General features: G+C 42.4%; 1 long non-coding RNA gene across 1 annotated transcript; it reads right to left on the reverse strand.

Annotated features, from left to right (window-relative positions):
- Positions 1 to 13,910: 13,910 nt before the first annotated feature.
- On the reverse strand, positions 13,911 to 35,404 carry LOC133386731 (uncharacterized). The gene is made up of 4 exons (XR_009763253.1): positions 35,349 to 35,404; positions 20,196 to 20,436; positions 14,488 to 14,553; positions 13,911 to 14,339 (listed from the first exon to the last, which is right to left on the reverse strand). It is a non-coding gene; the product is annotated as an uncharacterized LOC133386731 (long non-coding RNA).
- Positions 35,405 to 72,089: the final 36,685 nt, after the last annotated feature.

The raw sequence follows: 72,089 nt of genomic DNA on the forward strand, positions 1-72,089 counted from the left end.
GTCATGGTGGTTCAGGCTAATGGAAGCTGGAGTTCAATGACATCAGAGGGCCACAGGTTCCCCACTCGGGTTTAGAGCACCATCCTAAAGATTCCAAGAAGCACTTCTGTTGAGAGCTCCTGGGCTCTGTCTTATGTTCTTCTCATCGTGTGCAACAAACACAGCAGGAAGACTAATGATTCAGATTTTCTTCTGTGACTTGATATGAGCTCCTGTTCTTTGGAAGGTGTTTCAACTGTTTTAGCAAAGAAGAACCCAGGCCTCCAGGGGAGTTATGAATTTTGAGGAAGTCCTGTTGAACTGCAAAAGGTATGCACGTATACTCTCTGCCCCACTAATAGATTGGGGGAAAGCTTTCATTTTCAGAGCAGCAGAAAGGGGAAGTCTGTTCTGAGGGTTGCTTAAAGAACATTTGATAATTTTATGCATCCTCTCTTGGGGCCTGAGTGATGAAAATTCCTGCATGTTTTAACACAGCCTCTTGCATGTTTCGGTTCTAAAGGGAAATGCTAAATAATAGAGCAAACCCTGGATGAAAGATCTACAGTGTTATTCCCTGCTGGGCACAACATTGCACCAGCAGAACAAATCTGCTCATGGCAGGAGCCTTAGGTTCTCTTATAGCCCCCTCAATCATTCCTAATTGTAATGGCAATTTTTGATCTTCATAATTTTTCTTCAAGCTATCCTTTATTACCTCTGCAGTGCCCTCAGTTTTCATTATATATTCCCAATCTGGATCTGCCTGCAGCCTTATCTAGTGGTTGGTGATTACTGTAGTGTAGTCTCTTTATAGTAGACGTTGCTCTTCAGATGTTTTGGACTACAACTCCCATCAGCCTTATGGTCCAAAACATCTGGAGGGCACCAGGTTGGCCAAAAGCTGCTTTATAGATAGCCCACAATATTACATTTCCCAGGAATCTCTGTAAGGGATGCAGAAAGCAAAGGGAACCTGGAAGTAGAGAACTAGCCAAAGGGTTAAGAAAGAGCAAGAGATTCAAAGAACTGTAATGGAGTCACAAGGTTAAAAAACTCACTCACTATCCAAAGAAATTTCATTGTTAGACAAATCTGACAGAGACACAATGGTGTGGTTATCAACAATAGTGATTTCACAGGATTTTGTATTATTAGGTCAGTTGCTGAATGCTTGCATTGTTTTAACTGTTTTTAACCTATTGAATTTTAAACTGTTGTAAACCACCCTGGGACGTGCTGGTGAAGGGTGGGTAATCATCATTATTATCATCGTCTGATTTCGTTCTTTTAAATTTACATTTATGTCAAACTTGTATTTCACTGTCATTAAGAGGCCTATCCATATGATCAATCTCCCAACCACATTTTTACCATGAGTCTATGACAGTCCCCTAAGCCCCATTCCAAGACACTATGCCATGGTCCACATTTGCTTATTTACTTTATTCAATTTATGAGTCACTTAAAAATATTTTTTTCTAGGCAACATACACAGTAAACTAGACAACATTAAAGGAAACCAGACAACAACTCAATAAAACCAATCCAGCAATAGATAAAACCCAGACATAAAATCCAACTCTGGAGGCTTCCACACTGTTGTTATTTTCAAGTAGAATTCAATCACATAGTGGCAAATTCAGGTTGCACAATTAAAGCCGATTTGGAGGTCTTGCTGAACAAACCCACTTCCCTCAAAGGTTGGGCTTTTTGTGAAGAGGAAAGTGAGAAGAAAATGCACTGCAAAGTGTGAGATAATACTTGCTGTGATGCAATGTCATCTAACCTCCCCACAAACAAATCATAATGAATGTTTATTAAACAGCCAGCGTCATCTAATCTCCCTGCAAACAAATCAGGATGAATGCTCAATGAACAGGTCACTTGGAAGCACCCATAGACACAAGTTAAAAACCCAGCAACCAATCCAACAAAATTCAGTCCAGCTCAAAAGCTAAAAACCAGCCCAACTGCTGTTGTTCTGCTGGGGCTAAAATAAAATAATATCAATAATGTTAAAGAGCATTAAGAAATGTTAAAATGTGTAAAAAGGTCTGGGAGAACAAACCGTCTTTGCCTGCCACAGAAAATACATTAAGAAATGCCTAGATAGGCCAGCCTCTCTAGGGAGACCTTTCAACAGATGGGGGGGGCACTGTGGACAAGGCCCTTTCCCTCATAGACACCATCTGAATTTCATTTTGAGGGGGAACTCAAGGAAGGGCAATTGAAGAGGACAAGTTACAGTCCTGCTGTCACTGTGCATGTGTGTGTTTAAATTGAAGCAGATGTGACTGAAATGCTGGAGAAAGAGCATAGTCAGCCTTTAGAGCTAAATGAAAGGAGAGGGGTGTAAAAAAAGGTAAAAGTAAAGGAGTCAACAAAATGTGGGGTCTTGTTGCCGAAGTAGGGAGGAATACCTTTGCTGGTGTTTTTGAAAGAAAAAGGTTGACATCTTTTATTTATTTATTTATTTATTGCACTTGTATACCACCCCATAGCCGAAGCTCTCTGGGCAGTTTACAGCAACCAAAAACATTAAAACAAATATACAATTTAAAACACATCTTTTAAAAACAATTTAAAACACAATTTAAAAATTTAAAACAATTTAAAACACATGCTATGCAGCACTTAAGTCTTAAAAGCATTTGTTAAAAGAGGGAAATGCATTTAAATGTTTTGAATGCTTAAAACAGTTGATATCCCTGCAACGAAAGAACTATTATCTTATGTCAATGTGTATGGATTCTGCACAACAAATGAGGAATAACAGCTCTATATGTATCACATGAAAAAGAGCAATAACTGGGGAACACCCAGAGGGTTCCAGCAATGGGCTATCCAGATCTAACCCTCGCACCCCTCCCCCCCCCACTCAAAGGACATATCAAAAGAACCTTATACGCTAAAGCTGAAAGAGAGCTTGGAAAGTCATGGGCATGCATATTTTTTTGCAAGCAGCATACATAAAGACATGGGAATTGACCCTTAGCAAAACCACAGAGATAACACAAAACCATCATTCTATCATCTTGTACAGACTTGTGCTGATGTTGTTTCTTAATAAATATTCATCTGGTTTACAAGCTGCATCTTGGGATTTTCAGTATGACATCTAATAAACATAACAAATCCCAGCCACATCCCAGCAGTATTTGCTTTAAATTAGGGTCTGAGCTGGGAGTCCAGTTCAGGGGTGCCTGTGTTCTTTATGCATAAAACTGGCCCTACTTCAAATAGCAAATGTAGCAAATGACCCCACAAAATCTTCCCAAATGAATGAGTCTCCTTGTTTTTAAGAGACTTCAGTGTTACCCAAGGAATGATACCTTCAGGGAGATATGTTGTGAGATTTCCATTTGCTAATGAAAGAGGATGTCTTTGATTAATCAGGTGCAAAAAGGGTATCAGTAGACCTCTCCAAGCTGTGCTTACAGTTACATCTATATAGTAACACCAATTCCAGTTTTTCCGTGTAGATACTTATGAAGCCAGAACTGCACACGAGAGAAGCATCAGCAGATTCTAGGCAAAGAATGCACAAATACAAAAACAAAATCCTGCAGGAAAAATTTAAAGAGTGGGAGAAGGTTTTCAAATAACTCCATAATAACAACTCTGAAGTATCCTCCCAGGGAGTTTAGGATTGTGACCTTAATAGCTTTGGAGGTGGGAAAGGAATTGTCTATTGTTCGAAAGGAGTGCCTTGAATTCAGAACTCACTTAAGCTTAAGAATGCACTTTCTTAACAAGACTTCCTCTTTCAAAACAGACTCATGATCTGTGCTCTTTCAACAACTCTGAACGTTCTAGCGCATTTGGTTAATCACTGTATCCTACACTGGGAGAGGTCTATTCCTTAACAAGTCTCTAAAACTCAAGCTTTGCGAATGTATGCTTACTCTTTGCAGAATGTTTTCAATCATATCAGTCTAAACACGAAGTACTATTTTAAACAGATGTAGGACATCAACTTCTCTAAACACTATAATTGTTTGGCAGTCCTATTGTTTACATTTAAAGATATAGTGTGCAAGGAATACGTAGAGATACCAGGGACACATTTTCTGCCTTTACCCCCAAAACACAATTTATATTATGTCAGAGGCCCCCTCACTTTACTCCTGTGAAACCCTTTTTAATGCAAACAAGCCTGGCATCAAACCTCAACCATTATCTCACATCTTTATATAACACTGAGTTATGGCCCCCACCATTTTATAATATTTGATAGAAGGGTTTGACAGAAGGATGTGGTTTGGACTGTAACCTGATCTCTTTGTCCTCATTAGGTTGTGTAACACAACACAGATATTATGAGGTTCTCAGTTGGCATTCTCAACTGCCTGTGTTGCTGCACAAAGCAAAAGTGCTGGATTTCCAACTAGACCAGGAGAAGTCTAGAAAAGAAAGAAGCATGGTCAGGTGATTCTCTGAAATATATATATTGGTTTAGATAGAAACTTTTATCTAGGGTCTGAAATGGAACACAAAGTGGACCTTTGAAGGTTAACATTTGCTTTTTATGAGTTGAAGTTTAAGTGATGGGGGAAAGCCATTCTCTTCCCCCAAGTCTGCAGGCCTGAGAAAAATGTTAGCTAACAAGTGGTAAACATTTCGTGATCAAGTTGATCTCCCATTGGCAGAAGCTGAATTCATTCAAGAAGGTCACTCTGCGATTTAAGGTTGAGACAAAACAAGAGAGTGCATTTTGTGGAAAAAATTGTCCCCTATCTTTCATAGGGTAACCTCCCGCAAAAGCTCTCACTGTCAGTAGTTTTGATATGTATCCCAAAAGGAAATAGGCTATTTTTTGTCCATTTTTAGAATACCTGTGCTAATTTATTTAAACATACTCACAATGAAAATGTGCATTGACCATGAGAGTAGGCATGTAGTTCTTATATTTGGCAGGCATTAAACAGGGCCAACTCTGCTATTAGGCAGAGTGCGGCATCCTCCTCAGGTAGTAGAGGTGCATTGACAGCAGCCAGGTAGAGTGGTGACTGAGTGGTGGAAATAGTGGTGAAATGGTATTCCCATTGCACAAGTGGAGTTCCGTTGCACAAGCAGGCCGATATAATTGAATATTGTCAAATGTATTCAATTTTCTTGAATCTGTATCTGATTTCTCCTATGCTTCCTTTTGTGTGCATCTGTTTATTTATTAAATTTATATCGTGCTCTTCCTCCTAGAAGGTGCCCAGGGCAGCAAACAGAAACAATAAAAACACTCTAAAACATCTTAAAAACAGTCTTTAAAATAAAACATATTTAAAAATATCTTTATATAAAAGCATTAAAAACATCTTAAAAAGCAATTCCAACACAGACACAGACTAGGATAAGATCTCTACTTAAAAGGCTTATTGAAAGAGAAAGGTCTTCAGTAGGCACTGGAAAGATAACAGAGATGGTGCTAGTCTAATATTTAAGGGGAAGGAATTCCAAAGGCTGGTGCCACTACACTAAAGGTCCATTTCCTATGTTGTGTGGAACAGACCTCCTGATAAGATGGTATCTGCAGGAGCCCCTCACCTGCAGAGCGCAGTGTTCATCTGGGTATATAAGGGATAAGACAATCTTTCAGGTATCCTGGTCCCAAGCTGCATTGGGCTTTGTACACCAAAACCAGAACCTTGAACTTGGCCTGGTAGCTAAAGGGCAGCCAGTGCAATTCTTTCAGCATTGGGGTGACATTTTGGTGATAGTCTGCCCCAGTGAGCAATCATGCCGCCTCATTTTGCACCAGCTGAAGCTTCTGGACCAAACTCAAGGGCAGCCCCACAATCAGCATATTACAGTAATCCAACCTGGAGGTTACCAGTGCATGAACAACAGTAACTAGGCTATCCCAGTCCAGAAACGGCCGCAGCTGAAGCTGATAAAAGGCAGTCCTAGCCACTGAGGTCACCTGGGCCTCTAGCAACAAAGATGGATCCCGGAGTATCCCCGGACTACAAACCTGCTCTTTCAAAGGAAGTATGTCCCCATCCAAGTAAGTAAGCATAACAGTCGCAAAACAGGGTCACACTCCCCCTGGCCTTCTCCCAATAAAAGTCATCCATCAGTGCGACCAAGGCCAATTCAGTCCCATAACCAAGCCTGAACTCAGATTGGAATGGGTCAAGATAATCTATTTCATCCAAGAGTACTTGGAATTGCTGCGCCACAACCCTCTCAATCACCTTCTCTAAAAAAGGGGCATTTATGACCTGGCAGTAGTTGTCACAACCAATGGGTCAAGTGTGGGGTTTTTTCGGGAGTGGTTGATTCACCGCCTCTTTCAGGGTATCTGGGACCACTTCCTCCTGCAAAGATGCATTGACCACACCCTGGATCCACTCAGTCATACTCCCTCTGCAAGCTTTAACAAGCCAAGAAGACCATCATCAGGCTGCATAACTGAAACCGATCCCAAGAAGTTGCAGCAGATGTTGCACTGGGCACCTCACTGGGGACTACAGTAGATGTGGAAGGACATCAGGATTGCTATGGAGGTGAGCAACTTTACCCTCAAAGTGCCTTGCAAACAATTCACAGTGAACCTCCGATGGGTCTAAAACTCCATTTCCTGGAGTCAACAGACCTCTAACAATACGAAAAAGCTCCACTGGATGGCTACTTGAGGATGCAATGGAAGAAGAGAAGTGGGCCTTCTTCGCCGCCCTCACTGCCACACAGTAGGCATGGTAATGACGTTTTACTCATGCCCGGCCACTTGTGCTCTAGCCATTGTCCAGCCTGTTCCATTGTCCTTAGTTCACTGGTGTACCAAGGTGCAAACTGGGCTCCACAATGCTGGAGAGGCACTCAGGGCAACTGTGTTGAGAGCCTGACACATTTCATTGTTCCACAGTGTGACAAGGGCTTCACCTGCTTTCTACTGAAAACACTCCCAGGGAATCCAGTGGATTCCATTAGTCTCCAGGGGCTGACCATCTTAATTTGTCCACCACCCCTGCAGGGGAGAATTAAGAGCCATAAGTCTAAACTCCACCAATCTTATATTTCAAATATATTAATTAAAAACAAAAAATGTATCCAATACAGCATGTAATATACAGAAAAGATAAAATTCAAAACAACACGAATTTTGAACAAAATATTATCTAACAAAACACCTAAAAGAATAGTGGGTGTGTGTGTGTGAAAAGTAAGAAAAAAATTAAAAATATAATTTATATTTATTTATCAAAAAAGATACTGAAAATGAATATGGGACAAATGTGGTCTTGTGGAAGTTTAAAACATGAATTCTCCCAGTTTTGAGAAGCCTCATCACAAACACCTCCTGGTTGTGCTTGAAATGAAGTTCATGCTCCCTACCACTAGCCTGTTGTAGTCCTCCCTAAAGGAATAATAGCTGGGGAACATGGGATTTGTAGTTTTATTTGTACCTTGTTTCTGTTCAAGAGACAGGAAAATGACAAGTCATGCTCCCTGATAGGATATGACAGTCTTCAACAGCCTTCCCAACCTGGTGTGCGCCAGATGTTGTAGACAATTCCCATCATCCCTAACCGTTGGTCATTCTGGCTGGGACTAATGGGAGTTGAAGTCCGAAACACCAGGTGGGCATCAGGTTGGGGATGGCCAATCTGGAGCATGCTCCGGAGTATCATTCCTCATTAACAAAATACCAGAAAGGCTTTTCCTATCTAAAGTGTGGCTCCTCCACTCTTCTCAAATAATAATAATAACAATAATTTTGCTTGGGAAGGATGGAAGAACTGGCAAGGGAAAGTGTGTATGCTTGTACTCTTTTTTTTTTTTTTAAATAGTGTCCTTTGAGAATACGTTAAAAAAACTCCACAAATCTGGTTTTTGAGCAAGAAGATTTGGGAGGGAAGCAAGTGTTTTTCAAGGCAAACCAAAGTCACAGATGACTAAGAATGCCTTAGCACTCTTTGCTCTGTCTCATAGTTACTGATCTCATTTATGCGGATTGACTAAGGTCTGGTCACAAAGAGCTCTATTACTGACAAGCTCTTCTTGGCCAGAGTGCTGGAGTGATGGAGGAGGCCTCTCCTTGAGAAACAGACACCACCTCTCACAGATTATTGTTCTCCATCTGAAACATGTTTCACATTTTGGATTGAGCCAACAGGTTGCTGTTTTTCTTCTGCTTTTTCTCATAACGTTAAAAGGATACCTCAGAAGATGTGACTCATTTTCTTTTGTTTCTTTCTCTATTTCCAGTTTGCCCATAAACTAACAATTCATTTTTCAACATCTGCTAGACTTGTAGTTAATTTAAAAAACCATAAAGTATAATTTCAAACTTTTAAAATTAAGATAAGAATACACACACAGATCACACATGTGCCTCCCAGGAACAAAAACAAACAAAGCTTTTGGGAGTTGATACAAACTGTGGGTCTTGCGTTAGATTGCACATAAATAGTTTAGAATTACTTTTGGATCCCAATCCAGATTCAACAGAATTTAGATGGATTCAATTCACTTCCAGAGGGCATGCACAGCTCTGACAATTGTGGGTTAAGGGTGGGGGTGGGAGAAACTAAGTCTTAGTCAAATTACAAAACTGCTAAAATAACAATGCAATGTGATACATGTCTACTCAGAAGTAAATCTCATTGAGTTCAATGGGGTTTGTTTCCAAAAAAGTGTCCTTAAGGGTTTAGTTTAAATTAATTATTCGGATTGGTTGATACTGTCATTCAGTTAGGTTAGGTGGTATCATGCTGTAACCCACAAGGAGACACATAAAGGCAAGTCAGATGATACGATTCAGATAAATTCTCAACAAAAGAATATGAACAAAAACTTTCTTCAAAGTATTTGAAAATGCACGCTACTCATAATTTATGCCAACATTACATTCATTTTACCTATAATTTTAAGCATTCTTGCTCTCACTAATTGTTCGAGTCAGGAATTATCTCCTGAAACTAATGCCAATGCTTTATTGGAACACACAAATATCGGGAGTTCAGTTATATCTCCTGTAGATATAATGCATTTTTATAATAGAAAGTAATTAGCATTGCAAAAGGACCACTACTTTAACAGTGGATACTTTGTTTTTGCTTTCTCGTTTTTGCTTTTGCACACACACACTCACACTCTTTTCTGGGACTACCTGCAAAAAGAGAAGTGCAAGGGTATTTTTGAAGTTATATGGCAGGTGAATCCACACTGCATGGTATTTCTCTTATTGCATAATGAATATAATCATATAGTGCTATCAATGCACATACATGAGGATTGTCGGTGTTATGATAACTGTGTGAACATGTGGTGAGCATATTCTGGGAAACTGACCAATTGCAGCGTCTAGAACACAGCTATCCAGTGAAATATGTGAAATCTATGAACATGTTTTATGTTATGTCTCCATATTATAGAGTTGGACAGGGTCAGGTCTGGCTCCAGCAGTGGGTCAGATGGGACACTGGCCAAGGGCCCAGGAGCTCAGAGAGGCACCTCATTGCCCCCAGCCCAACCTTGCTGATCGATCAAGCTTATGGATGCTGCTATAATATCAAATATCATGTATTTATGTGCTTTGCCTGTACAAAAAAAGGAAGGGTGAAGTGAAACTATAAAAGAGATACCCAAGGGTTGGTTTTAGATGTGTGGATACATTGTGTATCTATTCATTGATGAATAAATGGTTCTCATCATTTCAGAAGTTCAAAATGTTGTTTTGTTTTTCTTTGACAATGAGGTCACCATATTGGTCAAGATTTATTTCAAGAGGTGGGGCCAAGAGGGATGAGAAATATGGTTTAAGGAGGAAAGCAAGGGGACATTTATACCCCATTTGCAATTGGTATATATAAGCACAATGAGTACTGCAGCCCTGTAGAGCACCTGTTCTGCATGCAGAAGATCTCAGGTTCGGTCCCCGGCCTCTCCAAGTAGGGCTGGAATAGACACCTGCCTGAAACCCTGGAAGTCAATAGTGAGCTCGACTGACCAAGGGCCTGCCTTGATGTAAGGCATGTTCCTAGCTGACTCATCCTTCTAAGTCAAAGAATAAATATGGACACAGAAACCATTCCCTAGTCAAGTTAATTATTTTTAATGAAGTTGATTGTGGTTCCTTTTCCCCCTGTAGCTTATTACTTTGGAAAACAGTGAAAATATTTGGCATCTCTCCCTGACCATCACAGAGACCACTTTGTCCTTCCCATTTCCCACTTTTCCTTCATGGGTTTAGTTGGCTCTCACATCTCCGTTGGCTGATGCTGATTGATTGTATTAATATCACTGTAAATGTTACATAATCTCATTTTTATAATATTTGGGGGGGCTATTGTAACACCAAATGCCTAGCCTTTTTTTTGCCAAGCACAGGACTATTGAGTTCAGAATTTCAATAGGTGATGAACACAGCTGGTTGTGAAGAAATTGAAGGCTTTATTACAGCAAAGATACAAACAGCTAGAATGGAGCTAAATAGCTGTTCGAGTAGGATTACAAACAGCTAAAATGAAACTAAGTAGCTAACATGTTACCTCTCTACCTTCCCCCTGTCTCTAAGTGCTCTTATCTCACGGCTGTCTCCTTATGAGCTGGAAACCTCCTAACAGCACAATTATAAATTTTGCCTGGGAGGGGTTGAGTCTTCAATCTTCTTGATTTTGCTTCTTGATGGTATCTTGGAACTTTGCTAGCCCCTGGAGGCTTAATCTCCCTGATCTAGGGGTCCTGTATTTATCCTTCAAAGACCCCCTGGGAGTCTTTGAACCTATTAGATCACTATCTCCCCATCATTCAGGTAGCTGGTTCCCCCTTCAGGTGATGTCTGATCTTGTCCTCATGACATCTTGGGTTTGAGAATGCAGCTGCATTCTCAAGGTTGCTTGCTTTGATTATCAGACTACTTGTTTACATTAGCCAAGTGAGAACATTTGTAAGCCACTTAGCTCATCACCAAGCTTGAGAAAGCCATAAACAAACCTACCTGACAGAGCAAGTGCATGGGACAAACTGCATTGTTTTGGTTACAGAGCAAAAACTTCCCAGACTGGCATAGAGAAACTTCCCAAATGCTATGATTGTGTCAGGAAGCCTGCATTTTGAGCTTCCCAGACTCCAATTCAAAGCAGTAACATATTTCAAAAGCAATCAGCACCCCCCATAAATCAGGGGGTTGGGGCAATAATTAAGGGACAGAAGCCATTCACGTGTCATTTCTAATCTCCTCGATGTACATCTAGATTTCTTGCAGTGATTGGCTATACAGCTATGGAAGAATGAATGGATGAGATTTATTGTGCCATGCCTCATGGGGGGGGGGAGCCTCCATTCTGCATACTACATTGGATTTCAAATGGTTGCTTTGCAGTTAATGGATTTATAGTAGGTCAGCTAGTGCTGGATAGTTTGGGAAGCATGCAGATAGCCATAGGCAACACTCGGGTTTCGATTATCCAATAAAAGGACCCTGAGTCTGAAGCAGGGATGGGGAACCTGTGGCCCTCCAGATGTTGCTGGACTACCATTCCCATCATCCCAGATCATTGGCCATGCTTGCTGGTGCTGATGGGAGTTGCAGTCTAACAACATTTGGAGAGTCACGGGTTCCCCATCCCTTGTTTATCAACATGGAGTTTTCCTCACTAGGACAGATATTGCATGTATTGTACATGTTACTTGTCCAGTTTCCTTTCTCCCAGCTCAATCCAAATAGCAACATCCGAAACACATTCTCAGTGCTGGTGAAATGGGGTCATTTTTATAGTTCTAAAATTGCAGAAATGCCATAGCACATATAATTATTTTTATTTTTTACCACCACATGGTGTATGGGATGGTTTACACTTTCTACAGTGAAGTTCTGGCACTCTGCATGGAGCATTCCCAGCACTGAAGGGATTAAGGTAAGTCCCATTTGTACAGACCACCTTGTGAAAATGTTCTTTTGTGAATGTCCTAAAATTAAAAGTGGTCCATTCATCCTCTATGAAAATGAAGGACCAGTTTCTGTAGCTGTTGGGGAGTGGGAGAAATTTTCCCATAATTTTTAGTGTGCATTTTCAAAGCACTCTGCCTGCTCAGGTGAAAAAACTCTTGGACTAAAGGTTTCAGCTGAACACTACTTAAAAATAGTATTTGTGGATTTTTCCGATTGTTGTATTCAGCAATGATATACATCATTCAAAACAAAATTGCTCTCACTAGCTCTACCTTAAAGCAGTCACCTTGTTCTAATGTCCAAGAAGAAAACAAATCATATTTATATATTAACCCCATGTATGAAATATAGAAATTATTATTAGAATTTATTACCTGCCCTTCATCCAAAAGTCCCAGGGTGGGTTACAACAATTTTAAAACATATAATTAAAAACAGTTAAAAACAACCTAAACACAGAAACAAAGATTCTGATCTAATATATATATAAACGCGTCTGTTTCCCATTACAGTTGCAACATTTGAATGGTATTTTTAATGTGGTGAAAATGCTTCCAAAAGTGGAGACCTGGGCTTTCCACAACTGCAAGGAACTATTGTGATTGTTGTGAGTCCTTTGGGGGCCATTTGCATAGGAAGAACTATTCATTTGGATTTGGAGTGGGAGTGAGGATAAGAGAACGTGTCCCCCTCTGGTTTGAGATGATAAACTATATTGTGTACAAGTTCTTTCATTTAACAAACATGTTCACTGATTAACTTAGCCTGAACCTCCCCAGATTAGCAATGCTCCTTGTGGCTCTCCTCCTGCAGCAGGAGAAAAACTGAACACATGTAATAATTACATCACAACTAGACTACTGCAATGCGCTCTACATGGGGCTACCTTTGAAAGTGCCCCAAAACCTCTGCTTGTTCAAAATGTGGTGGTCGGATTGCAGACTGGAGCTGGGTATTGGAAACTTTCATTTCCAGACCTAGCTCAGATTCAAAGTTCTAGTTATGATGTTTAAAGCTATATATAGTTTTAAACCAAGATATCTGAAGGACTACCTCCTCTGCCATGTGTCTGGTGCATATTGATATTATCTACCGAGGCTTGATTGTCATTTTTAAACCTACACTTGCATGGAATAAGGGAGACCGTTCTCCCTGTCACTCTGGAAGTTCCTGACCACTGTAGTTCCTTCTGTCCCTCTCCCTATTGGCCTTCCACTGCAGCACTAAGATTTTCCTCTTTGGAAAAGCTTTTGGCTTTTATTGTACTCCTTGGGTGTGCCATAATTGGTACAACTATAATGTTCAAGTTCCAAAGATATCAGAAGCCTGCTCCATCGTAACTTGGAGCAGGGCTTTCAGCACAGCTGCCCCATTCTGTGGAACAGCATTCTTGTCGAGATATGACAGGCGCCCGCTATCTGCACTTTCTGGAAACAATTGGCAACTTTTTTGTCCTGACAGGCTGGATGAATGCATCTCTGCCATGAGTGTCTACTTTGTGTTGCTTTTAGAAATAATCTGCTGCTGTTTTCTGTGTTGTTTTAACTTTTTAAAGCTGTTTTTATTGTATCTTGAACATCGTCATGAAACACATGTGTGGAAAGCGATTTATTCATTTTTCTTTTTGCTGCTTTTAATTGGGTTGTATCCAATACTCCACGTGCATTGTTCTGCTAGTGCTATGGGACTTCTGTTTCCTCCCCCCCCCACTGCACTGCTTAAAACTGCTCTGCAGGCTCCCCGAACCATCCAGAGCTGAATTTGAGGGCATGAAGGAAACAGAAGAGGAAAAGAGGCTCCACTGTGAGCATGGAAGTCTGTCATGCTAGTGGAGCTGCAGCATTGGACGTGGCCAGTTGTTTTATTTGCTGGCTTGCTATTCTTATTGGTTTGTTGTTGTTTATGTTTATGATTTCTGTTGGTAGCCAACTTAAATTGCATAAAGGAAGATATAAATTTCTGAATGAATGAATGAATGAACTAGCTGCACATATTATTTATTTTAATACATAGCTTTTCCCATCCACAAAAGGAGTACCTCAAAGTGGCTTTGCAAGAAAATAAAATAGCACCCCTAATGCAAGCATGTAACAGCCTGTTGTTTAATTAACTAATGTGGTTGTCTTTTCTTTTAAAATCAGTGGGACAAAAAAAAAGAAAGCTTAATTTTGGCTGGATCATGCCCACAACATTTTCTCCCCCCCCAATTTTTGATGTGACCATTTACACTTTGTACAAACATTAATGTTGATTAGCCAATATAATTATCAACCAGGCTTATAATATTCTCAAGACTGGATGAATATCTTGTTATTTGCAGATAAGGAGCTAGTCGGTAAATGATCTTAGTACCATTGCCATGTTGTAAAAAATGTTTTGACACTGAAGTTGTCATCAGTAGCTGAAACTTATGCAGTTTTACAAATCATAATATCACATCTGTAACACTTTCCTGAGACTCCATCTGTGAAAACAAGGAAGTGAATGAGAAAATAAAACTAGATGGTGCAGTGAATATTACTGATTTTTAAATGGAGGTTTACTTTTTTTTGTAGCACTATTACATAATGTTATTCAGAGTAGGCCCATCTTAATATTTCCCATCTACATACCTGAAACAGCAAGTTCAAGAAATATATGCATTTGTCTGTGTTCTGATTTTCTTGTGATCTGAATTTCTGAGAAAGAAAGCAACACACTTTTAAAACCAAAAGACCAACAGAAAAATGAAAATATTTTGGAAGGCTTTGATGCTCCTTCTGAAAATATCTTTGCATTCCATGCAAACATTCTTAATAGCAGCATTTCCAGCTTCTGCTGGCTAGGGCACACTCCCCCGCCCCTAAAGTTGGAAGTGAACTTCACTCTTAAACTTGAAAAAAGTTTATTTCTACAATGTGTAAGACTTGTCTACCCTCAGTCTTACTCCAGAAGCCATTGTTTAGGGCATGCCAAATGATTGAAAGAAGCCAAGATTGGTGCAAGGACTCATGTAGAGTCTCTGAAGATAGTTGTCGCTGAGGATCGGTTCTTTGGGGTCACAGAAGGCTTTTTAGTGGTTTTATATATACGCAGCTTGGCAGTGGGGACATCATGGAAGAACTCTGGGTGTTTGCAAGAATTTTTCCAGTGGAGGGCAAAGTAAAAACTCCAAACAAACCAGCCAACAAAAACAGCTAGCATCAAAGAATAGGCCTACCATTTCTGGCAGATTTGGGCAGCAGCAGCAGCAGCAGCTTATAATGCACAGCAAATCCCCACACGGTGGTTTGTGTATGCTGTGTTGGAGGGCCCTTGCAACTTTGGAAACCCTTCTGGCTCTGATTCAACATTACAGTGGGAAGTTCCAATGATCTGTATCAGAGTTTTACCAGAATGCCTTGCAAACTGAGTTTATTGTACAGCCTTAAGTAACTCTCATTTATCTGAACTTTACATACGCCAGGTGTCTGGTTTATTCTACCAGTAGTACTGAAGTGTTTGTGGTTTATCACTTTATTCAAATATTTCCTAGTATATTTGTGCATTTGGAGGCAAGGTAGAGTCTGATAGTCTTATGTTGAATAGCATGAGAAACAACTTGGCCCATCACATAAGTACTTTAGCAGCTGGTGACCTGAGAACTGTTTTGCTGAAATAAATCACCTAAGTGGAAAAAAATCTGAAAAGCCGCAGACAGTGGAAACTTGACAAAGCCTTTGTTGGCGATAGTTGGAGATGGCCTGAAAATTGAGTCAACTGTTTTCCTCTTATTTTCAACACCTCACCTATAAAAACCTGATATCCCTGAAGCTGCCGTGCCTCAAAAGGTATCGGACAGAGGAGTGCCACAAAACCCTGTTGTATAGCTCATTGCCACTTGAATCAAATAAAGATGCTCTCAGGCTCAAGAGGTTTTGAGTTTGTTTGTTCTTTTGGGATCAATTAAAGCGAAAGCTACTTGACAGAACTTAGGATGTTTCAATAAAGCTGTAGGACAACTTTTTCCAATGGCCTACAAAACCCTACCTATAAAATAGTACTGACAAATATTATGCCCGTCTTGGATTGCAAGGGTGAATATTAACATGTGCAGCTGGGTCTTTCAAAGTCATATCTATAAAAGGCAACTCCTGGCTCTACTGTGAAAAAAGTACTCTTGTGCTTGGGGTTAGCTCAAGATATTTTGCTGCTCTAAAGAAAACTTTGCAGTCTGCAGTGTCTTAGAAGGTCACAGGGGATGCAACTCAGAGCAGGCCTGCAGCTTTGCTGCTGATTTTACCAATATTGCCACCCCAAGCATCCGCTTGGATTGCTTGTGCAGATGGGCTGGCCTTGGAAAAGAAAAAGGCAGGGGTGGGATTGGTTCCCCAAATACAGTCCTGTTGATGCCTCACCAGCTGACAGCATCTGGAGCGATGACCTGTAACACAGGGGGAGGGAGCATTAATGGAAGGCCCTCCCATAATTTGTGAAGGACATTTTGCTCCACATTGAGCCATACTAGGAACAGCAGGGATCCCTAATAACATCTGGCATCTGTCTTATTTGTTCCCCATCTCTCCACCTTAGTTTCTGATGTGGCATGCCCCCCACATAATTTAAATAATGCAAAAATAACAATAATGCAAATCTACAAATGGTAAAGAGAGGTGGCGGGTTAAAAACAACTGACACACATAAAAACAGCAGTTAAAGCAGAAGGTGGCAAAGCAACACAGCAATCAGCAAAAGCTGAAATGTCTAAAACCCAAAACAATACATTGCAAAAGCCCAAAACACCATTAGAAAGGTTCTCTAAAAATAGCCATGTTTTCAAAGGCCGTGGAAAAGCTATTGAAGAAGTTTCTGAATGAATAGACAACGGGGAAGGGGTTCCGTAAAGGGAAGACGATGAGTGTTAAGGTCATGTCTGCTGTACTCACCTATTGAACATCAGATGATGGGGGATGGCCCTGCCCCACAGCATTGCTCCCCACTAACAACATAATTCGGCTATATGATAATATAGATTACCTGCAGAAATGAACCAACCTTGCCAAGGGCCAGGGATAGTCTTTCTTCAACCCTGTCCTGCCTGAACACTCTGACGTCAGTCACGAATGAGGAGCTGTGCTTTTCTTTAATAGGTTTATTATAAGATTTCAGTTCAGAGCGCTTCATGAATCAATTTACAGGTTACACAGGATTCAGCATCATTACTAAGCTAGACTAGACACGACTATACAGTAGGGCCCTGCTCATATGGCAGGTTCTGTTCTGGACCCTCGCCGTAAAACGGAAATCACCATAAAGCAAATCCCATTGATGACAATGGGACGCGTCGTGCAAAAATGACGTCAAAATGGCGCGCGACAGAAAAAACCACTGTAAAAACGGAACAAGCGCCTTAATGCGGGGACTTTCCCTAATTGAAAGCCACCGCATTAGCGAATCGCTGTAAAGCGAAGCGCCGTAAAGCGGGGCCCTACTGTACTGAACTAAGACATTGTCACAGCAATGAGATATGCTCCCTCATCCGACTTAAGTTAGGTTGGGCAGGCACCCTACTTGCGTGAACTGAGTGTCACTATTGGGAGCGTGTGTGCACCTGAGCGCTCCACCTCAATGGAGCCATTGGGATGCATTGTTCTTGCCAGTGCAGGCACCTCCGTGAGTGAGGCGAGGGCAGCCACTCTGCCTCAGCAGGACCCTCCTTGTTGGAGGGAGGGGCAATGGGTATGGGTAGAGGAGGTGCATCAGCAGGGTGACAACTGTCTCACTGGGTTGAACATCCTCGGGAGTAAGGGGAGCTTCAGTCCAGTCCAGTCCAGAGTGAGAGAGTTCTCAGAGTCCTGGCTTTAGGAGAAGGACTGTGAGGGGAGAGAGACTCGGCTGCTATCAGGGGAGGCTGTTTCCACCTGCCTTGCCCCACCCTCCAGTCTCAAACGCAGCTTCTTTCGGAGGACTTTTGGACCTTTGGGTTGGGCTGTGGGGATTGGGGGAGATTTTTTATTTCAGCTTGGGGGTTAGTTTTTAAATATTTTTGCTTTGATTTTAAATTAATTGTTGTTGTTGGGGGTATCTAGTGTGGTTGTGGGATTTTAGGGTGTTTTGGGTGGTTTTAAGGGTGGGTTCTGGGTGGTTTTAAGGGTGGGTGGCCTGCCTGAGTTGCGGACTCCAGCGTCAGGGGCATGTGTAAATCAGGGGGGAGTGATGGGAGGAGGGTGGGAGGCCAAGATATAATGAGACTGGGAGGCAGATGCTGGTGGAGTGCCAGAGGCAGGCCATGTCAGGTAAGAGGAACTAGGGAGAGATACGTAATATCTGTCCCTTGCTCCGGGCCTGCCCAAGACCGAAAGATAGCTGGGGGATGTGGGACTCCATGTTCTAACCTTCTGTTGCTGCTGTGCAGTGCCAAGTCTGTTGCCCCAAAAAATCTCTCATCCATGACATGATATTGGATGAGGGTGCAGACCTGGCATGCATTAAGGAAACCTGACTGGATGAGGCCGCGGCTCCCATCCTTGAGGCCATGTGTCCAGCTGGGTTCCTATATGCACAGCAGCTGAGGGTTGGAAGTCGGGGAGTGGGAGTGGCGGTCATCTATCGGGGGTCCTTGGGTCTCACCAGACCTCTCATGATGTTACAAAAGGGCCAGGTCTTAAATATGGGCCTACCTGTTATGGCCCCTAATTCCCTGTTTGGCCGATCAGGAATTAGAGACGAGACCTATTATGTTTCAAAAGCTTGCTTTTATTCCTTTGCAAAGGGAGAGATCACCATAAAGTGGGCTCTCCTCTCAAAACAGACAAACATAACTTTATATAGGCTTGTTATACGTCACATACATAATCATCAAAGCATCACAGTATCAAAGTGCATTGCTAATCAGAATAAATGATCCATCCGGCCTGTTTCCCATGGCTCACTTCCCTGTTCCTATCCCAAGTTCCTCTTTCCTTGACCTCTCCTTCTGCAAGCTATGTGGGAAGGAATATCTCAAATGCTGAGAAAGCATAAAAGCAGATATTTTACTTTTTGCAGACATTAAGCATATGTTCCATTTTGCGCATATTGGCCTCATTGTCACAATGAGACCAAGGTTGCTGATTGCATGTACTGGAGGTTGGGCCCAAAGGGCAGCTTAGGGATTCTGCTCGTGTACCGCCCACCCCATTGCACGATGGACTCCCTGGCCGAGGTGCTGGAGGTGGTCTCGGATGTGTGGGTGCAATCCCCCAATTTGCTGGTGCTGGGGAATTTCAACGTACATGCTGAGGCCATCCTTACAGGGGCACCTCGGGATTTCATGGAAACTATAGCTTCCTGGGAGGTGCACCTTATTCCCACAGGGCCCACCCATGTAGCTGGTCATGCACTTGACCTTGTATTTGTCTCGGGAGAGGAGGGGAGTGATTTGAAAATGGGGGCTACATCTCTTACCCCCTTGTCATGGTCAGATCACTACTTGGTGAGAGTAGACCTTTCGATGCCACACACCCTCTGCGAGGGTAAAGGACCCAGTAGGATGGTCTGCCCAGGTGCTTGATGGATCCTGATGGATTCCTGAATGTGCGTGGGGACTTTATGGAGCCTGCAGATGGGCACTCAGTTGAGACCCTGGTGGAGGAGTGGAATAAGGCGATCACTGGGACATTAGACCGGGTGGCTCTGAAACGCCCTCTCCCCCTGAATAGAGCTCAGACAGCACCATGGTATACTCCACGGTTGCGAACTCTGAGATGGGAGGTGATATGGCTAGAGCGCCGGTGGCGGAAATCTCGCTCTGATGACGATCGGACACAGGTTAGAGTGGCTGCAGCAGCCTACCATGTGGCAATAAGGGCAGCAAACAAGGATTTTTATACTGCCTCTATTGCGTCCGCAGAGTGCTATCCCAGGAGGCTGTTCCAAGTGGTCTGAAGCCTGGTCGATCCAGTTGCTTCGGAAACTATGGAACATTCTAAGACCTCCTGTGATGAGTTTGCAAAGCACTTTGCGGATACAATCGATCGTCTAAAGAGTGCGATTCCGCATGCTATGGATACAGTGAGCGAGCCAGAGTCGGCCAGTGGTTCTCCGGTGGTGTGGGATCGGTTCCAGCTTATTCCTTTTGATGAAGTGGACAAGGTGCTTTCAACCTTAAGGCCAAGCACCTGCTTACTCGACCCTTGCCCTTCATGGCTCATTATGAGCTGCAAGGACAGACTGGGAGAGGGGATCAAGGTGGTGGTAAATGCATCCTTGGAAGAGGGCGTAATGTCATCAGCCCTCAAGGAGGCAGTAATCAAACCAATTTTAAAGAAGCCCTCCTTGGATCCCCAAGATTTGAACAACTTTCGCCCAATCTCAAACTTACCATTCTTGGGCAGGGCGGTTGAGCTTGTGGTGGCAAAGCAGTTGCAAGCGCAATTGGAGGAAGCAGATTATCTGGATCCATTTCAGTCGGGCTTCAGGCCTGGATATGGGACTGAAAGAGGCTTGGTTGCCTTGGTGGATGATATGAGGAGAGCATTGGATGGGGTGAGTGCACCTTCCTCGTCCTCCTGGAACTCTCAGCAGCTTTTGATACTGTTGACCACGGTATCCTTCTGGATCGCCTGGAGGGGTTAGGGATAGGGGGTACTGTATTGCAGTGATTCCATTCCTTCCTCTCTGATAGGCACCAAAGAGTAGCATTGGGGGATGAGGTTTCGGACCCTTGGCCTCTCACTTGTGTGGTGCCACAGGGCTCCATCCTCTCCCCGATGCTATTTAACATCTATATAAAGTCGCTGGGGACTATCATCAGGAGATTTGGGCTGCAGTGTCACCAATATGCAGATGACACATAGCTCTATCTCTCATTTAAATCTTCACCGAGGTTGGCTGTAGAAACCCTATCCAAGTGCCTGGAATCGGTGAGTGGCTGGATGGGAATGAACAAGCTGAAGCTGAACCCTGACAAAACTGAGGTACTGTTCGTGGGAGACAAGGGAAGGTTAGGGGATTTAGACCTGGTGCTCAGTGGGGTACAGTTGCCCCTGAAAGACCAGGTCCATAGCCTCAGGGTCATTCTTGACTCCCAACTGTCCATGGAAGCTCAGGTTTTGGCTGTGAGCTGGGCTGAACTGTATCAACTCCATCTGATATGTGGCTACGCCCCCACCTTCCCAATCATCTGCTCCCATCGGTGGTACATGCCCTGGTCTCCTCTCGCCTAGACTACTGTAATGTGCTGTATGTGGGGCTACCCTTGAAAACGGTCTGGAAGCTGCAACTGGTACAGAATGCAGCGGCGTGCCTGATTAAAGGCAGCCGCTGGCAAGATCATATCACTCCAGTGCTAAAAGAGTTGCACTGGTTACCAGTTGCTTACCGGGCCCAATTCAAGGTTCTGACCTTTAAATTCATATACAGTTTTGGCCCAGTCTATCTAAAGGAGCGCCTCCAGCATCATCAGCTATGCTGCCCAACAAGATCAGCCTCAAAAGACCTTCTCTCCATCCCATCAGTCAAAACAGCCAAACAGGTGAGGACTAGAGAGAGGGCTTTTTCAGTTGTGACCCCCACCCTGTGGAATTCCCTCCCAAATGATCTCCGCCATGCCCCTTCTATGATGAGCTTCCGCCGGGCCTTGAAGACCTGGCTCTTCAGGCAGGCTTTTGGGGTGGGTTAGATTTTATCTTCATTGTTTTTAGATTTTTAATGCCTATGTATTGTATGCCTATGTTGTACATCGCCCAGAGTGGCTGGACAGCCAGCCAGATGGGCGACTAATAAATAAATAAATAAATTAAATAAATAAATAAACAAATAAAGAAGAATAGACAACTTCATGGAGGATAAGGCAATCAGTAACTACTAACTCTGATGTACATGTTCTGCCTCCACTGGTGGAGATAATGTGCTTCTGAATACTAGCTGCTGGAAACCATAGGAGGGGAGAGTGATCCTGCGTGCAGGTCCTGCTTGCGGACTTCTCATAGGCAGCTGGCTGGCCACTGTGAAAACAGGATGCTAGACTAGATGGGCCACTGGCCTGATCCAGCAGGCTTTTCTTATGTTCTTATGGCTTATACAGTAATGAGCATACCTGGCTGCAGGTAGAGTCCCACATACCATTGGGTCTAGTTAACTTTTAAATTTCCCACAATGCTGAAGAGCACCACTATGTCTGGGGGATTGGGAGAAACTAAAAGGTTGGCTAGATTCACCTACCTAGCACGGCACAGAGCTCTAGGTCCATTTTTTTTATATAAGGAGGAGCAGGGCAGGCATCCGGAGTGGGCCATGCCAGCTGCCCAAGAATGCCAGGTGCTAATGCCAGCCCTGCTCCTAAGTATAAACTGGAAATGTCCTATTCCAACTACCAAAGTCTTGCTCTAGAAGCTAGTGAAAGTACATATTTCTGCATTGTAAAACAGTATTATCTTAATTTCCTTCTACTTGTGAGGGAGGGAAAAGACTTCACGCTATAATTGAGTTTGTGGTATGAGGCCACTATTGATTATGCTTCGAGTCAGGAAATATTAAGTGTACACCGATGAAAAAAGTAGATGTAAGTCTTCCATGTAACTCAATAGGAGGTTGGGAGAAAATATTTATTTCCCTCAGCTGGATGAAAATCTGAGTATAATTGTAATATAGCAATCATTTAAAAGAGGGGGGAGGGTAAAATACTACCAGCTATTAAAAAAAATAAAACAGCACAGCAACTTTTTAAATTTGACTTGCAGCCAGATTGAAACTACTTTAAATATGTGCTCCATAAAAAAAAAAAAACTTTTCAAGCTTTTACCAATGCTTGCATCAAGATTCTTTTGTATGGTGTTTTAGTAATGTGCAGAAGCATGTGTGCACATCATTAAAACTGAAATTTCCTGGTTCACACTGTCCTCAGAGACAGGAAAAATCAATGGCTATAAAAAGCAATTGAGATATCAAGGATTTTAATGCAGCTGGGATTGGTTATGTCTACCAACATCCAAAAATCCAAAGTGGGGGTAAAAACTGTCACCTCCCACCTCCCCCATTGTCTCCCAGTAAGCAGTAGTCATGTGACCGACCAGAGGTCAGATGAGCGGCAGCGACCCACCATGATGTCTATAATATTTATCTCTAAAACTGAAGAAATGTTCAAACTCTGCAAAATCAGATATTATTTATGTATTTTTTAAATTTGTTAGTTGCTTATCTACACACATATGCACACTCAAAGCAACTTACAGTTAATAAAAAAATAAAAAATAAAGTAAAAGATTAAAAATAATGTAAAATGTTGAAAACAAAAACAGCACATAAGGCAGTGGAGCAACCCTTCTTAGGAAGGGTACACCAAATCCCTACAAAAGCCTTCCAAAATTAAAAACCAAATGCCTGGGAGAAATAGTTTTGCCTGGCACCTAAAGATGGATAATGGTGGCACCAGACATACCTTCCTGGGGAGAGCATTCCACAAATGGGGGGCCACCACTGAGAAGGCCTGTTCTCATGTTGCCACTCTCTGCACCTCCTATGGATGGGGCACACAAAGAAGGGCCTCCAATGCTGAGCACAGGGTCTAGGTTGGTACATACAGGGAGAGGTGGTTCTACATTTTGTGATGCAGTCATCCATACACAGATTCAAAATATTTAAAACATTGACTCAGAATTTTCTTATGTTTGTTTCAATGCTAGTTAAATCTCCATTAGTTCACTTACTTCTGGTAAGAAAGGGAAGGAAGATATAAAAAAGACAACAGAGCCAAGAACTGTGGAAAGACAGCCTTTCATATTTAAGGCTAAATTGACATTTTCAAAATTTAATTAAAAATACAGAAAATTATACTCTGGTCCTTGCTCTTGTGAACCTATATGAATAATTTTAAATAATCAAAAGGATGGGGGAGGAATCATTAAAATGTACAGTGAATGTGAGACCTCACCAACACATGGGAGGAATTATAAGAGAAGAATGTAACAATATTTGAGCATGAATATATATATCAAGCCATACCATAAACACTTCCAAACCTTGAACTAGGGGACTGCCAGGAAAAACAGAATATCTCAAAGGGATCACTCTACACCATGCCACACCATCTCTCACTGACTTTGATTGAAAGCCTCCTATTGATTTCCTTGGACTGGCCAAACCCCAGGGAAAGCAAGCTAGTCCTATCTCAGAAAAGCTACAATCTGGTTGGTGAGCTTTTGAAGAATGGCATACACAGGAGGCTGATCATATATGTCATTTACACCAGGAGTTCAAAAATCAAGCCCCAACACACACACACACACACACACACACACACACACACAGAGAGAGAGAGAGAGAGAGAGAGAGAGAGAGAGAGAGAGAATGGTGTTTTTCAACACACATGCACACACCTCTGTTCAAACTAATTTGGCTGAAAATTGTGTTGTAAAACATTACATTAAGGAAATATCCACTCAAAAGAAAATTCATAACAGTCTTGGAATATTAACCACTTTATTTGTTAGAAAGGGGATATATACCTGAACTAAGAAGGGAATACTCAACCTGCAAAGAGATTGTTATTGCAAAGCATTCTCCATCTTTTTGTATTTTTTGTGTATATATTATTGCATAGGATTTTCAGGTCAGAAGCATCCCAAACCCTGAAATTTCAGGGGCAGCCCCTAGTGATATCATGGGGGTGGGCCCTAGTGAGGTCATGGGACAGGCCTTAGTGATGTTATTAAGCATGATATATTAAGTATCAACCACAGTTGCTTGGAGCATACAATTCAAGCAAAAACATTTCTTTGATTGGAAATTAAGACAGAAATCTTAACTAAAAGATGGTGTTCCCAGGTCCAGCTGAAGGGATGGGATCTCACCTTCTCACCTGCTTAGGCAGCCTGGGTAGGGTACATTTAATCTAGACTACTTGCTTCAGGCAAAAAGGTTTAAGTGCCCTCAGGCCAGGCCAGTCACCAGAAGGCCACTGTAGAAAGAAGGGAGTCTAGTGTTGTGGGGATGTTAGATGGCAGCACTCAGGAGTGAAGATGGATGCGCCTGAAGGCTACAATTCTAAATAAACTTACTAAGTGCCTAAACTCCATAGAACTCAATAGGACTTACTTCTGAGTAGCTATGGTTTGGATTGTGCTGTTGTTAAAGCTTGTCTAGGGATTCTCTGCAAAGGTATCCATATCCAAGCAGTGTTGACAACCTTCTGCCTGGAATGCCAACGCTGCTATCTTTCCGGCGCCAAGTTAAAACCTTCCTATTTTATCAGGCATTTTAATTTTCTCTATATATGTTTTTAATCTGGTTTTAGATTGTGGATTTCTATATATATATCTGTTTTGTATTGTTTATGTGATTTTATTATATTCATTCATATTTGTTGTACACCGCCCAGAGAGCTATGCTAGTGGGGCGGTATAAAAATTCAATAAATGAATAAATAAATAAATAATGCCCTGCCCCTGCCTTTTAATGTGGCTGCTCCAAACTTCTTTAGACGTCACCCTTCACTTCAGAGAGGTTTGAGAAATGAGTAAGAGTTAATAAGATTCTGTACCCTTTTCTGTCTGTGCTGTGGGCTGCGATAAACTCACTTTGACAACCAACCCAATTCCAGTAATAACAGAGAGAAAGCACATATTTATTTATTATTTGATTTATATACCACCCTTCCTCCCAGGAGGAGCCCAGGGCGGCATATGGCTTGGTCTACCTTCACAGGCAGTAGCCTAGGATCAACAGCAATTGTAGCCACACTTCCCAGTATGTGAATTCTCTTTTTCCACTATTGGGCAAGAAACAAATTGTCATGCAACCAACAAGGTGCATCATCAGTGGGTTTAATGGGATTGAGCTGAGCACATAGAACCACTGTTGTTGCTTCTATGAATGTAAGGGAGTGAGGTTAAAGGTAAATGAAATGCAAATAAAAAAGAAAAAGAAAAGACAGTGATGATTTCCTAAATGCAATACCATATTAACCACAAGATTCCTATGAGTAAGGCAGAAAACTCAGCATCCCACAACCAGTCAGAATTCCTAACTGAAAACCAAACTAAAAAAAATATTGGCAGCCAGTAAGCCAAGGTCACAGAAATCCCCATAAAGTACAACTTGACCCGGGTTCTGCAGTTAGTGCAGAATGCTGTGACATGATTGCTGACATGAATGAGACCCTATCAGTGCATAATACCTGTGCTCTGAAATCTGCACTGATTGCTGATTTGCTACCAGATCAAGTTCAAGGTGTGCTTCCATGTTACACATGCCACATAGTACTTGTTCTGCTCTTGTAAAAAATCAGTCCTTTAATGTAGCCGCATCTATGCTTTGGAACTCCCTGCCTATTGACATTACGCAGATGCCTTCATTGTACTCTTTTCAGCACCTGTTAAAATCATATTTCGTTAGGCAAACTTACCCAGGCAAGTAGAAGCTATTATGTTTGTTATATGTTTTTAACTCATTGTTGGTTTTATTATTTTGAATGTTTTTAAATACCTGCATTTAACTATTTTTGCCAATAAACTTATTGTTTTAATTCCTTTTGTAAATCGCTTTGAGGGTTTTGTTTTGTTTTTACAATAAAGCAGTATATAAATGTTGGAAATAAAATACATAAATAAATTTTGGAGTCACTGTGGGCCTTGGGTCTCTTTAGACTTTTAGGAACAAAGGAATCTGCCTTATATTGACTCAGGCCATTTGGTACCCTCTAGCTCAGTACTGATGACATGGATTAGCATTGGCTCTCCAGGATTCCAGGCAATAGTCTTTTCCAGAGATTGAATTTTGGGCCTTTGCATGCAAAGCATGTGCCCCGCCACTGAGCTACAGCCCTTCCCCTATTTAAAAAGTATCTTTTAACATTGTTCTTTTCAATTGACTAATGCATGCACAGCATACCTACGGCAGATCTACACCATTCATTTCAAGCACATTCCAACACACATTTGAAACACATGAATCCCACCGCAGAATCATGGGAACTGTAGTTTGTTAAGGGTGGTGGGAACTATAACTGTGAGCGGGAAACTGTACTTCCTAGGATTATTTGGGGGAAGTCATGTACTTTAAATGCAAGTTGGATGTGCTTTAAATGTATTGTGTAGATGTACTTCATAAACTGGTGGCACCTCCTCTAATTCCATATACAGAAGCTGACTTAACTGGTGTTTGAATTTTCCTTCATCACTAGCAATGAGACAGCATCCCTGGGGGAGCAGACTGCTTCAGGAGGTCACTCCATCTTCTGCTGCCTGAGATGGATGCCTCACTCTGCCTAATGACAGGGCTAGCCCTAGGTGTGTCCATAGATATATACAGGAAGTGCATGCTGTTGTACCCCACTGGTACATATTAATTTCCCACCCTACAGGATTAAGAGCAGCTTTACAGGGGGTGGGAGAGCAGATTGGGGAAACCAATATACCCTCCCCCACCCCCGGAACCATTGACTGATTTGATATTTAACTCCTGGACTCTTGCACAGCTCCTTTTAAGTAAAAAGAATTTTGTGGGGTTAACCAAGAACATTTATCTTGCATACTTACAGTTTGGTCCACACCAGAGCTTGGAAAAGTTACTTTTTTGGACTACAACTCCCACCAGCCCATTCCAGTGGCCATGCTGGCTGGGGCTGATGGGAGTTGTAGTTTAAAAAAGTAGCTTTTCCAAGCTCTGGTCCACGCTAAGCATCAAACTAGACCTTACTTTAGTTGTGTGTTTGAATCCTATGCTTGGGATCCTCCTTGTCTTCTTCTTTAGAAAAACCAGCGGCAAATAGCAGCTTTATGGGCAAACAGCAGCTCTGGAGATTGTAGCAGATGGAGAGGCTGAGTGATGTTCCAGTTGGTCATGTTGCTGCTGCTTACCAGGAGTAGAGGGGGAGGGGCAAGATGGCAGTGAGGTCAGTGTGGTACCAATATACTGGAAGAGTCAATCTAGATTCTAGTGCATTGGGCTATGAGGGCCTCACAGCCAATTCACCTCCCCTTCCTCCCAATAAGAAGCAGCAGTGACATGACTGTCTGGAAGTCTGGTGAGTGGCAGTGCCTCACCATACCATCCACTAGTGTTTGGAGGACAATTTTCAAAGCAAAAACTGCTAGTGTTACCCCTCTCCTTGTGCTATATTCCCAAACTGGAATGTACACCATTAAGGTGTCTGACTTAGAGCTTTGCGTAAAGGACCTCCTGCAATTCACTCTATTTATGGGTGGAAATTTATGGCAACCACTTCATTAAATGTCTCCAGAGAGAAGGAGAAATTATCCAACCATTTCCTAGGGGTCTCTCTCTCTCTCTCTGGCAACAGCAGCAACTGCACTGACCACCATTACTGCATCTTCCACACTGCCATGAACTTAGTGTCATTCTTGAACTCTGTGGATAATGGTGGCTGCCAGAAAAAAACTGAGAATACTCAGATAAAATCCTGCCATGGCATTTTTCTAGCTCCAGAGGGGTGTGTGTATGTGTGTTAAAGAGAAAGAAACATCTTAGAAATTTTCTCAGGAAAATGTGTTCTGAGAAATTTCAGCTCAGCTGTGGTTTGATTCTAAGATCGTGTTTGTCTGGAATAAAATGTGTCATATTAATTATAAAGGTAGAATCTATGGATTTATTTTCCTTTCCCCCTTATTTGAGCTTCCAGGCAATCCCCCCTCCCAAAGTTTCATCACAGTACAAATCAGTTAAATGCCAACTGGTCATTTTCCTCATCTTATATCCACTCAGCACCTCTTACATCATTAATTATATCTCTGTAAATATTTACAGAAAACAGTTCGATGCAGATTTCTAGTAGCAACTATGCTTATGGTCTCACATAAACAGGATGGACCGTTCTCATTCATGAAAGAAAAAAAGTACTACGAGGACAGAAAGACAAACAGTGGCCTAAAATGATTTGACTGTGGAAAAGTGATTTTATGCGAACTATCATCCTGTTCCAGTCAATAAAGGCTAGTACTAAAGGAGTAATTCCCCTATTGTTAACCCTTTTGTAACAATGGGTAGAGAACCATACAAAAATTTAAACATTTCTTGATTTAAAAAAAGAGAGAGTTTATCTTCAGGAAAACAAAGAGTCCCAACCAAGACATGTTAAACATTTCCAAATATACATTGTGGCATAAACTTTCATAAGCCAGGGCCTACTTTGAAGATGCACACATTTATTAAGTGGGATTTGGCCCATGGTAGCTTACAGGACAGTATATTTGGTAGTCACAAAGACTCTTGTCATATTTTTTTGGACAACAAACCAACACATCTTCCCTTCTGTAATTTATCTGCAGCAGCAAATTTTCAAATGAGATTTAACCAACTTCAGAATATTTGCACATTTTCTTTGGATCTGATGAACTCAACCAATGTAATATTTAGTATTTCTTCCAAACATTTAGCTTAGGTCATCATATACTATTGTGAGAAATGTGAATGTGAATTTATTAACTTTCAGTCATTTAGTGGAGTAGCACAGTCTGTACCATATGTGAACAGCCAACCACTATTATCCCAGGGGGCATGTCATTTATCCACTTTGCGGCATGGAACATTTCACTGAAATGTGCTTCGGTCTCGAGAGAGTTACAAAGTAGGAAATATAATATCTTTTTGTTGCATTAATTATCAGTGAACCACCCCGGCAATACCCCCCTTCAGCTGAACTATGTCACAGTTGTGATTTATTTCCATGGTTCAACCAGTTCTAATCTTGAAAAAATACCTGAGATTTTAAAATGAAAGCATTTTCAAAACGAATTATATACATTTTTTTAAAAAAGCATAAAAATTAATGAATATTCCTTTGCAATGGATTTTGATCTTGCTTTATCTTCTTATCCAATGGGGTTGGTTTTCCTCTGTATTTAAGACTGGTAGCATCTCTGAAAATGCTGAAATCATTGTGATGAATGGAAAAGACAACCTTACAGTAAGGGGCATGGAGGGTGTGGATGAGATGGGAAGCTCAAGAGACCCAAATACACAGGTGCATTTATCTCTCAAATCCAAATACTAGTCGTTGAACTTTCCCTTTGTATGCATCTATTTAATTGACTTACTTGAGGAATGAAATCCAACAAATATATAATATAAACTTTTATTGGGGGGGAATACTCAGGGCACATTTCAACTGCAAGTTCTTCTTGTTCAAGAAGGTCAAGTCCCACTGTTTTCAATGAAGCTCGTGCTGAGGTCCTACCTGATGGATAATGCCTTAACTGAGGAATCCTATACACACTAACCTAGGAGTAAGTCTACTGAATTCAGTGGAATTTAGGAGCAGACATGTAATAATGTGCCCTGTAAGACACTGAAGACAGAGCTAGATCTCATGATGGAAACAATTCCCAGCCCATGTGTCCTTCATAAGTTCAGTGTGGGGTCAGTGTGGAGCTGGGGGAGAAATTGCAGGAGAGAACTGAAGGGCCAGAAGTGATTGCTTATCCTTTCCCCACCTGCCAGTTCTCCCCTGCAAATGACCTGCCAAGCAATTTTATTCCACCCCAGCCCCCAGCCTGGCTCTTAAACTTGAAGTGACCCAGTAAGGGAAAACTGGCTGTGGGGTTCATTTGCAGCTAAAAATTGGTGGGTTTGAGAAAGGTGAATCACCCTCCCACTCTACAAACCTCTTTTGCAAGTGTTCCATCCCCACATCCTTCTTATGTTATCCAGTGCAGGGCTTGGGACCATGTAACTGCCAATGCAATGTCTTCACAGGCTGATTCTACCATTGGGCAGAGTGAATGGAATGGAAGGGCAGCAAATTGATATTTAATTTCTTTTCAGTGACAGGGAGGAGCAGAGGTGCTTGCGGGATGGTCTCATATGTCAAAATAATTTTGCTTGTGGGAGCAATGGCACCATTTTCTGCAGGAAAATGCAGGAAAGTGTCCTGGGTCAGCCCTGTGTCTAGTCCAGGGAATGGGAACCCGTGGCACTCCAGAAGTACAGCTCACATCATCCCTGACCATTGGTCATGCTGACTGGGGCTTATTGGAGTTGGAGTCCTGCAATATCCAGAGGGGCACAAATTGCCCGCTCTTGGTCTAGTTTTTTTCTAAGCCACATAGCTTGGTAAGCAAAAGGTTCTCTCTTTTCCATTTATATTAGGAATATAGTAGGGCTCCTCTTCCCGGCGCTTCGCTTCCCGGTGTTCCGCTAATGCGGCGGCTTTCATTCCCCATTTTAAAGCCAATTTTTGTGCTTTTGAGGCATTTTGTGGCATTTTCGTGTCATTTTCATGCGACGTGCCCCATTATACTCAATGGGGTTCTGCTTTACGGCAATTTTGGCTTTATGGCGGGGGTCCAGAATGGAACCTGCCATATAAGTGGGGCCCGCCTGTACCTAAATCTATTTAACTAGGGGCTCTGCCCCTACTTGCTTCCAACCCCACCTACTGTCGCCAAAGCACCCCCCTTCCCCAGCTTGCCAAAGCCCCCTTTCCCCTCACAGGTCACTAGAGCTCTTTCCTTCCCCCACATGTCACCAGAGCTCCCCCACCCCCCACTGGCTGCTGAACCTCCCCTTGCCCCCCCAGCCACTAAAGCTTCCTCTGCCCCCCATGGGCTGCAGAACCTCCCCCTGCCTCCCACAGGTTGCCACCTGGCCTCTGCAGTGCTGCTTTCACTGCCACCAGTCTCCTTACCCAGCCTGCCACCCAGGCCACAGCTGTTGAGGCTTAGGCCATGGCCATCGAGGCCCAGGCCGCATAGCTCGCTGGTTTGCCCTGCCCTTGCTATGATGTTGTGACATCATGACGGCATGAGGGCTTACATTTTTATATAGAGAGAGATGGCTGATTATAACTGTTTCAAACATTTTAATAGATTTCTTAAAAGAGGCAGCTGATAAGCTAGTATTGAGAGAGACTTATCTTTAGATTTACAGAGAACAAATGCCAAATATTTAAACCATTCATTCTCCATATTTCTGAATATGTTTTCATTCTACAAAGGGAATGGAAGGAAGGATATTTGATTTGGACTTAGGGAGACCTCTGAAAAAATACTGTGAGCAAATTAAGACAGATGAAAATTGTTGGGCTTTTCCCCTCCCCTTGAAAGCTAGCACATGCCAGTATTTACATAATTACACATGGCATTCATTTTCCACTTGTAACTAATTAGGAGCTGAAATGGTTTTCTTTCCATTCTCTCTCTCTCTCTTTTAAATAAATAAAAGTACCCATATTGTCCACATGATGAATTAAGCTATACATCTATTGTTACCTTATTACTGCAACAATTGTAAATGGCCAAAGAGCAAAACAATAGCCCCAGTTTCTGGGAGAACTCACAAAACAAGACAAGAAATTATGAGAACTACAAAAATCAAACATGCCTACGAAATGAATGCTGCTGTATCCATCAAAACAATGTTCTTTATGCATTACCCTTAACTATTTGAAACTTATAATAGCATATGTGAGCTCCAATCCAGATTATACAGCCACATGGCTGTATGCTATGGTCAGCATGGATTTTTCGCATACCACAATGTTAAATTGAAAATACCCAGGTGCCATTCTGATGCTTCCCATAAGCTCATTTCAAAACAAAACCTTACAAAACTTATAGTCCTGAACTCAGAAATGCTTGCTTAACAAACCTCTCAATTTTCATGGCGATACACAAAACAGTCAGAGAGAATCGAGAGTTCAAAGCATAAAAAGTGAGAGGAAAAAAACAGACTCCTTTGGGACTTTTTTCTGTCAGAGTTCTCATAATTTGTTGAAATTAATTAAACATCAGCCATGTTCACTGAATACCTGTAATCCTGTTACTGACCTTGCCCCATACTCTGACCTTCATAAAAAATGCCTGGCTGATTTTTAATTAATTTAAGAAATTTTGCATTGAACTCAATGATAATGTCGGACATGCTCAGTAAGAACCAACTGTCAGTGTTCTAAAAGCCAGACTCACAGCTGCTTGGCTTGCCTAATCAGGGGCCACACCCAAACCAGACCTTTATTTCACTTGATACAGTCATAGCTTCCCCCAGAGAATCCTGAGAAGTGTAGTTTGTGAAGGGTGCAGATAACAGACCCTTATTCCCCTGACAGAGCTCCAGTGGCCAGAGTGGTTTAACAGTCAGCTGCTCTGACTGAAGCTCTGTGAGGGAAACAGGGCATCTCCTACCAACTCTTAGCACCCTTCACTAACTACACTTCCCAGGATTATTTGAGAGAAGCCATGATTGTCTAAAGTGAAATAAAGGTCTGATGTGGATGTGGTCAGGGAGAGCTTTGGTTTAAATTTGGGTGGGAGGCTGCATGTGAATGCTGTAGAATAAAAAGGTGGGGAAACACTGAAAAGCAATGATACTGTTCAAAATGTTTTCCTTTTGAAAAGGAAAGGGGCTTTCCCTCTGTCCAGTGCCCACCCATCTAATCTCCTCCTTCCCCTCCCCTCTTCCTTCCTCCCTCTCCCTCCCATTCCTGCCCTCCTCCTCCCCCCCTGCCCCTCCCCCAGGTCAGTTTCACCTATCGCAAGCATGATTGCACAGCAGTAAATTCCACTGAACTCAAAAAGCATGCATATGATCAACCCTGCCCTCCTCTCCTCTTCCCTCCTCTCCTCTCCCTCTTGCCTCTTCCCTCCCCCTTCCTTCACCCCTCCTTTCCCCTCCCCATCCTTTTTCAATCCCCTCCATCCCCCTCCCCCATCTCTTCCACCCTCCACTCTCTCTGTCCCCCTTCCCCATGGTCAGTTTTACCTATCCTAAGCATGATTGCCCGGGAGTAAATCCCATCGAACTCAATAAGCATGCAAATGATCAAACCTGCCTTCCCCTCCTTCTCCCTCCCATCACCCCTCATTTGCTCCTTCCCTCACCGTTCTGCTCCCCTCTCCCCCCTTCCTCTTTCCCTCTACTCTCCCCTCCCCCATGGTCAGTTTTACCTATGCTAGCCATGATTGCATGGCAGTAAATCCCACTGAACTCAATAAGCATGCAAATGATCAGAACTGCCTTCCCCTTCCTTCCCCTCTCCTCTCCATTTCTCCTCCCTTCTTCCTGCACATGTTACCAAATTCTGCACATTACCAAATTCTTCCAAGCTACACAGCAAGTGGATTGGACTGTGAAAGACCAACCCAAATTGTGTCTGCATTTTGACAACTTTGTAGGGCAGTACAATATCTCAGAGAGGAGTTCAGGTCTCCTGCTCCCCTGGTGCATTCACTATAGCTGCTCAATTTCCCTGCTTTTTAAAGTTGGATAGAAATATCTGTGGGCTATAGATACATTCTTAAACATCAAGGTTTTTTGCCTACTAGTGGATTCTATATATGAAATGGGAGTTCTGTTGTTATGTGCTGGATTGTGAGCATTCTTGACCTACAGCCAGTGGTGCTGAGCACCTTGGACAGCTCCTTGAAAGTTCAGACTAAAACCCAGAGTGGATTCACTGTCCCATTGACATTGGAGCCACCAGTCTCCACTGCCTACAGCTGATAGCAGGGAAATTCTGCTATAACCTATAGATCATCACCAAGGTTTGTAGAAGCATTGCACATAAAAAGCACTCTTAAGGTGATTTAAAAAGCTGATCCAAGTTCAACAAAAAGCTTACCTTTCTCAAGAATACACATATGTTGAAGCTTCAGCTACTTTGCACACACACATCACTGAACTAGGGAATTAGCCTTGGGATATCAACCATTCTGCAGTATTTTGTTGTATCATAAAGCACGAGTGGTTAACCTTTGGCCCTCCAGATGTTGCTGGACTACAACTCCTATCATCCCTCACCACTGGCTATGCTGCCTGGGGCTCATGAGAGTTCAACATCTGGAGAGGCACAGGTGAGGCACCCGGATAGAAAAGAACAACTCACAATTTATTTGTTCCCTTCTGTTTTTCAGCTATACCATTTAATCTGCAGTACTTCTTTAAATGTCCAGCCAAATCTGACTTACGTCAGCAACAGAGCTTATGTCGTCGTTGGGCTCATGCTGTCCAGCTAGACCTCAATCCTGTATATGCAAGCCTCCTTGATGGTAAAAATGGGGAAATCATTATCTGGCACACCAATGTACTGGTTCCTTATAGAACATCTTACATTGGAAAAACTACAAAACATTTTTAAACAACAATGAATAAAGAACCTACAAAAGAATCTAGTAATGCCTATTAGTGACAACACAGGAAACCCCAGAGATCTTGATGAAACCAAGGAACATTGATTAGTAAAAATTATAAATTTGAGATCCACCAGGAGGCGCCATTATAGCCTTCTCTTGCACTGGTGAAAGCATAGAAATTACTCAAAATGCAGCTTTTAATATTTTCCTCTGCTTATACTAGAACAAGCCATGAATCTGACCGCTTCCAAGTCTCTGTTTAATATTGCATTTAAATAACTCTCATTAGGCTCTTGAGAAGATAAATGAGTTAAGAATTTTAAGCTGCTTACAGGCAAAATATTCCAAACCACACTAACAGGGCTGAGCTGAAAATTCCCTGTTTGCATTTTTTTTTTCAGTTGTAAAACTAGAAAGAACCTCAGATTTTTGGTAGAGTGGAAATGTCTCACCAAAACTCCTTAGATGTGAATACTGGCCTTTTCAGAAACCTGTTCAGCCTTCTTGTCTGCCCTAGTTATGGTTTCTTCCTACATCATGGATTAATCACACAGGTGATCCCTGTAAATCAAGAAAGACAATTGCTCAGTGGTAGAACATCTGCTTTGCATGCAGAAGGTCCTAGGTTCAATCCCCAGCATCTCCAGGTAAGGCAGGGAAAGTCTTCTGTCTGAAACCCCACAGAGCCACTGCCAGTCAGTGTAGACAATACTGAGCTAGATAGACCAATGGTCTGACTCAATATAAGGCAGCTTCCTATGTTCCTATAACTATGTATTTTATATGGCGATGCCACAGTATTATGTAGCTAGTCAAATCTGTCTCCTTGATTACATCAGTGAGGGCACGTGATTCCATTTAGAATGTGGGGGCAAATAATAGCCATTTAAACAAATACCCACAGGCATTTTCACAGAGTTCTGAAAATGTATCAAGAAACAGAAGCATTTTTCATCACTTCCACTTACATTTGCAAAAGGCACATTTCAATTCAGCCTAATGTATAATAATACACAATATTAATGCTGTTTAGTATCATATTTCCTTATAATAATGGCTTTGGGTGGTCAAGTGCCCACCTGTTTGGCAGGGAAATGGGATCAGTTAAAAATTAAGTAGTAGTTTCTATGTACTTTGAGGACTTCCTTAGATATGCAAAAGCATGTAAGTCTGTAAATTAGAAGCAAATTAAAAATATGGACAGCCCCATCCACCAAAATCTAGCTTTGACAAAATCCTTCTCCAGATGACTAAATGTGGGCATAAACCAGATCACACCTGTGGGCCCTACCCTGTCTTCTATTGATGGTCACTTCTGCACAGAGCAAACATGCTCTGTGCAAAAGAACCAACAATGCATGAGGGTGGGGCCAGCTGGTACCATCCAACCCCCCTCTCCCCCCTCCACTTTCACAAGGATTATCCCAATGTTTAATCATCTGAACATTTTTACGGGGAAACTGAAGAGAAAAACCTTATAAATACGTATCACAATGGAACTGCAGCGAGATAGTCAGCTTAAGTTTTTAGGATTTGGGCACCAAACATTAAAGATTCTTTTAGGAGTCCTGCAAATTCCACTTCTGGTTGTTTGTTTATCTCTTGTTTTCTCATTTCTTTTCATTCCTGTTCTTGATAGTCCCATACTGATTCCATCAATGGGATGTCCTCTCTCTAGGAATTTTGTACAATTCCAGCAGTTTATAGCAAAAAAAAAAGTCCTTAACTAATGTTAGCCACGTTAGTGTAGTGTGGAGAGACGCCTGGAAACACAATGAGGTGTTGTTCACTAGCTTTGTTTTCAAATGGCAAATCCGTCTCAGCAATAGTGCACTTCTAGTAAAATATATGACAAGCCTAGATACACATTGGAAGGGTACTTAGCAAAGTGCCCTCTGGTGGGTTACGTGCTTGCATTGGTGGGTCCCAGTGGTTTTTGTGCCAGGCATATTTAAAATCTGAATTTTAAAAACAAAGTAAAGGTCTATAGCTTTTTCATTTAATGCCAGAATTGGATGCAATTTGAAGGCATGGTCACCCCTTCTGAGGGGATGCAGCCTGCCAAATTTCAGATAGCTTTAGTGTTTCTCCTGCAAGGGCAGACGTTACCATTTTGAGGTGGATATAATAGGAATCATAGAGGACAGGCAGTGAAAAAAAAAGCACAGAACCTCTGGAAAGACTTGGGGGGGGGAGTCAAAACACCAGCAAGGGCTCTGTTACAACAAGACTTACTGGTGTGTGTGTGTGCTTCTGCCCCCCCCTGGATTTTTGGAGATACAACCTCTTCTGTCTGGGACAGATAGCTCTCTCCATTGAGAAAAGGGGCAGTGGTGGAAAAGTAGCATAAATCCCCCAAAAAGGCTGGGGTGGGGAAATGTCCCCCCCCCAGCAAGGACCCTTTTATCCCACAAACTTTGAGGGATACTATGGACATCTCTCCATTGACAAGACATAGATCCACATTTTAATCCCTCCCCCAAATCACTGTAATATTTCATCCTGAGAAATAATTTAAGCTGCACTGCCTGTCAAAATGCAAGATCCCCCTCTCCACCCCCACTTCTCTTGAGCTCTGCGTGTTTCCCAGTCAGTTTGGCTTCAATTCTTGGGCAGCAGGAGGTATTGCTATGTGTTTATGGGACATCGGAAGCTACAGAACCACTTAGAAATTTAGGCAGTCCCTAATCCATCAACTGTTATCAACACAATTTCATTTGTAAATGTGAGAACCTTCCCGGAATCATCCCAATTTGTTTCATAATTTGGGGTACACACAGAGCCAATGCACACCCCTAGTAGAAGGCCTGGCACAACTAGGGATGGAAAAATGTGTCAATTTCAGTTCTTTCCGTTTCTGTTGTTTTTTGGTTCTCCATAATTTCTGCAGCAATTTCAGATGTTTTTATTTAAAAATCCTCATGAAAATTCTTCAACATTTTAATGCAAATTTCTCCTAATAAATAAATTTTTGTATGCAGCTTTCTGTATGCATATCTTGCAAACAATTTATCCTAATATAATGCATTTGCCCCCGAACGCCCTCTCCCGCACTGTGCAGCCCGGCTTGCACCTTGGTACACCAGTGAGCTAAGGACAATGAGACAGGCTAGATGACAGCTAGAGCGCAAGTGGCGAAAGACGTGCTGTGAGGCTGATTGGGCGTGAGTAAAACATCATAACTGTGCCTACTGTGTGGTGGTGAGGGTGGCGAAGAAGGCCCACTTCTCTGCCTCCATCCTGTCCTCAAGTAGCCATCCGGTGGAGCTTTTCAGTATTGTCAGGGGTCTGTTGACATTAACTCCAGGAAATGGAGTCTTAGACCCTTCAGAGGCCCACTGTGAATTGTTTGCAAGGCACTTTGAGGGTAAAGTAGCTTGCCTCCGTAGCAGTCTTGATGCCCCATCCACATCTACTGTAGTCCCCAATGAGGTGTCCAGTGCAACGTCTGCTGCAACTTCTTGGGAACGGTTTCATTTGATGCAGACTGATGACGTGGACAAGGTGCTTGTGATGATGCGGCCAGCAATGTGTCCTCTCGACCCTTGCCCTTCTTGGCTTATTAAAGCTTGCCAAGGGGGTCTGACCGAGTGGATCTAGGGGGTGGTCAATGCATCATTGTGAGAGGGAGTGGTTCCAGCCACCTTGAAAGAGGCGGTGATTCGACCACTCCTGAAAAAGCCCACCCTGGACCCATTGGTTTGTGACAACTACCGACCGGTTGCAAATACCCCCTTCTTAGGGAAGGTAATTGAGAGGGTTGTGGCGTAGCAACTGCAAGTACTCTTGGATGAAACAGATTATGTTGACCCATCCCAGTCTGGGTTCAGGCCTGGTTATGGGACTGATTCGGCCTTGGTCGCCCTGATGGATGACCTTTATCAGGAGAAGGACAGGGGGAGTGTGACCCTGTCATTCTTACTTGATCTCACAGCAGCTATTGATACCATTGACCATGGTATCCTTCTGGGCTGACTTGGTGAGATGGGTATTGAAGGCATTGTTTTACAGTGGTTCCGATCCTATCTCCAGGGTCATTCTCAGAGAATAGCACTAGGTGACTGTCTTTCGGCCCCCTGGCAGTTGTGCTGTGGGGTGCCGCAGGGTACCATCTTGTCTCCCATGCTGTTTAACATCTATATGAAGCCCTTGGGAGCAGTCATCAGGAGATTTGGGGTGAGGTGTCAGCAGTATGCTGATGATACCCAGCTCTATTTCTCCATAACATCTGAATTGGGAGAGGCTGTGCAAGCCCTGGAGCGCTGCCTGGACTTGGTGGTGGGCTGGATGAGGGCCAATAAACTGAGTCTGAATCCTAGCAAGACAGAGGCGCTGTGGGTTGGTGGTTCCCGAGTTCGGATAATTGTTCAGTTGCCTGCTTTGGATAGGGTTGTACTCCCTCTGAAAGAGCAGGTCCGTAGCCTGGGGGTGCTCCTGGATCCATCTTTGTCGCTAGAGGCCCAGTTGACTGCAGTGGCTAGGAGTGCCTTTCACTAGCTTCGGCTGGTGAAACAGTTGCAGCCGTTTCTGGACCGGAATAGCCTGACCACTGTTGTCCACGCACTGGTAACCTCCAGGCTGGATTGCTGTAATGTGCTCTATGTGGGGCTGCCCTTGAGGTTGGTCTGGAAGCTGCAGCTGGTGCAAAATGTGGCGACAAGACTGCTCACTGGGGCAGGGTATCGCCAATATGTCACCCCGCTGCTGAAATAATTGCACTGGCTGCCCATTTGCTACCAGGCCAAGTTGAAGGTTCTAGTTTTGGCATACAAAGCCCTATACAGCTCAGGACCAGGATACCTGAAAGACCGTCTTACCCCTTATATGCCCAGTCGATCACTGTGCTCTGCAGGTGAGGGCCTCCTCCAGATACCATCTTATCAGAAGGTCCGTTCTGCACAATATAGGAAACGGACCTTTAGTGTGGCGGCACCTACCCTGTGGAATTCCCTCCCTTTGAATATTAGGCAGGCACCATCCCTGCTATCTTTTCGGCACCTTTTGAAGACTTTCCTCTTTCCATAGGCCTTCCATAAGACCTATCCCAGTCTGCATCTGTGTCAGAATTGTTTAATATGTTTTTAATAATGTTTTAACCCTTTTTAAGGTTGTTTTTAAAAATGTTTTAATGATGTTTTGTTTTAATGTATTTTAAGATCTGTTTTTATGATGTTTTAAAGTGTTTTAGTGCTTTGTTTGCCGCCTTGGGCTCCTGCTGGGAGGAAGGGCGGGATACAAATTAAATAAATAAATAAATATTTTTACCAATATATTCATTTGGTGCACACATTCGATTAACATATGCATTTCTGTAAACATTGCTTGGTTAGAGAACCACATCACAAAATTTGGATAAGTGAGAATTTCAAAGGATGGCTGTGTTTCAATTCTCATATTGTTTTGGAAAGTGCAAATTGAATGAATGAAATCTTTATTGCTTCTAGCCGTCGGCCATTGCAAGACAATTAAAACACACAGCAATAAATTTTACAATAAAATAAAATACAATAAAATACGTTTTGTTATATCATGAACCGACCAAGAATATTCAGGCTTTACTGATGTTGTCTTTCACAATTTGGGCTCTTATTCACTTCGCTGCCATGGCAAAGTTTGTAACCGCAGAAGTCACCTCCTTGTAGTTATCTGCCAATAGGTCCGTGAGTATAAATTCGTGGGGTAAACCCTCCCTAGGTTTTATGAAGGGGTCTAAAAATTTTTGTCTCGGGGAGTTGTAGAGAGGACAATAGAGCATATAATGGGGAAGGTCCTCAATCAACTTACTCCCGCAGACACAGAAAAGTTGGTTTCTTGGAACTCCCTTGTATCTTCCCTCTAGGACTGCTGTAGGCATTGTCTGAAACCTTATTTCTGTAAATGTTCTACGTTTCTGTGGGCAGTACAAGGTAGAAAAATAGGTAGCGGCAGAATGGTTTATTTTAAAGAGAGGGAACCAGGTCGAAAACTGGGAACTCGCCAGTCAAGATCTATCTTGGGACTCATCGAAATTGAGGACCCAGTTGGTCAGCTCTCTTGGGGTGAATAGTTTAAGATCATTGGGTACTAAATTATAGTGATCTATTAGGGATTTCGTGTCTTGCGCCCACCCCCCTTTTTGTATTTGTTTGTGCCAGCAACCTTTAACTAATGCAGAATCATCCAGCAATAGAATTTTCCTCCAGAATCTTAATACTGCCAGGTCAATTCTTGCTGTTAATGAATGGATTCCCAGTTCTGTCCTAACATGAGCAGAGGGGGAGCCTCGCGGGAGGCCCAAGATCTGTTTTAGAAAGGAGTTTTGCAAAGGCTGTAGGGTGCGTTTGAGAGAATGACCCCACAGTTCTGCCCCATAGAGTAATTTAGGTATTACTGAGGCTCTATAAATTTTTAACATGGGAAGAATTAATTGGCCACCTCTCGTGTAGTAGAACCTTTTTAGTTGGCCTAATGATCTAGCACTGGCTAATTTAATAGCTTATTCTTGAGGTTTCCAGGTAAGTGTGTTGGTAAAGGCAATGCCAAGATACTTATAGGACTTTACTTGTTCAAGACAGTGTCCATTTAGAGTCCAAGTATATTTTAACTTCCTGTACCTACCACAGACCATAATTTTTGATTTTGCATAGTTTACTTGGAGATGATTTATTTGGCAAAATTCTTCCAAGTGGAGAAGAATTCTTTTTATGCCTATTTTATTCATGGAAAATAAAACCAAGTTGTCCGCATATAATAGTACCGAGATTTTTTGGGTACCTACAGCAGGTGGGAAAAACTTGGGTGCGGACAATGCAGGGATTATATCATTGATAAAAAAATTAAAAAGGAAGGGCGCCAATATGCACCCTTGTTTCACCCCTTTCGTTATAGAAATGTTACGAGATAGGGCGCCATTTCTTGAAAGCGCAAATTGGATAAATTTAGCTTTAAATTTATTTATTTATTTATTATTTGATTTATATCCCGCTCTTCCTCCCGGCAGGAGCCCAATGTGAACTGAATCAAAATTCTCTTCCATCCCTATTCACTATCCAAAGAAGCTCTACTAGGTAGCACTGAGCAGATTACCCAGAGGCTACGATAGGAAACAGGAAGCAGGGCCAGATGGAACAGCCCTTGAGCAGCAGTCCTAACCGTGTCTAGTGAAGAGCAGGGATGCCTGAGAATTCCACAGAGCTTGAAAAAGTTACTTTTTTGAACTACAGCTTCCATCAGCCCAATCCAGTGGCCATGCTGGCTGGGCTGATGGGAGCTGTAGTTCAAAATTAACCTATCCAAGCTCTGGAATTCCACATAGATATAGAAATTCCCTCTGTCCACATGTTCACTCAGTGCTCAGGAATGGAATTCCCTGAAGCAAATGCAATTGGCATTCATTCACAGGAGTGGTTTTTTTTTTTAAAGCTGTGGATTATACATACTTAAAGTCATATGTTTCAAAGTGTTGCTTTGTTTGATGTTTCCTTGCCAAACGTTAACATGACTTTAGTGCTGCTACCATGAAGTTCAGTAGAGGTTTAGAAGACCTCTGTAGGGAGATGGCTAATTGATGGGCCACTAGCTACTTCATTTACTTTGAAAGAGATCACACAGAAAAGTTACAGAGAAGATAATGAGGCAGTGAATGACACAAGTATCTGTTGACGGCTGAGGGAGGGGATGCCAGGGTGACTGCGAGAGTCGAGAATGCATGGGCTGCTTTGCCTGGATTTATGTAATAGTGAGTTGGACTGCTTCAGCAGTTACATTCTTTTGTGAGTGTGGCATACAAATATACAAAGCTCTAAAAAACAGTCTTCTACTCCATTGCCCAGTAAGGGCATTGTGTTCAACCAATGGAACCTGGTTAGTTTTGCGATGACCTGATGATTATTGGCAAGCCTTTTCACTGGTGGCACCTGTGTGGTGGAATCCTCCCCCTTGAAATTTGGGAGGCTCCATTTATCTTGGCATTCTGCCAGCTCCTGAAAACACACCTATTTAGATAAGCATTCCCCTGCACTTGAACTTCCAGTGTAATTGTTTGTTTTTAACTGGTTTGTTTTATTGTATAATTTAATTAAGGAAGTGTTAATGTTTTAATTGTAATTTGGCATTTTAATTATGTATGTATATTATAATTGATGTTATGCTGTAAACCACTTCAGCATATAAGTAGTATACAAATCAAATTCACCATCATCATCATCATCTAAATGGGATGAGTTACTGGAGGGGAGGGGCGTTTGGAGGAGGCAGGGAGGTAGGAGGGAGATGCAGAGAATGATGACCCAATAATAACATAGAAAAAACAATTGCCACACTGAAATACTGTGAAATCATATAAAAAGGGCTCTGGGTCTAGACCACAATTGCAGTTACGACAAAAAAGATATAATTCTGTCACAATTTTTTAAAAAAGGAAAAAAAGTGTGATATCACATGAGGTCTGAATCATGACAATAATTGCAAGAAAAATACATCTAATTTTGCCACAATAGACAGCAAGACCCCCTTTAGGATGCACATCTGAACGTGGTGAGGGGGTTTGAGAGTGTCAAAGAAGCTGAGAGCAATGCCGTCGGGAGTTTAGACCAAGAGGCTAAACTCCTAGCAGGGACACCCAAGGCAGAATAGCCAAAGCTGAGACATCAGACTGAGATGCATCCAAACTCAGAGGAAAGCAATGGCAAACCACCTCTGAATACCTCTTACCATGAAAACCCTATGAACAGAGTATCCAAAATGCAACACGAGATAGTGCTGGAAGATGAGACCCCCAGGTCAGAAGGCATTCAATGAGCATTCAATGAGAACAAAGGACAAGTATGAGTAGCACTGTGACTAATGATGCAGCTGGGTCAAAACCGAAAGGAAGCCCAGAGGCTGATACGCACAGATGCAAAAGGAGAGTCCAGAGTTGTACAACGCATACAATAGGAACATGGAATGTGAGAAGCATGAACCAGGAAAGTTAGAAATTGTCAAGCAAGAAATGGAACATATCAACATTACAATACTTGGTGTGAGTGAATTAAAATGGATGGGAATGGGACATTTTCAATCACGCAACTACAAAATATTTTATGCAGGAAATGAGAAATTAAGAAGAAATGGGATTGCTTTAATAGTGAGAAGTGATGTAGCAAAAGCAATTAGGAGCTACAACGCAAGGTCTGAGCGAGTGATATCAATGAGGTTAAATGGGAAACCTATTAACATAACCATCATCCAAATCTATGCTCCGACGGCAAATGCAGAAGAAGAGGAATTGGAGAGATTTTACGCAGAGGTACAGGAAGAAATTGATCACACACCAAAACAAGATGTGCTGATAATCATGGGGGACCGGAATGCAAAAGTAGGGAACAGAGAAGAACTAGGAATTGTGGGAAAATGGGGCTTAGGAGACAGAAATGAAGCAGCAGAAAGACCGACTGAATTCTGTGCAGCCAATAATTTGTTTCTCAGAAACACATTTTTTGAGCAACTGAAAAGATGACTGTACACGTGCACCTCACCAAATTCAATATAGGAATCAAATTGATTATATAATTGGTAGCAGAAGATGGAGAAGTTCCATACTTTCTGCAAAAAACAAGACCAGGAGCAGACTGCAGTACAGATCATGAACTGGTCGTATCGAAAATCAGAGTAAAGCTAAAGAAGAAGAACAAAGCATTCATAATGCCAAAATACAATTTAAATAACATCCCAGAAGCATATAAAGATCAAATAAGGAACAGATTTGAGGCTTTAAACTTAGTTGACAGAAAATTAGAAGAACTATGGAGTGAAGTCAGAGACATTACCAGGGAAGAATGCAAAAAGACAATACCTCCAGCTAAAAAGAGAGAAAGACCTCAATGGATGACTGAAGAAACTCTTAAAATGGTTAAAGAGTGAAGGAAAGCAAAAGCAAAAGGAGACAGAAACATGGTCAGAACCCTAAATGCAACAGTACAGCAACTAGTATGTAGGAATAAAGAGAACTATTACAATAGTTATTGTATAGAAATAGAAGAGGACAACAAAAAGGGAAGAACAAGAGCCCTATTCCAAAAGATGAGAGAAATGAAAGGGAAATTTAAACCAAGAGTAGGGATGGAGGAACCGTATGATGAAGAACCAGAAAATTTTAGAATGTGAGGTGAAAGCTGCTCTTAAAATACTTGGAAGAAACAAATCACCAGGAACAGATGGCATACCAATAGAGTTGCTACCAACTACTGAGACTGAATCAGTCCAAATTTTGACAAAAAATTGTCAACCAATATGGAAAACTAAACAATGACCCACAGACTAGAAGTGTTCGATATACATTCCAATTCCAAAGAAAGGAGATCCCAGGGAATTCAGTAATTATTGAACTATTGCCTTAATATCCCATGCAAGTAAAGTAATGCTCATGGTTCACTAGAAAATAGTTTGTCCCCAAGTGGGAAAAACAGAAGGGAGTAGAAAAAGAGGAAGGCCAAACAAAAGATGGATTGATTCCATAAAGGAAGCCACAGACCTGAACTTACAAGATCTGAACAGTGTGGTTTACAACAGATGCTATTGGAGGTTGCTGATTCATATGGTTGCCATAAGTCGTAATCTAGGTGAACGCACATAACAACAGACAGCAAGATGAATAGCCTTGTATTGAGGAGAAACCAAACTGCAGTGGAATGAAATCAATTCAGGTTATGATGAATAAATGTCAGAAGAGACATTTCTACCTTTTGTACATCTCTACGCAGGAGTAAGGCTGGTTGACTTCAATGGGGCTTAGTCCCAGGTAGTTGGGATTAAGACTGCAGCCTCAGTCTGATTCTGCAGGGAACTTCATATTGTATTGTATAGGATATTGCTCTCTGCTGCAATGAAGTCAGGAGTTTGGACAGAGAAGGATTAATGAGGCCATGATGGCTGCTGAAGTATCTTTTTTTTAAAATTTGTGTATTTTTATACCACTTAATGTCAAGATGTCTTCTCTATAGCCTCAGTGTTCTGTAACAAGTTAATGGCTAGGAAGTACAGGGTCCAAACAAGAGGAAATGCATTATGAAAGGAAAAGGACACTAACTTTCAAATTAACAACAGCAGCAGCAACAACAACAATAAATTCATATGCTATTTTATGTGTATCGATGCACATTTAGATATACTACAATTTAAAATACAATACCATTTAAAATGCAGTACATCTCAGCTGTAGAAGACTGTGACCAGGAGACCTATGTGCTTGCTCAGTCTGTCCTGGTGTTAATTTCACATGGGCAACTTCAGAGCCCCTGCTCTCTCCCTTCTTATGGCTCTTGATCTTTAAACAAGACTTTGACTGGTCACTCCTTCATAGAGGAGTTCTTTAAACAGAAGACCACCTTCTGACAGACCTTCAAATAGAGGACTCTGTAAAGGAGAACACAAGGCCATCCTGCAAGGAAGGCTAGGAGATGGTTGGGGAAGATGACTAATGATCTCTTGGCAGCTGGAGAGAAGGGCAAGGTAGGTTTGTGTATAAAGAAACAATAGCACGGAAGAACGTGTGGAGAGAAAAGTTATCCATCTATTCTGCAACGTTATTCTAACATACTGGGAATGCTCTTCGCTCAGGTATTCCTATGGAGGGTTGGGGAAGAAATGTGATTCGGTTCGCATTGAAAGGCAAACGTACCAAATCTGCACTTTCCCAAACAATATCCAATCCAAAGCATAGATACCCTTCACAATTCACACTTCTCCAAATTTTGCGGTGCAGGTCTCCAGCCAAGTAACGTGCACCAAAATGCATATACTAGGGTGAAGGGTGCATTTACTGTGAAAATATCATACAAAAATGCATTATATCAGGGAAAATTGCATACAAAAATGTGTATATTAGGGGAAACTCACGCTAAAATGGTAATTTTCATGAGGACTTCTTTTTAAAAACAGCAAACTGATGTGGAAATGTGGAGACCCAAACTTAAGATTGGAAAAATGAGAAACAGAGAAAAATGGAAATGGATAGATTCACCCATCCTCCTCCTATGCCCACTGCTGGGTGCATTTTCTGATGCTGGCATTTCCTTGTTGGAGCTCTAGCTGCTCAGGTTTTTTTTGTAAGAACATATTGTCACACCACTTCCCCAACTAGTGGTAAATCCCAGGACCACAGAGCTTTCCCAGAGTTGGTTTCCTTTGAAAGAAAGGATCCCTGGAGACTTTAGGTGTTTTGTAATATTTGAGTAGAGGCACAGCATAACTCCCACAAACAGCAAACAGCCCCCCCAGTGTGCTTCCCTGTGCTTAAAGCTATCACGCTGCCTCTTTCCTAGTGCCTGTCAAACAATAGCATCTACTTCTTTGCTTCCAGATTTTGAAATAGCTAGGGCAAGAGGGAAAAATGATGTCTAGGTAATAAAACCTGCAAATCAGTATGATGCATCTTAAAAACCTGGGCTATTTGGTGTTTGCGGTTGTGAAATGAAACCAGCTGTTCCCAGAAAGCCTAGGAGGCTTATTGGTGTCAGATGATATGCTGTTGCTTTATTCTAAAGTACTCCATATTCCTTGCCATTTTACAAGATGAGAGATTTACCTTCTGCTTTGGTTCTAAGGCGTTACTCTATTTTTAAAACTACAATTGGTTCTATGGAGTGTTGAAAAGTCATCTTATGAAAACCAAGGATGATGCTTGTCTCAATACTGCTGGTGACATTAATGTGTCTGCCTTAAGGCCCCAAAGCTTGGTTTTCATATTGAAGGCTATTCTACTCTAGTTTTTTAAAAAATGAATACGTATAGCAGTAACTGCAGATAGCTGCGTTTGTGTGATCACAGTATTCCAAACCCTCTCTACGCCTCAGGAAAAAAAAGAAAAGCAGCCAAAAGATATTTTAAAAATGTCTTGGCTCCATTGAAATATTTAGCAATGCCATCTTTAGTTCTTTGAGTATTATGTTGTTTTTAATGTCCATCTAGGGTGAAAGCAGACGTGATGCTAATCATGTCATTGTCAATCACATCACTTGGAAAAGGAAAAAGCTGTAGCTCAGTGGCAGAGCATTTGCTGTGCATGCAGAAGGTCCCCGGTTCGATCCCCGGCATCTCCAGGTGCAGATGGGCAAATCCCCCATCTAAAACCCTGGACAGCTGCTGCCAATCATTGCAAACAATACTGAGCCAGATCGACCAGTGGTCTGGACTAAATAAAACATGGATAGAAGATATAAGGAGGGGAGGTTTTCATCAGGACCACAGTGAACTGAGGGGAGATTTAATTCTTTCCTGCCCTATTGAATAATAATAATAAATAATAAATTTAATTTCTGTGTCGCCTATCTGGTCCTAGAAACGTGAGATATTGAAGAGAGCTTCTAAGCATGTACAAAGTGTCTTTATCACAGGAATAACCAAACAGCTGGGTTCAGAACAATAATGGAATAACTTACAATATCCTGAACAAGTTATGAGGTTAAAATTCAAAAGAGATAATAGTAGTCAATAATCTGCATTGTTTGATGCTATCAGTGTGTTTCTGGGGCAATTAATCTGCATTTCCAGATTCATCCATTTATAATCAGATTGCTTCACTTGCAGTTATACATTTATGAAACCACCACACTGCTTCTTTTTTCATTTTTTGAAAGGCTGAACATGGTTTCTGCCTCATTGAAATGTTGTGCAATCTTGCAATGGACTGCATGTGGGAAATGACACAATATGACAAGCACAATAGTGTTTATACGCTAAGGAATACAGCTGTAGGCAAACATCCAGCAGACTGTTGCCCTTCGTGTCCGAAGACATTAGATGTTGCAATGTTTGTCCATGTTTATTCAGTTCTTAATTAAAAGCTAGTGCTGAGCTAACCTCCAAATGTTGCATGCTTTCTAAATGTTTGTGTAGCCTCCCACCCCTCAGCCTCTCCCTCTATTAATCTTTTCCTGGTTTTGCTCAAATATAACAGCATTCAAAGAGATTTACCCAACTTTACCTCAGCTACCAAATATGGATGCTAGTAACTGAAATGCCATTTTCCAGGAAACTCATCATGGCAGATCATTGTATCAAGAATACAATTCCACAAGAAATACCATTTTAAAATTTGCAAAATAAGCATAGGAAGCTGCCGTATACATACGATATCCACTCACCCACTGTCGTCTGCCCTGACTGACCATGGCTTTCTTTCACTTCTCAGGCAGAGACATTCCCAGCTACCAGACTGAGATCCTGTTAAATGGAGAGGAAGGACACTGAACCAGAGAGCTTTTGCATGCAGAGAATGTGCTCAAAACAGTCACCTCTGGGGCCTAAGATTTTAGAGCTGATGCTTTCCCAGTGTCCTTCCTATTAATCTGAGGTGTGCAGATGCTGTTATTCATTTATTTAATGATGAGAAGGAGAGATTCTGTATATGTTTAGATACACTCTGTTCATTATTACTCAAGAGGTTCCCAGGTTGAACCACAGCACTGAGAACACAGTAGTGGTGTGGTAGCTCTGATGCTGCCTGACAAAAATTAAGCACCAGAAGTGCATTATCAAAGGTTTAAAATTAGAAAGATAAATACACATTACCAAGTTAGAAGGATAATACACATTCATTGTAATATTCCTCTACAACCTTGAGAGATCTAGTTTCGTATTTGTATTATTTCCAGTGTATAAGTATTTAGGTTTCTCTTGTCCTGCATTTATAGTTTAAAAGTGCTCTGCCTTTGGCCACATGTGAATTCATGAATGTGCTGGCAAGAGTCAACAAGAATAAGATTTAGCTTATGAAAGTTGCTTGTGCAATGAGTGGGTGGTCTGTCTCTCAGCTTCAGAGTTTTGCAGGGATTGCTGGTCACTGTAGAGGCTTCCTTGTGTGCTTGGGGTATAATAAAACATCCAGTTAATTTCTTAGGTCAGAAAAGTCGCCAGCAGTCATCATGCATACTCCTAGCTTTAAGATCTGAAATGTGGATGGAGATGGTACTCCCACACTGTGTTTGTTAATTAGCAAATGCACTAAAACAAGAAAAAACATATGTCATGTTTACATATATCATCCTCAGTGGATTTCAAGGCTTATAGCAGTGATAGGCAAATTCCTCAAGCTCAAATCAGAGTAGCTCAGAATAAAAATGGTCTATTTTAATCCCAAAACCAGAGATTGGTTTGTCTTATTTCCACTCCAATCTAGTTTCAGAGCACAACGCCACCCAGCCCCAAACCTCTACATCAGCAGCCATTCATTAAGCTATACGAGAGAGGGAAAGATGGTACTGTATTGAAAAACTAGTGCCCCAGCTTGCTTTTTTCTGCTTCCCTCCCAGCCTCTTTTTCCTTTTGTGTCATATCTTTTAGACTGTGAGCCTAAAGGCATGGATAGCAAGCCACTCTGGGAGCTGACAAAAAACTGATGAATGGGGAAAAGATGTGAATCAATGATGATCATTATCACCACTACCACCACCACCACTGATCCTCCAGATCCTGTTCCCCTTCCCTCCCATTCAATTGCCTGGCAAGCAAGATATGCATACGGCAAATGGTTTGATCACACGTTCTCTGTGGAGCCAAATTATTATTATTATTATTATTTTATGTATACCCCACCCTTCCTTCCAGCAGGAGCCCAGGGCGGCAAACAGAAACACTACAAACACTTTAAAACATCATAAAAAGACCTTAAAATACATTAAAACAAGTTAAAAACATTTAAAAAAAACTTTAAAAACATTTTTTTTAAAAAAGGGTTAAAGATATTAAAAGACATATTAAAAGCAATTCTAACACAGACGCAGACTGGGATAGGTCTCAACTTAAAAGGCTTGTTGGAAGAGGAAAGTCTTCAAAAGGCGCCGAAAAGATAACAGAGATGGCGCCTGCCTAATATTTAAGGGGAGGGAATTCCACAGGTGCCACCACACTAAAGGTCCATTTCCTATATTGTACAGAACGAAGCTCCTGATAAGATGGTATCTGCAGGAGACCCTCACCTGCAGAGTGCAGTGATTGGCTGGGTATATAAGGGGTAAGACTGTCTTTCAGGTATCCTGGTCCCGAGCTGTATAGGGCTTTGTACACCAAAACTAGAACCTCAGCTCAGAATGCATGTTCAAATGCCTCAGCTCAGAATGTTTGTTCAAACCACAGCTCCCTCAGTTTAGAATAAGTCCATAACAAGAGTTCTGCTGGATCAGGCTCAGAGCTTGGAAGATTACTTTTAAAAAGTAATAAATTACAGTTACAATTACTTGGCCCAAAAAAGTAGTAATTACCGTTACAATTACAATTGCTCTGAAAGTAACTAATTACTTTACTTTTTCTCAAAAGTAATCACTACAATTACATTACAGTTCCTTTTTAAAAAAAACTCCTACAAGGTGCTGGCCTTGGCTGCTGCACATCTAAGAAGCCTAAAACAATATTAAAAATAAACACACACACACAGGGGGTAGTAGAATAAAAAATTTTATCCATAAGATTAACATAATGGCATAACAGAATCTCACATCCCCCCAAGCAATGAAAATACCCCAACTCTTGAAATCAAATTTTACACTTGAAATGCTTTTATAATATGTTTCTGTTATGTCTCAAAAGAACAAGATGCTCAAAGAGCATGTCAGACAAGGAATGTCTTTTTACAGTCATTACGTTGCCACCAGTACTGAACAGGTGTTCTACTGCGGAGCTTGAAGGCATGCCTGTGTTGTGCTGCAAAAAACACTGCAGCACACGTGGAAAGCCATGGAGTGATGACACTTCCCTGCTGGGAGACCTCAGGTACCTCACCAGTTCCTCCTCAGCAGTGTCCACTGCTGACTTCTTGCCCTGGGGCAGAAAGTTAAAGAAGTCATCTTCTAAGTCATCTCCTTCCTGGTCTTTATCTGAAGACTGATCACTGTCCTCATTAATTATACCCATCTTTATTTCAGCTTTCAACAAGGCTTCCATTGTGTATCTAAGAAAGAGAGAGGATATGTTAACACATATATGTTAGGAAACCATCATCTGCTCTTCATTTCCTGATGCTTGTCATGTCCCCTGGTTCAGGGTCCAGCCTGAGCCTGTGGATGATGACATGGAAGGTAGGAAGGTGACCAAGTCACCACACTCATGGGGCAGCACAGCAGACCCTTAAGGATTACCTGCAGCAACCCAAGGTTGTGATGAGGAGCCCCAGGAAGAAAAGGCCCAGCCCCTGCCTACCACCTTAAGCCCTCTGATGCCTCCCTTGAGGCAACATTTCCCTTGGAGTAATCCACCCAAAGGGCTTCCCTAATGTTCTTACTTGTTGGTATGGGTGGTGGCCTGACATGATTCCAGCCAATCTAGTTTGAAGCGAGGGTGTAGGCAGGCTGCCAGAAGAAGCCTCTTGTCCTCTCAGATAGCTGCAAACCGCTTTCTTAGGGCTTCGCGCACACCTCTCAGCAGCTGAAAACAGTATGTGTACATCTCAGGTTTGTTTTCCAGTCCTTCTAACTTGCGGTCCAGATTGCAGAGCGTTGGTAGCAAATACCCCATGAACATGCCGTTCTCCCGTTGCAGGATATCTAGGGACTGGGCTAGTGGCTCCATAATCTCTGTGTATTCCTGTACCACTTCAATCTCAGCAGCTGTGATCCTGGACAAGGAGCAGCGGTCCATTATGGCATGCATTTTTAGTGGCACAGTTGACAGGAGCTCATGTAGTTGCTTCAATGCATCAAAGGTGGAATTCCACCTGGTCTTATTCGGTACCTTCAGATACACACCACATTGCGCACGGATATACTCAGCAATCTGTGCTGAGTGGTTCTGCTTGGACCACAACTTGCTGCACTTTCCCATCAAGGGACGAAACTGTTTCTTGAAAGGACCAAGAAGACTACTTTTGGAGGAGTCAGAAAGCATGGCCTCTATGTCTTGTGTTGCCACAAGGTTGAGGGTGTGGTTAGCACACCTCTGGTGTGGTGGTAAAACAAAATCCTCTCCTGAGTCTGCAGCTTCTTCCTCTGCCTCAGGTCCTGTGTCCAGGATCTCACAGATAGGCACAAACTCCACCTCAGCCTCCTCCTCCTCCTGGTTATCACCATCATCGTCACTGGTGCCTGCAGCTTCCACTGGTTCTTTGGCCATGAAAACTCTGAACGCTTTCACAAAGTTGGAGCCATTGTCTGTAGTAGTGCACATAACTTTGTTGTGGATCCTGCACTGCACATGTACATCATGCAGTGCTTTTGAAAGGACATCGTATGTATGGCACCCCTTCAGACGCTTACAAGCCAAGGCCCCGACCTCACATTTCAGGGTAGTTGGGTTGATCCAGTGGGCTGTTACCCCAAAGTAACTCTTCTTGCCATTGGTCCAACAATCTGCAGTGGTTGCTATATATGCCACAGCACCCATTCGGTTTTCAAGAGTTTCTCTCATGTGGCATGCTCTCTTCTCAATTCTGTCTCTCAGAGTCTTGGCACATATGATGGTGAGATCTTTGGGGAGTCCAATGCGAACCAGATTAATGAATGATGGTTTGTCCACAGTCTGAAGTGGTAATGTCTCCTCTACAATGAAATCAATGATTCTCCTGTCGAGATTGCTCTGGGTGACAGGCTCCCTGCCAGATCCCCACCTCTCAAGGGTTGTCTGCTGCTGCTTCAGCATTTTGGGAGGAGGGGTGTCATGCATTGGTTCAGGAAGGCCACGTCTCCTTGCCTTTATTGCTTCTTCAATTGCTCTCAGCTTCTCAGGGTGTGCCCTCTGAGGAAGAAGAACAAAGCATGAATCCAAGAAAAAATGGAAGAGGAACTTCACAATTTAAACATAAATAGACAATGGACACTCTTTGAGGACCAGCATGACAAAGGCTTACCTCAAAATGTTTCTTCACATTGGATGAGGAGGAAACAGCTGATCTCAGATTTTTGATCCTTGGAAGGCAGTAATTGCATCGTACAACAACATTTTTCCCACTCTGGCTCACAAATGTACAAGCTTTCTCAAAGCCAAACCATGGTACTTGCTGTTCTGCAGATGTGGCTGTGGGCAACTGGCACTGCTTCATGCCCTCCTCCTCCTCGTGCACAGGGCCTCCTTTCTGAACCTCACTTTCTAGTTTTGCCTCCTCAGGATCAACAAGCTGTGACTCAAGTGGCCGCACTAACTGACTGCTGCTCTCAGCAGCAAAACCTGCAACAGGTGTCTCTGTAATAAACAAGAGATAATGCTCCTATATGGGTGAACTTCAGCTGTGATGTGCCCCCATCTCTTCCCCATGCTGCAACATCCCCCAGTCAGAGTGGAAGTAAGCAGGTTGATAGCACAATTAAAAGAGATCCTATTTGCATCATTTTTGCTCACTGAATAACCCTGCCTGGGCCAGTCTAACCTACTATCTCACAGGGTTGTTGTGAGAACAAAATGAGACTAGGGTTCAAATCCCCACATAGCCATGAAGCTCACTGGGTGACCTTGGGCCAGTCACTGCCTCTCAGCCTCATGAAAACCCTATTCATAGGGTCACCATAAGTTGGAATCAACTTGAAGGCGGTACATATATTTTTTATTTTGAATATGATGATTATGATAATAAATATGCAGCATTTCAAATTAATTCTGTATGAGAAGCATTCCATGCCAAGCTTGGAAAACCAAGGATGAGGTATAAAATGTAGACAAAAATACTTTTGACAAAATGCCGTTTATCTTTTATATCTATATCTATAATTAGCAATACAGCTGAATGATGTATGTAAAGTATTTTTTCTTTCCCTTTTCTTTTTTATTAATATTTTAGTACTACTGCTAAAGTTCTGATGAAAGAATAAAGCATTCATTAGCCAAATTCAAATGATTAAAACACATCACATAAATTCCACTGAAGTTGGAGTTTTTGCCATAGAAAATGAAAAAACATATAACCTATGATAGCCCAATAGACAATCAGAACTAATATAAAACCCTATTGCTTCTCATTTGCAAATCTTGCAAGATCTAAGGTAACTCTAGATCATGTGAGTTCAGGTGATGCATGTTATGTACATTTGTATAGATATTAGCAGAGATTGTCAACAGTCTATCTCTCTCTGGGACTGGAAATCTCTCTCTTTCTCACAGAACATGAGTTTGAGAGCTGGGGGACTGAGAGGAGGAGCTGCAAGGACCCTACTTCTCACCTCATCTCTGCCAAGAACAAAAAAATCAGCCTTAAGCCATTTATTATACGCTTAATGATTTATTATTATTATTATTATTATTACTGAGACAGTTTTTGTTCCACATACAATTCAGTCTTGTAATTAAACAGGACAAAAATACAAATAAAAAGAAAGATGGAGTTCAAATCAATATACAATAAAAAGCTATATGGCATTTTAAAAGGCAGGAGTGCTCTGTCTGGATAAATACAGCACACAGGTATGCATGGGGAGAGGCAGTGGAGGGGGCAGAACGGGCCGTGGGGGGGCGGGGGGGCAAAAATGCCACGGGGGGGCGGAAGGGGCCGCGGGGGGGCACACACACACACACACACACACACAAATCATCATCACTCACCTCCACAGCTCTTCGCCATTCTGCTGCTGCCTTCTCCTCCGTTGTCCTTGCCCTGGCTTTTTCCTCCAGCGTCCATTTTGTGCTCTCAGACGCTAGCAGGCTCTGCCTATTCACCTCTTCCCTCGTGTCTCCTAACACAGATCACGAGGGAAGAGAGAGTCTGCGCAGAGGTCCAATCAGTGTGAGGCACATGTCTTGTGTTAACCAATCACAGCCAGGAGCTGACTTCCCCTTGTTTCCACCCCCAAGTAACGTCCAACCTAACGTGGAAACGTTAAAGTTGCAGCTGAAAAGTAGGGAAATTACTAGTTGTTCCGTTACTTGCCAAATGTAATGGAATTACCCACTCGTTATTTAAAATTGTAACTAATTACAAGTAACTCGTTAAAAATAATGAGTTACTTCCAAGCTCTGATCAGGCTGGTGGCCCATCTAGTCCAGCATCTGATTCTCACAGCGGCCGGATATCTATGGGAAGTCTGTGAGCACAACCTGAGTGCAATAGCACCTTCCCCACTTGTGATTCACAGCAACTGGTCTTCAGAGGCATACCTACCCTGACAGTTGAGGCAGAACATTGTTAGGACCATTTACACAAAATAGGAAAGAATGCAGGTGATGATGGTAGGGAGGACTGCACCTGCTTGTCACTTATCCACTGGCCATACTTGCAGCAGCTACATATTTGTGGTGAGTTTGAAAGAAGGTTTAATGTATCTACAAAAGTCCTTCATGGGAGCGGAAACCTTGATCAGTCAGGATTCCTGCTTTCATGAACAGCCCTACAAACATGCACACAGTGCACATCAGTTTGGAAAGATCTGTCAGTTTCAATACTCTCAGATTATTTTTTCCCCAATATTAAATTCAGTTCTCTATATTTCCACACCAAACTGTGATTTGCTTTTTGGAAAAAAAAATACTCATGAAAATTCTTCAGCATTTTAGTCTGAATTTCTTCTACTAAACACATTTTTGCATGCAGGTTTCATTAATATAGAAATGTTTGCAAGCAATTTTTCCTAATATAAAGCATTTGTGTATGCTATTTTCACTAAAACATTCATATTTATGCACATTTTCCCCACATACATGCATTTTTGTAAATATGATTATTTGGAAAACTGCATTGCAAATTTCAAAGAAGTGTGAGTTTGGAAGGATAGCTGTGTTTTAGTTCTCATATTGTTTTGGAAAGTGTGAATTTGATAAATGCCACTTTAAGTGTGAACTGAACTAAATTTCTCCCCCATCCCTAGTGCACATATATTTCCATGCACACTACCACTCAGGGCCGGCACCAGAGGGCGGCCAGGATGGGCCCTGGCTGAGGGCCACTGACACCCCCATACTACCACGCAGGCCTACAACACTGGCCTGCATACCCCACCTACCTCTCCCTTGAAGTAAATACTGGCATCGCTGTGGATTCAAGCCTGCCATCAACCAAGATGGCAGCCAAGGTTTCCCGAAGGGTCTGATGCCCCTGCCACCATCTTTGTTGATGGTAGGTATGACCATGTGTAGCACACATGCTTGCCATCAACCAAGATGGCTGCAGAGGCATCAGCCCCTTAGGGAAGCCTTGGCCCAGTGGCGTCACTAGGGTTGGTGTCACCCTGTGCTGTAACTCCTTGGTGAGCCTCCAAATGTCCTGCTGAGCACGCGTGCGCACGCACAAGGCCAGCCACCCATGCCCCTGGGAGGGCATGCGCCGGATGAGCACCCAGCCAGAGAAACAGGCCTGGGAATGCCGGCACGCCTCCCTCGCCCTGCTGACGCTACTCCCGGTCTCACCTGCCTGCCTGCCTCCGAGGAGGAGGAGTTGGCTGCTCCGACGCCGACCCGGAGCACTTCTCGGCTCCTTTGCTGGGCAAGAGCACGGGTGTCCTGCCCCGCAACGGGGCAGCTCTGGGTGTCACCCCCCTCATGGTGTCACCCGGGTGCGGTCCGCACTCCCTGCACCCCGCTAGTGATGCCACTGCCTTGGCCGCCATCTTGGTTGATGGCAAGCATGCATGCACAACATGGGCAACATTCACTTCAAGGGAAATGGCAGGCATGCGGGTTCCGGGGCAGGCTGGTGCCCAAGGGCCCTGGCATGCCTGGCACCAGCCCTGCTACCACTGAACACAAGGCCATTCGAGGGCATGGAGGTGGCGGGGGGAGGGTACTAATGTCAAGACTATGGCAAGCAGCTGTGATCCTGCTCCCTCTCACACATTTACTTAATGTGTGGGGTTTTCTATGAACAGCCTTTTTTGTCTGGCTTCATCCCTCCCTGTTGACTGCTCATTAATAGGCACTGGGAGATTTGAAGCTTCTACTGGGTCACCAGGCAGTTTTGCTGTGCTACTGGTTAAGCTCTATGGCTCATGGCTGAAATGATGCAAAACAATGCTCATTCTAACCCAGGGATGGGGAACCACCCTTTCTTGTGGCTTGCCCATTGTTGTTGGACTACAGCTTTTATCTTCCTTGGCCTTTGGCTATGCTGGCTGAGGGTGATGGGAGTTGGAGTCTATCAATATCAGGAGGGCCACAATTTCCCCATCCCTGCTCTAGTCCCAGTGCTACTATGTTTAGGCTGTTCATACCCCCCTTCCTGAATGTGTGAGGAGGAGCAAGACTGCACCTGCTAACCACACCCTGATGCCAGCAAGCCCCCTGCCCATGCTTCCCGTCAGCCACATGTTTGGTATTAGTGTGAAAAGGGGCCTACACTTACTTGAAGAGAAGTCCTTCACACAATTTATTTATTTATTTATTTATTGAACTTGTATACCGCCCCATAGCCAAAGCTCTCTGGGCGGTTTACAGCAATCAAAAACATTAAAACAAATATACAATTTAAAACACATATTTTAAAAACAATTTAAAACACATATTTTAAAAACAATTTAAAACACATTTTTAAAATTTAAAACAATATAAAAACAATTTAAAACACATGCTAAAATGCCTGGGAGAAGAGGAAAGTCTTGACCTTGCGCCGAAAAGATAACAGTGTTGGCGCCAGGCTCACCTTGTCAGGAAGATCATTCCATAATTTGGGGGCCACCACTGAGAAGGTCCTCTCCCTTGTTGCCACCCTCCCAGCTTCCCTTGGAGGAGGCACCCGGAGGAGGGCCTTTGATCTTGAAGTGTATGGGTGGGTTCATATTGGGAGAGGTGTTCCATCAGGTATTGTGGTCCCAAGCCTTGTAAGGCTTTATAGGTCAAAACCAGCACCTTGAATCGAGCTCGGAAACATACAGGCAGCCAGTGCAAGCAGACCAGAATCGGTTTTATATGTTCGGACCGTCTGGTCCCTGTTACCAATCTGGAACAATCAGGAACCCTGGTATATATGTAGGCTCCTTTTCACACTACTGCCTAAGTCAAGTCTGCCAGGAAGTGTGGGGAGGAGGTATATTGGCAACAGAGGTGTAGCTAGTGGGCCTGCTCTATGGGAGATACTCATGCTTTCTCTGAAAATGAGGTGAGCTGTCTGCCCTGCCTTTTTGTCCATCTTCACCTTCAGTTAGTTGCTCTTTGGTTCCTGCTCCTATAAAACTACAGTCTGCCTCTTGCCATTCGGTGACATGGAGCATGCATGAACTAACATTGTTAGCAGTGAAAAAAATCCAGAGCTTGGAAGATTACTTTTTAAAAGCATAAATTACAATTACTGTTACATGGCCCTCAAAAGGAATAAATTACCATTACAATTACAATTGTTTTGGAAGGAATTTATTACTTTACCATTACACAAAAGTAATCACTACAATTACACTTGTTACTTAAAAAAACCTAGAGTGCCTACAAGGCTCTGGCCTTGGCTGATGCACACTAAGTCGCCTTAAAAAACATTAAAAATACACACAGAGAGGTGGTAGAATAATTCTTTTTGTCCGTAAGATAGTAGTGGTGGTCTCTCCACTGGTAAGGGAGTTGGGAAGGGAGACAGAGACCACTATTCAGATCTTTGCATGTCAAACCAAGTGCAACTCCCCCCCCACATACACACACATTCTCAGCCAGCAAGCATAATCTCTCTCACTTAACCACCTCCCGGACCCTGCCCTGCCACCAACGAAGGGATACACACCCAAGCATACATTTTCCCGAGATGCAAAAAGGTTAAAACACTGCAAATGCAGCAAAGTAGTCAGGGAGGGTGGCGGAGGCTGCTTTGTGTGCCAAGTGTGTGTGTGCACACGTGCACACGCACGCACGTGTCATATTTCACCTCCACAGTTCTTTATGTCCTCCATTCTGCTGCTGCCTCCTTCTCCTCCTTTATTCATGTTCTTGCTCTCTGGCTCCTTTCTCCCTCCACTCCATTCTTCTCCACCACCATCCATTTTTTTTAACAATTGTTTTCTCCAGTCCACCCCCGTCTCGCTCTCCACTTTCCTCCTCATCGCCTCCCACTCACCCACGGAGCACAAGGGAAGAGTGATGCTGCACAGAAGCCCAGTTTGAGGCACATGATTGTCATCCACAAATCAGAGGAGCAGAAGACTTCCCCTGCTCCCCCCACAAGTAATTACTCCTCAAAAATAATAAAATTACTCATATTACAATCAAAATGTAAAGGAATTACCCACTTGTTCCTCAAAAAAGTAATAAATTACAAGTAATTTGTTTTTTGTAACAAATTACTTCCAAGCTCTGAGAAAATCCCCTAACCCCAACTAGTGAAACAGCAAATAAATAAATAAATAAAAATGAGCAAGTTGTTAGGAGAGAGAGCTTCAAAGGTCTCAGAAAAAACAACATCAAAATCAGTCTGGGGTGGGATGTCTGACTGCCCCCAGTGTATTTCTGTGTAAGATATCCTAGCCTGTTAGAAACAAATAGACACACCAATATCTAGGCAAATTTGGCACTGTCTTACTCCTTCTCAGAGACATCTTTCTTTTCAGCATATAAACCAAGCCAGCTTGTGCTGCTTTTATGTCAGTGAAAATGATACCACCTGTTTATGTCATGTGATATCCAAGCTGCAGCTTGCTCTCCCCAAGCTTGTTCTGTGTCTCCCTTTATATTCCTGCCCTGCCATTCCAGGCAGCCTTAAACCCCATCCTTATCATGTCATTTCGAAAGCAAACCAAATAAGTCCATGCTGTTGATAAATGAGCCTTCTACTGGCCTGTATGTTTTTCTTACTTGATTAAAATGTTGATTTGCTTGAGTTGGACAGTTCCAGTTTCAGCAGCTTTCTAGCTTTGACGCACTATACCATGGCAAGTTTTCACAAGTCATTCTTACTCACTTTATCAGCCAATGCTATCGTCTACACTTCTTGTAGCCAGGTGGCCCTGAGATTACGTAACCTATGTTGCTCAGAGGGTAATATCCAAAAAAGACACACTGTGTGTTTCAGACTGGGGACTCAGAATCTGAGCACACAGGCCACATTAACTTCTGCTAATGACAGTAGGAATTAGTCATAGCCTAAGACCAAGATCTTCTGGGAAGATGGACTAAAGGAAGTATCCACTGAGATTGTGCATAACTTCCACTCCAATCTGAAGCAGGACAGCAGTTTATAATTTAGGTATGTTGCAAACGTTTGCAAAATCCTACTTTTGACTTAAGTTTTCAATTTATTAAAATGCTGAAAATGTTGGCCACAGTCCCTTTTCTCTCTTGTCACCTTTGATAGGAGAGCATAATTTCTCTATCTTTCTTGTTCTTTTTCCAGACATGAACCCTGTATTTTTTTTAAAAAAAAGAGATTCCTTTCCTCCTTCAGTTGACATAGATTGTTATGTTTATAGTAGGTGGTTGTTTGTTTTTTAAAAAATGTTTAAGTCCATCTTTGGGGTGGTCCTTTGGAAAGTTTGGATCTACATTTGGTCTCCCTTTCTGTTGCCACTGTTTAATCAATAATCATGTAAAGTGATCTGCAAACAGCCAAGGCAAACCACTTGGAAGGAAGCCCATCCCATTGAGTCAATGGGACTAGAGGCCTGATCATATGTGCAACTTTGCTGACACAGTGGCTTATTAGATTGAACACAACTGTCTCAACACTAGTGTGGCACTGTTCTTGGAGCTCTGTTGAAGCTCTGTGACTGGCATGAAAGCTGATGCAACACAACTGTCATGCTACACAGTGGGGAGGAGTTTTTTCTTTGCTAAAGCTTCTAATGCAGCCTCCTGCAACAGAACAGACTAGAATGCATTGGTGGAAGCAGTGCAGCGGCAAATGGCATGCTGGGGCTGCACAGCTCACCTGACTTCTGTTGTTGCAGCATACCAAGACAGAGAAGGGGAGAGACACGGCGATGAGGTTGGTGAGGTGCATATGCACTGGCAGTAGTGCCAGATTGGCTCCACTGACACATATGTACTGTGTCACTGCCACTAAACCCCTCCTGCTCTGCATCCCAGTATGCTGTGGTGACTCAGCCAAATGGAGGTCAGGTGTGGTGTGGTTCCACCATGTGGTCCACTGCTAGAAGCAGGCGTCTCCTTTTTTTCTGGAGAAAAGGGGTTTGCCAGCAGTTTCTACAGGTTCAGAGACCAGGTCTGCAAGAAGAGGTGTTGATCATTCAGCCAGCATGGAAGACCTGAGAAGACTTTGTGGTTTCCTATCATTTTCTCAGGTTCTTTCATGGACACCAAACAGAGGAAAGAGCCATAAATTGTGGTAGATGTTTTGCATGCATGAAAGATGTCTGAGACGTGCCCAGGTAGGGTTAGAAAAGACTCCTGTCTGAAACCCTGGAGACTCAATGACCATCAGTGTAGACACTACTGAGCTAGATGGACCAGTGATCTGACTTGATATAAGGCAACTGCCTATGCAACATTTCTACTTCTGTAAGATTATTCAGACTCTGATAGGTTACCACTCCATCCTCCTAATTAGCTACATGAAACCCTACATTTCAATGTTAGACCACAGGCTACCCTTAGCCTTGACAAACTGTTGGTGACCTGTTATGGCAAGTGAGGATTTCCTTCCTCAAACATCTCTGACCTGCTTTTCTCTGACCTGTGGGTATTGGTTCCCATCCCTGCTCTACATGGTTTTGCTTTCATGGGCACCAACTTTGGGCTTTATAGGTGATTCCCTAGACACCAACCTTTGGTTTTATAGTTGACATCCCAAACCAGCTGTCTTCCTCTGAACCACAGTCAAGTAGGTCCTCTGTGTAGACCTCCTGCTTAAGAAGCACTGTGTGGGTACTACTGTATATTGTGTGGACTTACCTTCCTTCTGCTTGGGTGTTGTGCTCCAGAACAGTACTAAGTTGTGAACAACATAAACGTGATTCGAAACCCTGCCTGTAAGGATGCTACTCAGGATCATTGCTGCCAATAAACTGGAGTCATGGAGTGGGGTTGCTGTGGACCATTTTGCATGTTGTATCTGTTGTGATGCAGGGAGTTGTGCTAGGGATATGTCCCTGTATTGGGAGATTCATTGACTCCTTCCATGTGTGGGCAGTATGTGGGTGTCATTGATGGCACATCTCCTGATTGATGGGCATTAGCAGGGTGTCAATAGATGTGGCACCATTTTGGGATTCCCCTCACTGTTTCCCTCCAGGCTGAGCAAGTATAGAATACAATGAAATTAGCAGATATTATTGCAAATAATAAAATATTATTGCAAATCTTATTTTCTTCCTTTCCATTTTTTAAAAAAGAAAAAGGAAAAACAACTTGACAAATCAACTGGAATTGGAAATTTACTCTGGCTATGGCTATTTGTATGTAGCTTTGCTTCTTTAAACTCTCATATAAAAGAGTTCATGTTTAGCCTTTTAAAAAGATTAATAAGTTGAATCCAAACAGCAGGACTTCTCCTAGAGTGATGGAACAATCTCCCTCTCTCCTCCCCGCACACCCCCTAAATCCATTCTGGGAGTTCCCCAATCCTCCAGAGCAGATTCAAAAATGGGGCAGGGCAGACATGAGAAAGGATGTTAACTCTAGTGTTAGTGTAAAAAGTTAGTTGAATACTAACCATGATTTCCCATTTAGGTGTGAAAATGCATGCAGAATAGTGATTCTCTCTGTATTGGGATTAGACAAATTCATGGAGGATAAGTGGATAAGAGAAAAATCAACTCACTTGAAATGTGGTGTTGGAGGAGAGCTTTGCAGATACCATGGACCATGAAACGACAAATAATTGGGTGTTAGAACAAATTAAACCAGAACTATCACTAGAAGCTAAAATTATGAAACTGAGGTTATCATACTTTGGACACATAATGAGAAGACATGATTCATTAGAAAAGACAATAATGCTGGGAAAAACAGAAGGGAGTAGAAAAAGAGGAAGGCCAAACAAGAGATGGATTGATTCCATAAAGGAAGCCACAGACCTGAACTTACAAGATCTGAACAGGGTGGTTTACAACAGATGCTATTGGAAGTTGCTGATTCATAGGGTCACCATAAGTTGAAATCGACTTGAAGGCACATAACAACAACAAGGCTATCAATGGCTATTAGGCATGATGTCTATGTTCTGCCTCCATTGTTGGAGGTGGAATGCCTCTGAATAACAATTGCTGGGAACCACAAGTTGGGAGAGTGCTGTTGCACTCAGATGCTGTGTGTGGGCTTCCCATAGGCATCTGGTTGACCCCTGTGAGAACAGGATATTGAACTAGATGTGCCTTTGCCTTGATCCAGCAGAGCTTTTCCTATGTTCTAAAGTTCAATAATTTCATTTACAAATCTATTACATTCACTCCTATTTTTCATATGTTTTCCATATCATCTTCTGAATTTAAAATTTAATGAACATTCCCTGTTGCATTTTTTTAATTAAAATCTATTAATTTTGGCAGGGTGGCAGAATCTGACAATGCCATGAAAAATCTTTTTTTCTTTTAATTTAAAATGAGCATCTAGTTTGTAATTTTGTGCTTGCTGTACTGAATATTATTCTTCACTTCATTACATGCAATTGCCCATGAAACAGTTCTGGGGAAAAGGAAGGCAAGAAGAACTTTGAGCTACTATTAAGACTTTGTTACAGAAGTGAGACATAATGCAAGACCAGTTTTAATGACTTTATGTATAGTATTTTGAGTCTCTTATTAGCAAACAAGGAGTGAAAAAAAAATCTGCCTGTGAGGTTCATTTGGTAACTATAATTCACTCAGTATTTAGAAGACAAATGCAAACAACTTGCCAAACCTTTGTGGCTGACACCTCCCTCCAATCAGCTCAGTTGTTTCTTGAGTTCATTAATGCTGCCTTAAGATACAGTTTTCTTCCAAAATGTAATAAATGTTACCTTATGCGTGCAATGAGATAGGTCTCTTTGGAGTTCTGTCATTCAAAACTGGTAAAGTAACATACATTTGAATCTGGGCAAATTGACAGCAGTTTTGTGCCTTTGCACGTTAGATATTCTAGAGATCCATCAACCTTTTGATCTGAAACATAACAGACCAGATGTGTAATAGGTTTAGATTGACTGGATCTTCTTTTAGACATGTGACTGTGAATCTGATAGATGTGCAGACATCCCATAATTTTCACCTTCATATGATCTGGAATCATGGTTTTCCTTTGTTTTAAACATCAACTGTCTTTATATGATGCTCTTCAGAAGCCTAAAAATGGTGTGATAGAGTTATTGTTGCCTACGGTGGGTCACACAAATTTCTTTTGTTCCATTGCCATTTCCGGTCAAAATGGTTTGCCCATTTTATTTGATGTTTGAAGAATCATATCTCAACTCTCTTAAAAACTAACTGTGGCTTTAGTTTGAGACTGTCTTGGAAGAGAACCTCCTCAGATGATCTCAAGGCCTCTCTCATCCAACTGCACATCTGTCCATACACTACACCAGACTTCCCCATCCTGCTGCCCTCCAAATGTTGTTGGACTACAACTCCCATCAGCCCTGACCACTGCCTATGCTGACTCGGCTGATGGAAGTTGTAGTCCAAATACCTGGAGAGCATCAAGTTGGAGAAGGCTGCACTATGCAGAAGTAGGCAAATCCAATTAAAGGGGTTTATTTTGAACTAGATAGTCACCTTGCTTTTTCTTGTGCAATACTGTTCCTTACAATTGCGGTTCTGAAATTTGGTTTCATTCTACTTAGTTAAATCCTATACAAAGCATGTCAAAATCAATGGGCCAATTCCTATGTGGACTAAAAAAAACCCACCCAACTGGTTGGATCCCAGGCCTGGTGATTCTCCAGTCATTCCACATATTGAACATGACTGAGGTTTCTACATAATTGGAAGGGAACAGAAGGAAGAGATATGAATAAATTAATGGAAGAGATATGAAGCAAAATGGTATTTGTCTGTGATAATCTGGAATTGGTTTTGGAAAATCATGTCAGGAGACCACCCCTTAAGTTACCTCTTTGTAGTATTTCTTTAATTTTGTATTTATTTTCAGTGACAGAGTCAGTGGGGAAGCTGGAAGAAAATTGCATAAAAAAAAAAGGTCCTGTGCCAAACTGGTGGTGCCAGTGTCAACACTGGATCTTCACTGTAAAATACGGAAACCAGCTTGATTTTTTTTCTTTTGAGATAAAATTTGCATTAAATGACTAAAACTCCAAATAAAGCCCCCCCCAAGAGTATGTTTTAAATTTGGATCTTGGATCATTGTTATTCTTGCATATAGCTGTGGAAGTGATGAGGATCTTAACCTAGTGTTAACCTGTCCATTCCTGGAGATAGACATCTGGAAGGAAATTTTTTGTTTCTGTGTTGTAGGCTTTGGAGTATCTACGATCAATCGTTGTTTACATTTTAGATTGAAATCTCAGGCTCTCATGCGTCTGGGCAAATAGATGAAAAATTAAATCACCATTATAGTATACTCCATTGTCTCATTCATTGAAGTGTCTGCATCCTATTATTGTTTTCCATCTTGTGATGTTGCCTTCTTCTGAGTTGTATTTTCTATTGTTGCATGATTGCTGGATTGATTCTCAGTCTATTGGATTGGCTATATAAGCTCTCTGGGTTGGACCCAGCCTAGGGTCACATCCACACCATACACTTAAAACCCCTTTTAAAAGAATCCTGGGAACTGGAATTTATCCCTCACACAGCTACAATTCCTAGCACCCTTAACAAACTAAAGTTCCTAGGATTCTTTTGGGAAAGCCATGTGCTTTAAATGTATGGTGTGGATGTGGCATAAGTTAAGTGGACTTAAGTCCCATTGAAATCAATGAGCCTTCAATAAAGTAGCGTGACTAAATTTGTCTGAATCCAATCCTCTGTTTCATGCCCCAGACTTTGACTTTCTATTTGCTATCTATAATGGATGAGGCTGCAATCCTAACATCTGGCTGGCCACAGTGGAATTTGATGGAGTGGCACAGCTAACATTGGATTCGCAGTGCCTGTGCTGTCCAGGTTTAAAATTGGTGCAGTGAAGTGGCTTAGATCAGGCCTGTTGCCATCACATCCAATAGATCCTGTGTTGGCCCAGCCCAGCCCCCTCCCTGCACCCAAAACACCATGTATTGGGAGTTTCTGCTGGTGATAGCTTCCCATTTGGGTGGGTGCATTGGGGCACTCATCACTGATGTGGCTTCCCTGGTAACAGTGGAGCTCCTCCAGTGATGATGCCAACAGACCCAGGCACATCTGGATGGAAGGGGACTTCCACCCCATCTGGCACAGCAGGTTGGAGGTTTGAATTGCCTACTTCAATTATCTCTGATTTCTCTCACACACACACCCCTCCGGCCATAACTACATATATATACATGACATTAATCACAGTGTGCCCTTAAGTTCATGCTTTCTCTTTCAGAGATAGCCAACATGGGCCCCCAATCTAGATCACAACCCTGGTGTGGTATACAGGGAGCTTTACCCCTTGTCTTCTGCTGTAGTCCTGATCCAGACTGGTCTCTCCGACTGCAAATTGTAAGCGAAAAAGCTCCACTGGGGCACATGGCAACACAGGAACATAAGAAGCTGCCTTATACTGAGTCAGATCACTGGTCCATCTAGCTCAGTATTGTCTGCACTGACTGACAGCGGTTCTGCAGGATTTCAGACAGGTAGTCTCTCCCACCCCTACCTGGTGATGCCAAGGATTGAACCTGGGACCTTCTGCATGCAAAGCATATGCTCTGCCACTGAGTCAAGGCCTTTCCCCAAATGGAGTTGTCCTTTGTGCAGGGTCAAGAAGCTAGAGCCCCCTACCCACTATGCCAGGGTTCCAATCCAGATATGGGGCCCTGCACTGGCTATTTCTGAAAGAAAAACCATGCTCTAACTAAAGGGTAAACCCAGAGCTTGGAAAAGTTACTTTTTTGAACTACAACTCCCATCAGACCCAGCCAGCATGGCCACTGGACTGGGCTGATGGGAGTTGTAGTTCAAAAAAGTAACATTTCCAAACTCTGGGTAAACCATGTGATCATATGCATAACGGGGCTTAATTTTGCCTTGTTTCACATCAACCTTAGGTTGATTGGTGACTAACCATCCTATCAACCCATAACAATTGCCTGCCTCTGAAATTCTGCCAGTTAGGTTTCTGCATGTTGGTCAGAATCCTGACATCGAGGTGGGGGAGCTGCCTTGCTTGCTAAGAAGTGCTTCTTGCTTTGACAACAGCAGTTGCAGCCAGGGCTGGCTCCAGTCATGCCGAGGCCCTTGGGCTCCAGCCTGCCCCGGGCCCTGGCACACGCTGCTGTGGATCATACCACCTGCCCGTTCCCTCGCTCCACCTATCTTTCTGTCCTGTGTTTTGCAGCTGAACACACAGCGCTGTCCTTAACCAAGATGGCGGCCGAGGTTTCCCTAAGAAGCTGTCACCTCCACTGCCATTTTGGTTGATGGGACACATGCATGCTGTGCACACACAGGGCTGCCATCAACCAAGGTGGCAGCGCATGCTTCAGCCTCTTAGGGAAACATCAGCTGCCATCTTGGTTAAGGGCAGTGCTGCGCATGCAGCCACAAAACACAGGAAAGGTAGGTGGAGCAAGGGAATGGGTGGGTGGTGCTATGTGTGGCAGCGATTCTGCCACGGATCGCAGAAGGGGAGCACTACTCCCCCACCCTAAAGAGGGTTTCTTCAGGGGCCCCTCTGGGCCACAGGGCCCTCGTCCAGGGTCCATCCTCGCCTCTCTTTAGAGCCAGCCCTGGTTGCAGCTAAAGGCAAATGACAGGATCTGGCTTTAAACCCAAGCTCTTCTTCTGGATTGGTAACTGGAGTGAAAAAATATATGATTTTTTGAACACTGGTCAGTGATTCAGCAGGTGCCTTCTGTTTTAACCTTTAAACTCCTGCTGAAAACCTTTCTTTTCCACCAGGCTTAAGCAGGCAATTAAGTTGTCTTATTCATTTATTTAATTTTTAGCCCATCCTTCCTCCCAGGGTGCCAGACAAAAACACTAAAAGTACTCTAAAACATATTAAAAGAAAACATCTTTAAAAACGTATTAAAACAAAACATTTTAAAAACAACAACTTTAAATACATCTTAAAAAGCAATTCCAGCACAGACCCAGACTAGGATAAGGTCTCTACTTAAAAGGCTTGTTGAAAGAGGAAGGTCTTCACCTCACTAGGTCTTTCTGCAATAGCTGCCCTTTGATTTTGCTATATTTTTAATGGTTTTTGCTGTACTTTTTTTTACCTGTAAACTGCTTTGATGTTTTTAAATGAAATAATGGTATACAAATATATTTATAAATAAATAAGCCAATTACATTTCCATGCAGCTATGGTCATCCCTCCCTAATTAGAGCATACCAAGGATCCTGGCAAGAGATAAAGAAATCTAAGGGTGTGCATGTACGCATGTAGCCTTTGAAACACATATGGGTCATTTTCCTCTACAGTGCTTTTGTACACAGCTATCTTCCCGCCATAGTGTTTGTTAAAGTGGCAGCTGCCATTCATGCCATCTGTAGTGGGTTGGTTTACCACGTAGAGTGCACTGGTCTTGTCTACTCCCCTCCCCTTAATCAGTGTTTCCATACCCCGTGAGTGCTGCCATAATGCCCTGCTGCATGTGTGCACAGGCAGTTCCACCAACCTTACTTTTTCTCTCCAATTTTATTTGTCACGGCTCTTTTGAAAAACAGGATATTGGAAAGAGAGGGGTTGGAAACTGGTGTATTGATATATTCATATATAGTTTGTTCCCTGCGTTTCCATCTCTCCAGAGATATGCTCCAACATACCTTAATTGTGGTGGCTGCATCTAAGCTGTTCTTCACACGTGGACAAAAAGCACACTCTTTAGCAGGAGTGGGGAACCTCAGGCCTGGCAGCTGAATTGAGCCCTCCAGGATTCTCTATCTGGCCCTCAGGACTTGCTCCATCCCTGGGCTACTCCCCTTACTCTGCACCTTTTGTGTAATAGATATCCATAGTCAACAGACACTATAGACAAAATTCTTCTCAAGTGTATTTCCTGTTGGATTCTTCCATGAATTATATAGCCACGAGAGTGGCTGTATACTATAGTCAGCATGGATTTTTCACATTCCGCAATGTTATATTGAAAATACCCCCCATGCCATTCTGATGCTTTCCACAAGCTCATTTCAAAATAAAATCTTACAGAATGTATAGTCCTGAACTTAGAAATGCTTGCTTAACAACCCTCTAAATTTTCATGACGATACACAAAACAGTCAGAGAGAATCGAGAGTTCAAAGTGTAAAATGAGAGGGGGGAAAACAGACCCCTTTTGGACTTTTTTCTGTCAGAGTTCTCATAATTTGTTGAAATTAATTAAAAATCAGCCATGTTCACAAAGTACCTGTAATCCTATTACTGACCTTGTCCCATACTCTGACCTTCATTTTCTGCAGTTTAAAGGTTTAAAAAATGTCTGACTGATTTTTAATTAATTTAAGAAATTTAGCATTGAACTCAATGATAAGGTCAGGCATGCTCAGTAAGAAGCAACTGTCAGTGCTCTAAAAGCCAGACTCACAGCTGCTGGCTTGTCTAATCATGGGGCCTCACCCACACCAGACCTTTATTTCACTTTAGACAGTCATGGCTTCCCCCAAAGAATCCTGGGACGTGTAGTTTGTGAAGGGTGCTGAGAGGACACTCTTATTCCCCTGACAGAGCTCCAGTGATCAGAGTGGTTTAACAGTCAACTGCTCTGATTGAAGCTCTGTGAAGCTCTGTGAGGGGGACAGGGCATCTCCTAGCAACTCTCAGCACCCTTCACTAACTATACTTCCCAGGATTCTTTGGGAGAAGCCATGACTGTGTAAAGTGAAATAAAGGTCTGGCATAGATGTGGCCAGGGACAGCTTTGGTTTAAATTTGGGTGGGAGGCTACATGTGCCTGCTGTAGAATTAAAAGTTGGGGGAAACCCTGAAAAAGAATGATACTGTTCACAATGTTTTCCTTTTGGAAAGGAAAGGGGCTTCCCCTCTGCCCCTCCCTGCCCCTCGTCCCTGCTAAAACAAGATCAGCACAGCACATGTCTTGTTTCTGTTATTTGAGCTGATTGCAGGTGTTGCCACCACTCACCATATGCTCAGAGGCACGTTTCCAAATTCTTCCAAGCTACACAGGAAGTGGATTGGACTGTGAAAGACCAACCTGAATTTTGTTTGCAGTTTTACAAATTTGTAGGTGAGTACAATATCTCAGAGAGGAGGTCAGGTCTCCTGCTCCCCTGGTGCATTCACTATAGCTAACCAATTTTCCTGCTTTTAAAGGTTTGATAGAACTATCTGTTGGCTTTAGGTACAATCTTAAACAGCAAGGTTTTTTGCCTATTAGTGATTAGATTCTGTTGTTTGAATACAGTGCATACTTTACTTTATTTCACAGCCATAGGTGAAATGGTTACTTACAGGTATTTCATTGTGAACACTCTATGCATTATTACACTGATGTTTTGGAGAGTTAGTTACTTTTTTTCCTCTTTCCCATTCTGATTTCAATCTCACAAAGCCTCTTTCCTCCTGGAACACAATAATGCCCATAAAAAGCTCAGAAACCAAGTACAGAGAGACATGTTCTGCCTGCTAATAACCATGGAAAATTATATTGAACATATTAGAGTCAAGTTGAGAAATCTGTTTTTATCCATTGCAGTTGATTGTCACTGAAACCACATGTAGTTTTGTGTATTATATAAAAGGGCTGTACCATACTTGTAAAACACACACACACCCCTATTCTCTTGGGCTTTCTGCTGCTTGACCATATGCATTAATAACTTCCACCCCCCTGCCCTGATGGAGATCTAATTGTTCCTAATTTCCTGTCAATAAATGGTACAAGCTGAGGAACTGCACCCCTCATGTCAAAACTTTGGTCATTTGTCTGCAGTAATGGACATTAATAGCTTTTACAAATGCTAAGTCCTTAACATCTTTTAGGTTCTGTATGTTTTCAAGAGTTTATTGTGTCAGCTCAGATTCATTATTCATTTCTGCAATCCACTCTCTGGCATTCTCTTGTTATGCAGTTATAGTATAGTCACTGATGCAGAACTGATAATTCTTGACTCTTTTCTTCAATATTCATTGCTAAGTTGTAACCACTGAATAACAAATGTTTGCAAATCAAATATTCAGTGGTTGCAACTTATTCCCTTCCTCATCCCCGACATATATTGAACAAAAGAGTTTATGATCTTTACAAGGGCATTCTTTAAAGCAGTTACTATGTAAATTTCCTCCACTTCTGTCAAAAGGAAAAGAAAGAAAGAAAATCCCTATAGTGAATGGGGGAAAATGAAGCCTTGTCCCCCACCCCTCGTGGACTT

This window comes from Rhineura floridana, chromosome 6, assembly GCF_030035675.1.
Source record: "Rhineura floridana isolate rRhiFlo1 chromosome 6, rRhiFlo1.hap2, whole genome shotgun sequence".
Classification (NCBI taxonomy): domain Eukaryota; kingdom Metazoa; phylum Chordata; class Lepidosauria; order Squamata; family Rhineuridae; genus Rhineura; species Rhineura floridana.